The sequence below is a fragment of the Ylistrum balloti genome, unplaced genomic scaffold (assembly GCF_031769215.1).
Source record: "Ylistrum balloti isolate Yb309-2 unplaced genomic scaffold, AGI_CSIRO_Ybal_v1 Utg370124, whole genome shotgun sequence".
Taxonomy (NCBI): domain Eukaryota; kingdom Metazoa; phylum Mollusca; class Bivalvia; order Pectinida; family Pectinidae; genus Ylistrum; species Ylistrum balloti.
Genome location: NW_026782139.1, coordinates 216,620 through 288,708, shown reverse-complemented (window position 1 = coordinate 288,708; position 72,089 = coordinate 216,620). Strand labels below are relative to the sequence as shown.

Below are 72,089 nucleotides of genomic sequence, written 5' to 3'. Positions count from 1 at the left end.
CACTCCGAACGTTACGAAGAAAACTATGCAGAGATACGATTAAAAATGTAAGCTGAGTGACATCTTTTAAGAAGACTTTGTGTTGATAGCGAAACATATAAAGTGAATACCGCTGAAAATTAATCACGCAAACAAGCTAATTACTCAAATATTCCAGTGTAGAAAAGCATATTTACAGGAAAAGTGCGATGTCGCACGTGCTGCGCGCTTTTCGAGGAATGGTATTTTTATTATTAATATATTTTTTTGTTTCAGAATTCACTGTTCTGTTTAATTTCAGAATAACCTAAATGTAATCTGTTTCAGATTTGTCGTGGACGACATTTTAGAAAAATGGGGATAACGCACCAGGGTAAAAGGATCTCATTTATTTCATCTAAATCTAATCGGTTGCTCGTGTAAAAAATGCACCCGTGTGTTACATCCCATGTTGTGGTGTCACGTTTACAGGTGCGTGTTTGTGCTCGTAAGGTATGTTTCGTGACGTTGATGTCCTAGGCTGTGGTTAGTTTGTTATTTGTGGTCAGGTAGGTTAGTTGCTCATGTATGTGATTGGTCAACTCTATGGTCTACCGGTTGATTCTGTTGGACAGTTTCGCACATGTTTCTTTGTGTCTCGGTCGGTTGTTATTAGTACCCGTTGCGGACTCAAAGGTGACAGATGTATCGTGTGAATGTAAGTGTTTTTCCAAATTTGGTATACTTTCTTATGATATTGAATATCTACATTCATTTGAAAAGTTTGAACTGTTTATCGTGCTCTCGAAATGCTCTTATCGAATATAGGCTTTGAGAAACTATAATTAAGTGACCTTTGTATTTGTGTCAGACGAACCATCATAAGAATATTGAATAATATTAAAGATTTATTAACGGCTCTGAGGCAAACAGTTATTTCATTTACAATTGATGTAATTGAATCGTTAAATAATATTAGTAGTAATGTGACGTATTTTGTGATTGAGTTTTAAATGTATTTTTGTAGGAATTTTCTCCCCTGTATTGTTAATTTGAGCACGTGCACATATCTACGACGATATTTGTTGTGTATGATCTCTTTCTAAACTGATAAATTTTACTGTCGACAAAAGTGGCTATGTTTTCTCGTGTCCGAATAATTAGAGGTACGATAAGCATGTTGACATTTCCAACACTCAGCTACAGGACATTATGCGCGTTGACACTCAGTTCAGTAAAAAGAGTTGTGAGGTACAATTTAAATTCAATCAGAGAATCGCTTTAACATAAAAAAAGTGCAGCTGTTGAAACGGGGATGGGATTTGGGGCAGAGGACGCTACGACACCAACTCAGCCAGGTTCAGTTCATACATATTTATTCAGAAATAGATGAAAACCTGAAACAATACAACACTATATTAGACGGACAGTACATTACGGATTACCATAGGACACAATTTCAACAATACTATAAGATAACAATACCATCACAGATTGGACTTTACATTACATTACAATGCATTACATTACATTATCTTAAAATACTTGAAACTTGAGATTACTGATGACTTTACAGACAATAGTTTAATTGTAATATTACATGTGTACTATATTAATTACTATGACATGTTACTTTCAACAAACTATATAGATATACCTAATTTGAACTGAACATGAACACTTACTCCATCATTGTGACAGTGTTCTTGAATACAATGTATATGATACGATGGCTATGATGAACAATGGCTTGGCCTAAACAACAAATATAAAAAAGGTTCTCTGAATACAAAGACTACTACAATTACTTCCATAAGATGTACAATACATACATGACTAAATTAGGATTATTTTAAATTCCCAAATTCCTAGAATAAATTGATTACTTTTTAAACATTATGGATATTTCAAAATGGTCACAAGCCTGAACACTTTTCACCTGACACACTAGCACAGTGAATCAATTAAAATAAGATATTACAGATATATAAAGTACACTAGTATAGCACATCATAATTGACTATGTAAATCAGTTACTATTACATTATTAGCATTGAATAAAATTAGACATTAATACATTTAAACAAGTTAAAAGTTCCTACCTCCTGCCTGGTGTCTGTTATCCAGTCAGCACTGCGATACCCCTGTCCAATGCTCATGCCCAGCATGTGCAGTGGGACAGGTAGGGAAAGAGTCACATGACCAGCAGTGGGACAGGTAGGGGAAGGGTCACATGACTAGCACACAGGTAAAGGTCACAGAACACAAACATAAACAGAAGCACATGACACTACACAGCTGACAGCTGGACAATAACACAGTACAGTACTAGACACCACGATACTGCACAATCATTATTATTATCATGTTATTACAATTTAATTACAATGCAGAATATACTGTTTATTAATAATAATATATATATATATATATATATATATATCATCATCATCTGAAAAACCCGGACAGGCTGTCTCTGCCACACTGTAACCTCTCTACATGACCCTCTGATTACTACATGGCTATCTCTAATGGTAGAAGTTAAGGATTTAATCAAGTACTGCCAAACAAATAAATTATTCTAAATAGCGGACAAGTCAGCAGCCGGATTGAAACCAACTGATCGGAAGTTTTGTTACTTGCAATCTCAACAAAACCACAGGGCCTTTTCAGCAGCGAATAAATCCTCAGCACAACTGAACAGAACAACTGCTATCAGAACTCTAAGGAATTAGTTGGACTTGGAAGTCGGAGGCCCCAGCTATATCATCTTCCGGATCCAGCACTGGTCTTCAGGAAGTATTGTTCTTAAACTATGTAGTCGAAAAATAAGATTTTAAAAAGTACCTCTCCTAAAAAAAAAAAAAAAAAAAAATCTTAATTCCAGATCTATTTCGATCATATTTCAATTTTATACTTCGATAATTTTAGTCGCACATGCGCTTTAATTACCAGAAAGAGAACACTGTGGTTGACGATTAGAAAGTGTTAACGGCATCCTAAAACTCAACATGGTGTTGAAATATAGGATTCGTTATTCCGTGACAACATCATGTTCTATGAGAGTGTGAAGTATTATAGATAATCTTATGTAGTCCTAGTATACAACTTTTCCAGGTCGATCAATGCGAGACACATTGCTTTAATTCATTTAAAACTGAAATACTTTTCGGAACACCTTCTGATATGGGCCTTATTGGTACATTTGTCTTTCGGTGGCCATCGGTTCTTGGTATAGATAATATGGACTAATCTCGGTTTTGATTTTCTAAAAATACTGGTGATGTGTACATTTTGGCGTCAGCCAAAATTGAAAATCAATCCTAATTACTGTTATTCGTGTATAGATCATGGATACACGACAGATGAAATGGGGCTATTGTGCTTAAGCACTGTTAACTTGAGAAGCTACTATGTAAACATAGGTTTTATAACTTAACATTGTGGTACTAGTGGAAATTGTTATAAAGCTGTATACACTATAAGTTATGGTCGGTTACTGTCTTTGTCTTTTCTGTTTATCTTTTTCTTTGATAATGATCATATAAATATATTAACGGTTATGAAAACGGTTATAGATCTGATAACACGACTGAAGTCCTAATGTTTGTCACGTGTTCATGCATGCCAGTAAATACCAGCTTTTACTAACTGATTTACATGCTTTCGAATAAATTCAGGAATAAATGATCTCCTGATTTTTTTTCTTGTCACTTTGGATTTTTTTTTAATTGTTTTGTCTTGCTTTTTGTTTTGTTTTCGTTTTTTTTCTCTACCATTTCACTCATAATTGAATTTACATGGTGTGAACTATTTTGAAAACACTGCAGTGAAAAATGGCTATTATTTTAAGTGAGTGAGAATTAAAAAATGTACTTGAATGTTTACAAGGGAGATCACTTAAAAGGATGAAATGCCATGTAAATTATCCAATAGGTACATCTTTTTAGAAATTAAGATCCATAGTTGTGAAGTTTTAGTTCCGCTCGCACCAATATTTAGAAAAAATGAAGTAAAAAAACCCACCCTCTCGCTCCTGTTTCTTTATTTTTAATTTTATTTACCCAAAATTTGTCCGAATACTTTTCAAATTGGTGTTATTTTTACACTCAGAGCCAAGACAATTCTGCAATAACTCAGCAACCAAGTATTATTGTAATATATATATATTCATTTATTCATCTCCGTTTGGATTTCGTCTGATTCCTTTCTATAGACACGTACATAATACTCACCTACATTATTCCACAGCCAATTTCTCCCTCTTTCTCTGAAACCTTTAACCCTGCAACTCTTTCCTCGATCTGTTCATCAACACATATAATAGCATATCACTCGTATACACACATTTATACTCCGCACACATACATGTACACGCCCTCTATCACTTGCTGACATTCAAGCTTATCTTCTTTAAATCTTGCATACACATCCTTCCTCCGCTACACATCTCTACAGATACACCTGTACATACCAACAGCTGTACATACCAACATAAATACAGCTGTACATACCAACATAAATACACACACGCCTACAATCACTAGACTCAACTTCGCAAAAACAAACCATTATACATAGTATTACACTAATACTTCACTTGCACACACAGATAAATACACGCACTGTCACGTACATCCGCACATATTTTTTTATTTTAAACTTGTATTTATTTATCTTATATGATTCTTATATTCATTTTTGTTTCATTTTATCTTAGTTATTTATTTTTTATAATTTTTTTTTATTTTACTTATTGCTTTTCCTGGTTCTATTATATATTCTCTCATTTGGTCTTATCCCAGTGCATGGAATTTTTTTTCATAGATTTTTAAATTTTGATTTCATGTTTTCAACCTTATCTATAATGCTAATAACTTATTTGACTCGCATTGAAAATTCATTAAAAATTCACGTTAGAAGTTTAGATATGGTCGTTTCACCAAGCGGCAGTCTGGTTAATCCTGCCGAGAACTTGGTTTCGGTGTGGGTCCAAACACCTCTAGACATATCAACCCAAGCTATAGGCACCAAAAGTCCAAGATTTTGAGTTCACTTAATTCTCCTTTTTTATACCTGTCATCCAGTAAATCTATCACCGACTTTCCAACTATATCCCAAAACTGTCGGTGAAATCCTACAATTACCCCATCTGTACCTAGGCTTTTCTCAGTTTCATTTTGAAACCAATCGTCCCGTTGTTACTTTCACTTTCGTTATTTGTTGATTGGTATAATTTTCATAAAATTACTTAAAATAAGTATTTTAGATTTTCCTCTTTCTCTCCATTTTCCACACATGTAGATACTGTTTTCTTTGTCTTTGTTTCTCCAACCCTAAAAATATTTATTTTTCTCATCCTTCAGTCCAGTTTATTCTCGACCTCATCTGAGCTCCCTCTGCCTTACTTTCATTACACGTTTCCAAATCTTTTTTCAATAATAACCTTATCGTTTTCCTCTTCCTGTGTTATACTTGTCTTACCGTTTAAAGTTGTTAATCTTTACTCTGAATTGCTGATATTCTTGTTTGGTCTTTTAGATCTATTTTGCAGTACTCAACTGTTTTAAATTTGCTTTACAATAGTCCCATATCTGTCTTTTATTTTAAAGGGTATTTTCACATTCATGTAACGTTTATTTCTATGCAATTCTCGCCTAGTTTGTAGTGTTGATTTTCTATACTCCCGGACCACACCCACTTCCTTGTTCTATTGTTGGTTTTATTGACATCACCTGATGATCAGTGTATTTGTACCGGAGGTATGTCTGTGCTATTTTGATCAGTGTATTTAATTTGTACTGGAGGTATGTCTTTGCTATTTTGATCAGTGTATTTAATTTGTGCTGGAGGTATGTCTGTGCTATTTTGATCAGTGTATTTGTACTGGAGGTATGTCTGTGCTATTTTGATCAGTGTATTTAATTTGTGCTGGAGGTATGTCTGTGCTATTTTGATCAGTGTATTTGTACTGGAGGTATGTCTTTGCTATTTTGATCAGTGTATTTGTACTGGAGGTATGTCTGTGCTATTTTGATCAGTGTATTTGTACTGGAGGTATGTCTGGAGCTATTTTGATCAGTGTATTTAATTTGTGCTGGAGGTATGTCTGTGCTATTTTGATCAGTGTATTTGTACTGGAGGTATGTCTGTGCTATTTTGATCAGTGTATTTAATTTGTGCTGGAGGTATGTCTGTGCTATTTTGATCAGTGTATTTGTACTGGAGGTATGTCTATTTTGATCAGTGTATTTGTACTATTTTGTGCTATTTTGATCAGTGTATTTAATTTGTACTGGAGGTATGTCTTTGCTATTTTGATCAGTGTATTTGTACTGGAGGTATGTCTGTGCTATTTTGATCAGTATGTATTTTGAATGTATGTGCTGGAGGTATGTCTGTGCTATTTTGATCAGTGTATTTGTACTGGAGGTATGTCTGTGCTATTTTGATCAGTGTATTTGTACTGGAGGTATGTCTGTGCTATTTTGATCAGTGTATTTGTACTGGAGGTATGTCTGTGCTATTTTGATCAGTGTATTTGTACTGGAGGTATGTCTGTGCTATTTTGATCAGTGTGTTTAATTTGTACTGGAGGTATGTCTGTGCTATTTTGTGTGTTTATTTGTACTGGAGGTATGTGTTTTATTTTGATCAGTGTGTTTAATTTGTACTGGAGGTATGTCTGTGCTATTTTGATCAGTGTATTTAATTTGTGCTGGAGGTATGTCTGTGCTAATTTGATCAGTGTATTTGTACTGGAGGTATGTCTGTGCTATTTTGATCAGTGTATTTGTACTGGAGGTATGTCTGTGCTATTTTGATCAGTGTGTTTAATTTGTACTGGAGGTATGTCTGTGCTATTTTGATCAGTGTATTTGTACTGGAGGTATGTCTGTGCTATTTTGATCAGTGTATTTGTACTGGAGGTATGTCTGTGCTATTTTGATCAGTGTCTTTAATTTGTACTGGAGGTATGTCTGTGCTATTTTGATCAGTGTGTTTAATTTGTGCTGGAGGTATGTCTGTGCTATTTTGATCCGTGTGTTTATTTGTACTGGAGGTATGTCTGTTTTATTTTGATCCGTGTGTTTAATTTGTACTGGAGGTATGTCTGTTTTATTTTGATCAGTGTGTTTAATTTGTACTGGAGGTATGTCTGTGCTATTTTGATCAGTGTGTTTAATTTGTACTGGAGGTATGTCTGTGCTAGTCACAAAATTAACATATTCTTTCTCAATTAAAAAGTAATCTAGTCTACTTGCTTCTCTTTTGTTATTTCTTCTCCATGTAAACTGTCTTTTGTCTTTCATTCTCCAAATGTCTACCAGTTTATATCCGTTCTGTATTTGTTTTAAGCCGTACTAATTGTTGGTGTTAGTGCGTTTCTTGATGTCGTTTTTCTATCATTGTTGTTGAAGTTCATTGAAATCACCACCGACAATTACTGAAGTCGTCAACTGACGAGCAAACTCGTAACATAGGGGTTCAAAAGGAGCAGGTTGATGAAAACTATGGGAAAGTTTAATTGTTGTCATATTGATATCATTGAGAAATATTCTATCTCTTTGTGCAATATGGAGCTACACGTGTTTGATGCTCGTCAGTACAATGCTTACCTGACGGTTCTCTTGTTGTATACCATGTTCTCAGTTTAGAACGTGACATTACTAACGTGAATTGGCCAAGATTTACATAACAGTTGTCGTCGATGAAGCAGAAGACGCTTACTCTTCCGGAACACATGGCCTTGTTCTCTTCGTACATTTTCTGAAGTCTCCGTGATATTTTTTTATCGTTCATATTTTGCCTTAGTTATATCATTGTTTTATGATGTTCAGCCTAACAAGAGACAAGATATTTCACTTTACTAGAGACAAGATATTTAACTTTACTAGAGCCAAGATATTCAACTTTACTAGAGACAAGATATTCAACTTTACTAGAGACAAGATATCCAACTTTACTAGAGACAAGATATCCAACTTTACTAGAGACAAGATATTCAACTTTACTAGAGACAAGATATTCAACTTTACTAGAGACAAGATATTCAACTTTACTAGAGACAAGATATTCAACTTTACTAGAGACAAGATATTCAACTTTACTAGAGACAAGATATCCAACTTTACTAGAGACAAGATATTCAACTTTACTAGAGACAAGATATCCAACTTTACTAGAGACAAGATATTCAACTTTACTAGAGACAAAATATCCAACTTTACTAGAGACAAGATATTCAACTTTACTAGAGACAATATATCCAACTTTACTAGAGACAAGATATTCAACTTTACTAGAGACAAGATATTCAACTTTACTAGAGACAAGATATTCAACTTTACTAGAGACAAGATATCCAACTTAACTAGAGATAAGATATCCAACTTTACTAGAGACAAGATATTCAACTTTACTAGAGACAAGATATTCAACTTTACTAGAGACAATATATCCAACTTTACTAGAGACAAGATATTCAACTTTACTAGAGACAAGATATTCAACTTTACTAGAGACAAGATATTCAACTTTACTAGAGACAAGATATTCAACTTTACTAGAGACAAGATATTCAACTTTACTAGAGACAAGATATTCAACTTTACTAGAGACAAGATATACAACTTTACTAGAGACAAGATATTCAACTTTACTAGAGAGAAGATATTCAACTTTACTAGAGACAAGATATCCAACTTTACTAGAGACAAGATATTCAACTTTACTAGAGACAAGATATCCAACTTTACTAGAGACAAGATATTCAACTTTACTAGAGACAAGATATTCAACTTTACTAGAGACAAGATATCCAACTTTACTAAGACTATTCAACTTTACTAGAGACAAGATATTCAACTTTACTAGAGACAAGATATTCAACTTTACTAGAGACAAGATATCCAACTTTACTAGAGACAAGATATTCAACTTTACTAGAGACAAGATATTCAACTTTACTAGAGACAAGATATTCAACTTTACTAGAGACAAGATATTCAATTTCATAATACAGAAGATTGTAAACATCGCCAGAGAAAAGAAATTCATCTTCGCAAGTGACAAGATATTCGACTTCATATTCATCCTAACAAGAGAAGATATTCAACTTCACAAGAGAAATTCTATTCAGGTTCACAGGTAACAGAGTATTTCACTCCACTAGAGATAAGATTTTCAAGTTCACAAGTGACAAGATATTCATCTTCTACGCACGAATGAAAGATACAAAAAAAGATATTAGACTAATAAATGAACTCTTTTTCGTGGACACTTTTCACTCCTCATAGATAAAGTTCATTGTTTAAAAAATCAGTAAAAATATATAAAAACAAAATTAAATTTCAACATAAAATTTATTTCATATTCACATCGAATTTGTTACTAATTCAAGTCACTAACAGACCCCATTTGTTGTAAAAAGTTCTGAGAAAGTTTAACAATAATCTTCTATAACAAGTTACTACGCGGCTGAAAAAATGGAGACAACCTAGGCACTCTCTGTCACTGTCTCTCTATTTTCAGGACTTTCGGTTGGGATTGGGACTGACCTCTGATAAGGTGATTCGGTCACTGAGTTGCATTTCTTCCTGGTCTTTTTGTACCGGGCTTGATGATTTGTCAATTTATCATGATGATCTTTATACTCTCTTTTCATTGGTGTAAGTCTGCAAAGGTGTTATTTACAAATGGAAATTCTGACGAAAACGAACATACAGGATGCTAGATTTATACAAGTTGTCTCCCTTGTCATCGCTTTCCACAGAGATCTTATACATACGAAATAACTATATGTTCCAGGGAAATTCTAATTCTAAATTCTAAATGATCAACATGTGACTGATCATATTTGAAATGGACTTTCCATTGAATGTTTTGCGACAATTAATCCAAACAGTTTTAGGAAAACCAAACAAACTGTTGTTGACAGATGCTTATAGATAATTATGACATAATGGTACATTGTATTTGTAGGTTACAATAATATTTAAATGTATATTTCATTGTTTCAGATCATTGTTTTACTGTAAACATGTATATACATTGTATTACCGGTACTCTTAATCTAGTCTTTTTATGGGTAAGACAGGATTTCGCTACTTGCAGTTTCTGTACTTTTGTACTTTGTCTTTTTAACAATAATTGTGGATCCGCTAATTCATCACTGAGTAAATTTGCCAAAAGACAATATTACTAAATTATAAACGTGGATTTAATATAAAAAAGAAATACACCTGATCAAACGACGTGTCCTACAGAAGTACACCTGGTCGGACGACGTGTCCTACAAAAGTACACCTGGTCGGACGACGTGTCCTACAGAAGTACAACTTGTCGGACGACGTGTCCTACAGAAGTACACCTGGTCGGACGACGTGTCCTTCAGAAATACACCTGGTCGAAGACGTATTAAACACAAACACACCTGATTGGACGACGTGTCCTACAGAAGTACACTTGGTCCGACGACGTGTCCTACAGAAGTACACCTGGTCCGACGACGTGTCCTACAGAACTACACCTGGTCCGACGACGTGTCCTACAGAACTACACCTGATCTGACGACGTGTCCTACAGAAGTACACCTGGTCGGAAGACGTGTTAAACAGAAACATACCTGATTGGACGACGTGTCCTACAAAAGTACACCTGGTCGGACGACGTGTCCTACAGAAGCACACCTGGTTGGACGACGTGTTCAACAGAAGTACACCTGGTTGGACGACGTGTCCTACAGAAGTACACCTGGTTGGACGACGTGTTCAACAGAAGTACACCTGGTTGGACGACGTGTCCTACAGAACTACACCTGGTCCGACGACGTGTCCTACAGAACTACACCTGATCTGACGACGTGTCCTACAGAACTACACCTGGTCGGAAGACGTGCTAAACAGAAACATACCTGATTGGACGACGTGTCCTACAAAAGTACACCTGGTTGGACGACGTGTCCTACAGAAGTACACCAGGTTGGACGACGTGTTCAACAGAAGTACACCTGGTCGGACGACGTGTCCTACAGAAGCACACCTGGTTGGACGACGTGTTCAACAGAAGTACACCTGGTCGGACGACGTGTCCTACAGAAGTACACCTGGTCGGACGACAGAAGTACACCTGCTTGGACGACAGAAGTACACCTGGTCGGACGACAGAAGTACACCTGGTCGGACGATATGCTAAAGTGCTATCTACTGTAGATACGATACTGAGACTCGAATTGTCCAATGAAATATCCAAGTACCATGGTAGCACAGATCATAGTAGTCATAATAGTCACATCATGTATACAGATAGCAAGGAATATTCGGAAACTAACATGGCACCGGATGTGATTTAAAAACATCAAATATATCTTATCCCTAGGAATTTATTCAACTGTTTTATCATAAAAGATGTTTGAGATGCCCGACACACAAACAGGTTAAAAAGCGATATCTAATCAAATGAACTTATAATGAAAACAGAAAACGGTTTATTTACATTTCCTTCTATTACACATTTTTAACAAGTGAAACGTCCGTGTTTACTTCCCATTAGCGTCCGCGCCTTTAAATACCAGTCTGTCTTTTGTATATTTCGAACTTATATTGAACTCAGACATTTAAAAATTTTTATAAGAGATTGTGTGAATGACATATCAACTGTCCTGTAGAATAAGAGTATAAGAGTGATATTCATACAACAGAATAAGCTCGCTCAGTTAATTTGCAGAACCGCCATCTTGTATTTTGAATCTATTAACAAGATATAGTAGGAGAGAGAACGGGTGCATTTTTTAAATAGACGGGAAACATTTCCATTGGCTAATCATAACACCTTACACCGTTCTGTATGCATAGTGATGTAGAAAATAATCATTATTTTTCGAGGTTCCCGCGAGAGTTACAAAACTGAAAAGGCACTAGTGCTATATATGTAATGATGGACGTCATGATACACATTGGCATGATATCACAATTTACGATTACTTGGGCCGAAATTATCAGGTTGTATTTTTCGAGACCAGGGAGTTTTACCGTATGTGATATACAATACCGACTTTATATTTCTAGATTCCGAAAACAATATAGGGTCAAAGTTCGACGTCAGATAAAACAATTGGCGGTATCCCTGACAACACTGAAAGGCGAAATGTAATCTGCTTTGTATCCCTTTTACAGAGGTGTCATTTGGGTACCACAATGCACTCTGTGAGAAATTTGAGCTGCCTTAGTTTCAACGAGCGCAGTCTAGTGGTGAAAAGTTGTAGTTAAGGAAGGTAACCAAGCCTATTGTATAAGGGGCCAACAAAGGGGTTATCACACTGGGCACTGGTAATAGTTATGAACAATGAAACACATATATTTTGTAGATGTGACTGACGAATTCATTTTTGCATTCTTACAAGTGCAATTGTCGTTTAAATAACATCCCCATCGTGCATTAAACTGCATTGGCATTATTTTACAAGTAAAAGGAAATTAAGGTTTTCTCTACATCTCATACTGAATACAGAGTCACAACAATTGAGAAAAATGTATTTGTACCGGCGTCCCCCTTGTTTTCATGATTGCACCTTTCACGTTTTGATGACGTTAAAAACATTTTAAGGTCTTTTCCTAATAAAAATTAACGAGTTGAGTGGGTATAATTCTCCATATGTGGGGGCTACAATGCGTCCTGTCAATTTGGCAACTGAGTTTACACCTTCGTACAATCACCAAATAGTGAACTGATGTCAATACATGGAACATATGCTTTCAGAATCTCGCAAAATACAAGGGTGTTTAACATTTCATTAAACATTAAAAACTAACATTCCATTTATTTCATTTTTTCGTTTTTGATAATCATGTCAAAATTATAAAGTAAGATCTTCAAAATCCTAAATCAGACGAAATGAAGTACAAACAACGGTCACAAATAGATGCCAGGATTTATAAATGGGAACCCACGCCAAGAACAAGTAAAAAGAAGAAGGTGAACACTATGGTCATGGCGAGGAAAAGAACGAACCAAAACCTATCGAACAGGAAACTGATTTCTTTACAGGACAGATTAACATCTTCTTCCTCTTCCTTCGTGTTTTTGTCGAGGTCTTCCCAAGCAGCAGTCACGGTTTTGTGTCCTGTATTCACGTCTTCATTTTCGATAATGTCTCGCCGAGAGTCCGTCCGGTTGTCCTGATATTTCTGCTTACAACTGCATCTTAAGAGGACCTTCTTTGTAAAATTCTTCAGCCACTTTGGAACGTCCAACTGGTCTTCTTTGTGATACAGGCGTAAGTTCAGGGACGTCAGGAAGACGGAGAGTGTTGAGAAGGTCAGGATACACATGATGTAAATTGCTGCAACGTAAAATTGAGAGTAGATTAACATTTTCGACATTAGATGATAAACTTATCTGATTAATTATTGATTGAGCAATCGATTATTCATTTACAGGACCTCTATGACCCTTATGAATCTCTTAGACCCGTGCACATCTAATTAATGAATATCGATTATGTACAATGTGCCTTAATTAATGATTCGCATGTGACGTCTAAAATTGACACATTAATGCACATTAAGAATCTGCACGTGATGAGCAGTTTCAAGTCTGACTCATTTTTGGTTTAAGAGCATCAACAAAATGTATTTCCATTTTTATAATAATCTGCTTGTGGCTGTTATTCTGATATACGAAAACTCCATGTATTCTACGGTTTAATATGTGCTAATGTGGATCTATAAACAATTAAACAAAACTCTTACACAGAATTGATGTGTGTATTGATGTTGTTGGCATAATATCAGAAATAAGTGTCAACAGCAGCGCCAAAGATAACAAGACGGTAATGCTGAACGAAATTCTCTCCCCTGATTCCACCGGAAGTATGAATACAAGCGTTGTCAGGAACGAGATCAAGACTACCGGGAATATCATATTCATAAAGTAATACGTCGGCCTTCTAGCTAAGTGGACAATGAACTCTAGTTGAGAATATCTGCTCCCGTCAGCTGTCAGTTCATTCCAGGCGATTGCAGTTCCTTCGATGATCCATTCGCCATTTTGTTTATAATCCTCCAAATTGATATTGGTCTTGTGGTGCGACAGATTCACCACGTCTATTGTATAGCCCCAGCTTGTCAACTGTGAAATAAAACAAATAATTATCATAAAATTCATATCCCACATTAACGAGTGTTTTATGGCATTTTTTCTACTGGTATAGTTCTTCAATGGTTGTGTTTAAACAAAAATGTTAAAAATGAATAGATATATGAATATTTTGTAAATAATATAAAGGCATGCATGGAGAAATAATTGGTAACTATATCTAATCCACTGTAAATTCTTGTTGTGTCTTTAAGCAAATAATTTTTTTATTACAACAAAGATACAGCTACCCATAGATAATGTTCACAAAGATTTGGCATGTAGGCAGAATTCTGCTAAAAGCGTAAAAATATATATACAAAGCAGGGATATATGTTACGTTATATAGTTAGAAGGACATTTTTAATTAACCCCTCCTCCACAAAAAACAACCAAGATAAAAAGGGAAAACATAATAATAATATTTATCATCTGAATTTAAAGTATGGAACATTCTATAAAATTCTTTACCTATTTTTGTTTCACGACGATAAACGAGTCGATCGCCATCTATATAACTCATTTTTCATTGACTTGCGAAAGAAAAATTCTGACTATATAAATACACGTCTCTTACCTCTACGTAGCAAGTCTGTCGATCAAATGGGAACCACGTGATGTCGACCTCACAGTGCGTGTCGTATATCCCAGGAGGTTCCCACTTTACGTGGCCGTTACTGTCTACACGGTACAATAAGTTTTCGTCTGATATTATCGATATCTGGCTTATCCTAAATACGATAAAAAAAGGACAAAAATATTAATCCCGAAGCTCTGAAATAAAGATAGAGTATTCAGATTTTAACAGCTAAGTTTTTTTTTTCAAATTAAATATTGATGAAAAAAGGATAAGATTTCCCAATAATTGGAATTCCTTTCTCCTAAATTTCATGAGACAGAATTTCGAGCAAATATACATCTCCAATGTTGAAAATTAATTTTATTCAGCACATCGGAGAGACTATCTTATAAATTTGCAATGATTAAACAAGAGGATAAAATTTTGTCAGATACAAATAACATCAACTTATACTCACGAGTTATCTACCACTAGTTCCGGTTTCCAGATAATGTTTTCGTTGGCGTAGACGAAGGAGACATTTTCATTAGCAGAAGGTGTCCACGTTAGTCTGCTGTCGGTCCAGAACTAATAAATTAAACAAACCAATATTTTGTCAAAGCAGATCGACTAAATTCTATCAAGTTGTGCATTTATTTTTTTTACACTATTCGACCAAATGTGTATATTTGAAAGTTACACTCTGTAACCAAAGTTGTATATTTAAAATTAACACTCTATGACCAAAGTTGTATATTTAAAATTAACACTCTATGACTAAAGTTGTATATTTAAAATTAACACTCTATGACCAAAGTTGTATATTTAAAATTAACACTCTATGACCAAAGTTGTATATTTAAAATTAACACTCTATGACCAAAGTTGTATATTTAAAATTGACACTCTATGACCAAAGTTGTATATTTAAAATTGACACTCTATGACCAAAGTTGTATATTTAAAATTAACACTCTCGGACCATTATACTTGAACACGGAAGTTGGCGAGGAAAGAAAATGTGTGTATTGTCAGTTCACTTTGTTCAGAACAATCTTTGACAAGACTTTACTAAAACAACATAGCTTTTTAACGTGTACTCACATTTAAACCAATGTAGTAAAGTGAATAATGATGTGTCGTCATGGCGACTATGTTACGACACTATACTTCCTCATATTTGACAAAAATGTGTTTAATTATTTGTATATCATATTCAACCACGGTTAAATATATAATAAAACACATTTCCTTTTGGGGTGTAAACTTGGTATATAATTCTCTGTTTCAAAATGCATAAAATTACACAACTAGATTTCAAACACAGAACGGATTTAATATCATACAACGGTTTTATTTCGGAAGGGTTTATTTTCTCGTGATTCAAAGTCTCAAAAAAACTTTCGATTATATTTTTTATAGCTTCGTTAAGAATGAAATCTGTTGGTTCTATGACAGAGCTTATCAATTTTCAGTCAATAAATTAAGTCAATAATTATTAATACAGACAGATATGTACGGCTGTAAATCATATTGACTTACCATTGTGAAAAATCCAGCTGTTGAAAATTTCTGTTGTTTTAGATTCTGAAAAAGTAACGGTTCTTTTGTTTCATGTTTGCCAATACAATTTCCTTTTTATTTGCATTCAATTTATAGTTCATGTTAAATAATGTTTGCTCAATCAATTATGCAATCGACTTTTATTCAAAGACACATGATATGTAGATCATATCGCTAAGCAAATATTTGACATTAACACCGTTGGTTTGGTTGAGAGGACTGTCTGAGTGTAAGGGTATGTTTACAGATCCAATAAGACTTTGATGTTATGACTATATTATGATCTGGTCCAAGAATTCGTTCTATGACTTGATGGAAAGTGGGAGACCAATGTGTATACGTAATTGTAATTATAACTACAAATCGATATAACAAAGTGTAAACAAAGAAAATCTCATCCATAAAAAACTTTTTCTGTGACGTCATTCTATCGTTGATGAAATATGAAGGAAATACCAACATATTAACATTATCATAAACTCAATTTCAATAAAAGTAGGGCAAAATAAAGATTTAACGGAGACTCCTGAAAATGTTAAGGAAAATAAGACCAGGTGTTCCGGAAGAGTAAGTGTATTCTGCTTCATCCGCCATGTAAATCTTGGTCAATCCAAGCAAGCTATATCCCGTACTCAAATGAGAACAAGGTATACAACAACAGAACCAAAATGTTAACTGACGAGCATTAAATACGTCCAGCTTCATAGTGCACAAAGAATTAGAATATTTCTAAATAAGATCACTATGACGACCATGAAACTTCCTCATAATTTTCATCAACTTGCATCAGAAACAAACCAGAACATTTTGTATCTATGAGTAAGTTTGATATCCAGAAAATCTCAATAAAGATAATGGCAGGAAGATTAATCATTGCATTCCTCGTTTATACCATTGCATCTTCGGAGTTAAGATGTAATGATGCAGTGTACATTGTCCTTGGACAGACTATTATTATTTTGCATATAAATCATCAATCAAGTTCATCGTAAAACAAACAAAAAAAAAACTGAAAATAAGATACTCTTAAAAGAAGACTGAAAATCAGGTACTGTGATAAAAACGATTGAAAACTTGATACTTTGTAAAAAAAAAAAAAAAAACAGAAAACCTGATATTCTGATATAAAGACTGAAAACTTGATACTTTTTCAAAAAGACTGGAAACCAGATATTCTGATAAAATAGTAATATTATAATCATAATAATATTTCAACACATTTCTGTCCATTTTCATATCAATTACTGTATTTACCGCATGTCATAGCATTGCTCTACTGATATCGTAAATAAAACACATTTAGGTACAGAACAGGTCAATCTATTGTCATAATAGCTGTATAGAATTATAGATAAACGCCGATACTGAATACTGACCAAGTCATTGATGCTGAGTAATATAAACTCCACTTCCACTGTTACGACATCTGATGGCCTGACCAGTTTGTTGTAGCCTGTCCATAAGTTTGTGTGGACGGAATTGGCCCCATTTACCGTAAAACTGTGGACACTCCCAACTGTAACAGAGAGCATACCAATAATTAAAATAGTGTTTAGGCAATCATATTTACACAATGGGAAAAATCTGAGACAGATCTGAGTCCTTATATACTTATATCCATTTTCGGACTTAAAACGTACCAAGCGAAAATTACATACAGAGTTAAACATCTGACCTGCTGACAAACAATCGAAGCTGTATATCCTATTAACATCAGATACATGTTTTTTAACTTTTCTGACGAACGGTATATGATTATGATGTTACTTGAATCTTCAATTACTTCCGCTCGACAGAAAGCTCGATTATCTCTCTGCTCAATGTAAGTGTTCCTGTTGCCCACTCGTCACACGACCTTCAACAAATGTCCAAGGTCAGCTACTTTGTAAAATCGTTGATCAAAACTCTCGTTTTGCGTTACATTTACCCGATTTTAAGTGGATGGTTTGTGTAATTCCTGAAGCTGGTGATAACAGGAGCAATAAGAACTGTGCTGTTTCAGAATTCAATATTTCTATTAAGCATGTCTCTCTAGTGAGGTGACAATTCCTATGTGTGCGTTTCTTATTGTACGAAACATATTAACGGGAAGTTAAATACAACTACAAGACGATGACCCGAGATCGCAATGCCGGCTTCTTGATGGACCTTTCAAAGATGTAAAAAAAAAAACTATCAAACAGCATGTATAACTCACGGGAAGATGCTAATTAGCTGATAATTATGGTTGCAATGCAGATTTGGTAAAATGCTTGAATTAGGATATAATGGGAAAAATTTGCTCCATTAGGCTATAAACAGTGCTTTCTGAGTTAGTCAACTTCAATCCTATACTATGTTGTTGTCAACAGTTTCTCAAAAATACTTAAGAAAGTTCAATACATGAAAGATTAAATATATAATGCATTCTATGTAAAAAAAAATATGATGTCTTCGTCATCAAAAGCTACAAGACATTAGTTTTTAATCCAGATATCAAACTGTACGAAACGAAGGTAAAGTAAAAGCAAACGAAAGATTACCACTGAATTCCTTATAAGTCTAATCAAGCCAGAGGTTTTGGAAGGGTAAGCGTCTCCTACTTCATAGGCTACACCCGACTCTCCGATTCGTCATTCCAAGAGTAACCATGGAAACTTCAAACTTTTTAATGAATACCTATTCCCTTAGTAAACCAGTCGATTTTAATCTGGACAACATGTTCCTCTTGGAATTCATGACATTGGATAATGTTATATAAGGTTTATGTCTATAATAATTATGTCATTTTCATACCATGTTTCTAACAATTAGGTCAACGTTTCTTAATGGTTGGATGTTATGAGGATATGTATGAAACTTTTTAGCCGTTGAAAACAAAGCAGACAAATCTAATCTTCATGAAGATAATAATCTTCATACTTCATGAATTTGTCCTCTGTAAAATTGGTGCCAAAATAGGAACCTTGGAGGTATTGGCGGAAATACTAAGTCTTGTTTCCCGGATATAGACACACAAATACAGGAAAAAATTTCATCATAAATTCTAAGCTGGATACGAAAGAGTCAACTTATTAAGTAAATAGCATCGTACACTTGTTTTGTCCTCCTAGGAATCGTCAGTGATGGAAATGGTCTCATTTGTTGAAGCAAACATTGCTTTTATACTTGAGTTCTTTCATGGAGGGAGAATTTGATACCCAGTAAATAATAGTCGCTTGGTTAGAGAAAACATTGATTGGCTGAGCGTAAAACTAGTAAGTCAGAGATTCATGATGCTGTCCCTAGCCGAGACATAATGGCTGTAACACAAGCAACAATCAGACATACTAATGAACATCGCATACATTTAAGCTCATTTAATATTTTTTTTATTTTCCATTCAAACACAGATTTACCGTGTCGTTCATGTTGTTTCATTATAAACCATCATTGACCTCTTTCTCAAACACACATGAGACACCTAACTATCTTATTAATTACTTTTCGTTTGTCTCCATAAAATATAGGCCACCGATGTTTGCAAAAGATATTCGATATTAACTGATTGATTTATTTTTATCAATGATGAGTATTGTGTTACACTCGTTATTGTAGTGACGGACTTGTCTAAATGAATGATATTGATTAGTGCTAGGCTATTAGACCCCAGTATAAATGAGACCATTTTGTTCTGTATCTATCTAATTTACTAATAGATAAATTAATTGCGGATATGTTTGAAATATAATTTCTATGTGTATCCTACTTGGTAAAACATCATTTGTGTTTAAGAGTTTAAAATGTCTTCTTTGAAATCGATCTTTACTCGTTACTTATAGTTATTTATATTCACCCTCCCTTTGGACCCGAATGAGCACACAATTATTTCTAATGAGTGTGTGCAAAAGACGCTTATCCTTCCTGAACACCTGGTCATAATTCTTCCTTTGTACTTTTTCATGAGTCTCGATGTAAATCTTGTTTTGTTTTTTGCCCTATTTTCGTCGATTTAAGCATGAATTAAATTTTTGTATGTTGCTTTTTACTTCATTTTCAATCATATAAATAAATGACGTTATAAACAAACAGAACGTTCAAATAAGAGTGACTGGATGTTCAATAATAATGATAACAACAATAATACTAATAGGCTGTATTTCATGAGGATTCAAGAACCTGTTAAGCCGAGGTTAATCTTCCACAGGCTTTTCTTAATAGTAAAACATGGTTTATGTTAAAATACATTATTGTTCAAAACAAAAATTATTTTCATACATTTTTCACAAATAAATAATTAGGAATATCAAAGAATGCACAAAAGTTCGTAGAAATGTTTTCATCGTTAAAGGACAATTTGTCTATTATACATGATATAGGAAAGTGTAAAAAGTGACATAGGTATACACTGATATAGCATAGAAACATTACTGGTATTGGAAAGGAAATCTAAAACTTAGTTCGTTTAGAATTCAAATAATATCACTCTAGATTTTGTTTGAACATAGAAAAAATGTTTCAGTTTTGATTTCATTGGAAGTTTCTTCCATACCTGACAACAAGATACATAAAATAGCGAGTTGTCTTGTGTTTTGGAACCAATACATTTTTACTAGATACGTGCCTTCAAACTCTTCAAACCTAAAACGGCTAAATGACCATGTATCATCCCCTCCATCATCACATTCGAACAGATGTCACGAAAAAAGCAACTAAAATTACAACACTATTATAACTGCTTATTGCAATGAAACCTCTTGCATAATACAGATTCAAGGAAAATCAGAATACAATTCCCTTCCATCAACCTCATTTGTCCTGAAACATTTCTAATAAACTAACATCATGGAGTATTTATCCAGGATAATGGTCCTGATCTCTACAATATGTAATACTCATTAAACTGTAAGGACGACAAATCTAGACTTATGGATATTTTTAATCAATGAGATATTATAAAATCATATTAGTACGACTCTCCATTATTCCAGATTTTCTAAATTCTCTGAATGTTTGAGAGATCATAAAATCATATTAGTACAACAATCCATTACCCTAGATTTTCTAAATACTCAGAATGAATGAGATATAACCAAATCCGATTAGTTCGATAACCATTACCATAGATTTTCTAGATATTCTTCCCAAAGTCATGTCATTACTGCTGTCTATTAAACCGTAGTCAGATTTAATAACTGATATACTTAATCACCCACCCCTCCCCATCCCCCGATTCTTCATTGTTCAATATGTATCCTATATCAATAATTAATGGTAGAATGATGTGGAGTGGAAATACGTCTCTATCTTAGATATAGAAATCTGACGCTTATTGTTTGTCCTATTTTTTATTACCTATTTAGGTGCCGTCATGATTGCAGCATTTGTACTTAACATTAGGACTCTCTAGATATTTATAGTTTCTCGTTAATTATAACAGTCAATTGAAAACTAGTGAAAGCGCACAATAAGGGTATTAAGTATGAAAGACACGTTAATTGATCTATAAGAGATTTTTATATTCATTATTCGAATAATATATTTACTTAATTTTGTTGACACAGCATGACATGCGCAGAAAGTCTCTCCAGTACATCTTCACTATTGAAAGTGTTTATGATGACGTCAGTACTGCTGATTCCGGTTATTGATTGACATCAGATTTAAAAAAAACATTATATTGGTATTAATAATGTGATGACGCTGAAGCTGATCTTTTTCGTAAAAGATATTCCACACTCCTTTCTTGACAAACATTTTGTAAAATGCATTCAAAGCTGAATGATAACAAAACTCCAATGTGTCATTACACGCACAATATTTACATAAGAAATGTAACTGGAATGAAATCTATTGTGCATTCTGTACATTTGATCGTTTGTATCAATCCCTGTTAACATAATTTGCCTGTACTAAAACCACTGTAAACTACTGTTATCAATAATGTTTTTACCCATTAATGATAGCCCATCACTGATCAAATGTCATTCTGATTGCTGATTCTAATCGGTTAAAAAAATCCCTAAATTTGCCTGCTGGTTAATTCTTCAAAATAAATCCGATATCACCGTTCTTACGCGCACTAGAGAGTGCAGCGCCCCCTATAAAGTATATGATGAATGTGTTATGGTCGCTCTGCATCCTAGGTAAGATATTAGGTTTTAGGGCTAAATATTAATATGTATATTGTACAATCGAAGATAGAATAACGACCACCTGTACATAAAACGTCTTTAAATCTCACAGGCTTCAGGTCACTATTAATGTAATCTACATGTCTCATTTAAACTCAAATAATGGCACAATTTAGAACACACACATGTACCTATACGTCGTTCTTCTGAAATCTTCGAAATTTATTGAAGTATGAGGCTATTTCACTGTCCCATTTAGATTTTCTTTCGTTCACCTTGGATAATCATCATTCGGCTTTGGGGTTTAAAAATGTAGGCCCGTAGTATCACTGACGAGTTCTAGAAGGACAGCTGTATGATGCAGTTAAATCAATTATCTCTTCTACATATAATTCTATATAAGTTTGTCTGTTTGTTCCGTTGTTGTTTACCTTGTTCTCATTTGAGAACGTGACATTACTTACTTTGATTGAACACTTTTTACATCGCGGGTGTCGTCGATGAAGCAGAAGATGCTTACTCTTCCGGTACATATGCTATTATTCTCCTTGTCCTTTTTTCCAGAGTCTCCGTGTAAACTTTTCTTTTGTTCCCATTTTACCCAAGTTTTTATTTCAATTTTGAGTTTGGGTTATGATAATGTTGGTATGATCTTATTTTTTTTCTTTTCACTTTATGATTTTTAAACAAAATATTGAATGTATGTTACTTTCCAATAAGATGCATGTTTGCTTGCTATCTATAATGGCTTTTTATAGATAGATTTGATTATGAATATATATGATCTACATATTGCACACTAGCAAAACAAAAACCAGAAGCAGACGTCCATGATGTGGGCGAAATTATGTTATCGTTACCCGATGGGAGAAATATAAATCAGCCGCTGATTGGTATCATGTCTATGGCAAACGTTATGCAATCTGGATATGGCATCATGTCTTGACACTGTCAATGATAGCAAATTATGTGTAATTATCATAGTAAAATTACAAAATGGGCCATTTATTGCAGATTGTGCTTTCGGCAAGGTATACAGCATATGATTAGAATGTTTTGTACAGAATTAGATTATACTAGAGTTCGATCTTTTATATTTTGGAACTAATGTATAATTAAAAATACAATTAAAGAATTTGAATAAATGGAAAACCGCAATTACTTCTTTGAATGATGTGAATGTCATATTGCATAAAGATATGATTGGCAAGTAACATGTAAGTCTGACAATAATGCTAATTGGACGTGCATACGTAGACACTGATATCGTTAGGTGGTGGCTGTAGATCATGGACCACACCTTACATTCTATCAGTGTCATCTCAATGAACCACACTGCAATGAATAAGAACGGTCTGGACTTCCATGAAATCCATGAATTCCAACACAATGGAAGCCGAGCGCTTACAATCCAACAAAAGAACTCGCCAGTTGCCTGCACTATCATATAAATTGACCCCATTACGAAAACCGTCTACAAATTGGATCTTAAATCCACACTTTAGATCATGCTTTGAATTAATTCAATACATAATGATTTAGGATTAGAAAAAAAGCTTTAATATAAATTGTGTTAGTAAGACAGAAATAGATCGACATAATATTGTTTGTAATCTTTTCAAACCGTGTAAAATACAGTACGATTTAGTATTCAGTACATAATTAACTCATCATATAGTTGCTAAACCCTTCTGTTGAAGATGCGATATGTGAGCAAACAATCCAATCCATATCTAAAGGCCACTAAGTAAAGGGCAGATAAGCGTGACGGTCGCGTTGAATGACCTAATTAAGGGATTTAGAATCGACATTAACAATCATTTCTTTAAATCAACTGCTGTTTTGCCTGCGGTACATGATGGCCTATGAGCAGGTCAATGACCTAGAATCGAAATTATTATATACACATGCTAGAAACAACTGTAAACCAACTTTCTACCAAGACTGCTAGCTCTCTCATTTTTCATATCTAAACAAATTCGTAGCAATTAACTTTCATGAAACAGACCCTAATGTCATGTAATATGATGTCTTTAATCATTCCTGTTGTATTGTTGGCCCTTAACGCATGAAAATGTTATGCGCATGCGAAATAAATGTGGCTCCATATACTTGATAAGTTTGATGAATTCGGAAGTTATAGCTGAGAAAATTTGAGCTCGTGCGGATCTAGACTGAGAAAGAACTAATTCTCTTTATAATCTATCTTCCTTAACGTTTATCAGCTATGATTGGGTCTGTTTTATTCATCTGTTGTCATTACTTGATGGTTGTAATATTCTTCTCAAAACACGTACACACCCTCACATAAACAGCGACACATCGAAAAACAAACAAAAAATCAATCGACGAGTCAGTGAGTACAGATTACACATGACTATTGCTAACGACATGATCTCCAACAATATCTCTTGTATACACTAATAATCAGTGGACCTTGGTGCAACATTAGCTCGTAAGCGCATACATGTAAAAATAAAACCACTTATTATATGGTTTGATACATTTCTGTCCACAATAATATTTAAGATTTTTCCCTAAAGCATCGTACAAAGGTAATATTAGGATTAGGACCTATATGCTTACAATCACAGTTTTACGTATTTGATTGAAGAGCGAGATAAGTGACTATACAACACTTTGAATTAAATGGTTTTCGGATTCATGTGTTTCAAACAACTCCACAAGAAACAGGTGTCATCATAATCATCATCCAAACTAAAAATCAAACTAGAGCAAAATATGAACAAAAGAACGATTTACACGGAGAAAAAAGTACAAGGAGAAAAAGACCAGGTGTTCCGGAATAGTAGGCGTCTTTTGCGCCATCCGCCATTCAGCATTCGACACAGCTACAGTCCAATAGTGAACACACCAATCATTAAAACAAAACTTAGGTTTCAGAGGTTTTCAACGATAACAATTACTTTTGTATTTAACGGAAAAGTAAATGCCGGGTCAATATTTATTCTGGTTTAACATTTATTTTTATGTGATCTCTGACGCTTGCACGTAATTAAGAACACAATGCAAAAAATGACAAAGTAATTTCAGTATCAATGCATTAAGTTGTCAAGAAATGTACACATTATGGTGACAATTCAAACAGGTAGCCCATTAAGAAGTACACACCATCAAGATAATTATCTAGTCGATACAACTTGTCATTAACAAAACAAACATTACACACTAGAATGAAACAATGTCAGTTGAATAAACATAAAATCAGACAAGGCATTCATTAATAACAGATAGTAATCTACCCATGAACAAGTACGTCATGTGACGTCACAAAAACACTATCGATTAGCAGTCTGTATCCTCGGCAGTTAAACAACGTTCGTATAAACGTAATGTTACAGCCAACAACACCTTGATACTTATAAGTCAGCACACAAATGGAAATCTATGGCATTGATAGAATATCAATATTCCTGTTTCATATTGTGACTTGAATAGGCATCGACATTGCGAAATAGAATGCACAATTATGTATATGTCTATCCTGTTGAGAAAGATAAAATTACAATTCGACCGACTCCTATAATTGTTGTTGATGGGTTCTCTGGCATTTTGTCAGTTTGGTCGTTAAATATGTGTGATATAAAGACATAATTGAAATGGCGTCCTTTGCAAATTGTTCCGGTATTTATAAATAGACATTTTGGATTATTATCAATTGTATTATGCTTTTATGATAATTGTCTGGTGATTTCTTTGAGAGCGTGATACTAATTAAGTATATGTATCAAGATATAGTCTACATATTAAATATATCTCCGCCCAGTAAAAACTTATACTAAACAGCATTGAGCACACCCGAAGTCCTTTTGAACAACGGAATAGATCATTTTTAACCGAGACCGTGGTCGCGACCATAAAATTTTATGATAGTCTCCATCTAGTCTATTTGTCAACTAATATTCTTTATCTGTGTATATATTGTTGCTTTACGTCTTATAAAATATCAACGTCATATAAGGACGTGCCAGCTTTGGGTAGCGGAGGAAAGCCGGAAATTTTGGAGAAAACCCGTCCGACCTGTGACCAGAACACCACTGCCCCACAGCCCGACTACCTCACGTGCCTTGAAGTCGCGTACCAGAATTTGAGAACTAGTGGTAAAGACGGTAAGGTATCTTATCCACTGCGGCCACTTTACAGATACCATGGTAATGTAAGACTGTAAAGTCTTACTATTATTCTCTTTCTGGTTTAAAGTTAAATGACGCCGATATCCAATCTTTCTGATCTCAGTTGACTTCCTTAGTCCATATATGAACATACTTTTTTATTATTCAATTCAAGCCGATAGACCAGTAAGTAATAAGGAAAGTGTTAGGAAAGAACTGCATGTAGAGGAAATATCAATTTTAAATGCTGGAACATGTAACGCTTTATTCTATTGGCACAACCACAACTAAGCAGGACGTTACCACATTAAAGCCTCTGACGAGGAGAAGTTGACCACACCCTGTGGTTAATTGTCTTAATTTCAGTGCTGCAGTTTTATAATGGAAATAATCGTTACGTCACAAATGACACTAGCAGGTTGTCAATGCGTGACGTTTAAATCAATATCTCAAGGGGAAATGCACATGTGCCTTTAAATAGAATCAATTCACAATTAACTGTCCATGAATTATTCATCATTCTTAAACTGACTTATTGAATTTACAAATCATTATGTCTGTATAATCATACTTCAATCTATAACTGCTATTCTACTTGAATTACAGAGGAAAATAATCTTTACCGTATATAAAGATATGCGTATAATTCTACTTCCACTTGTTACAGAGAAAAACCATATTTACCTTATATAAAGATTTGTATATGATTTAACTACAACTTGTCGCAGAGGAAAAACATATTTATCGTATTTGAAGATTTGTGTATAATTCAACTTCTATTAGTCACAGTAGAAAATTACTTTTGCCGTATATAAAAATGTGAATATAATTCTACTTCAACTTGTCACTGAAGAAAATTATCCGTATTTAAAGTTTTATGCATAATAACATTTCAATAAATTACAGGATAAAAATTTCAGCTATATGTAAATGCCAAGATTTAATTATTTTTGAAGCTTACCATTATTATGACGTATAATTTACTATCTTAAGTTTTTTGAAACCTTAACTGTATGAATTAGTACCATACTTAGGATGTTGATGCGTCACGTGCGGATGTTGGCACACCAATTGAGTTGTACAAGTTCCACAATTATATTTTTCTGATATGTCCTGGGACAAAGCAATTTGTTCTTGATGTTATAAAGTGGTTAATATTATTATCATTAAACATATTGAATACTGTTATATACGTCAATGTTTATTATACGCTTGTTTGTTATAAATTTACCTACTATCAAACACGTCCATCTTTATATCACACAATGAAGTACAATATCTTTCAATGAACATTTATCGACACTTTTAATGTATTCATTATCATTCAGTGTTTCGTAGTCTTCTCCTATGCTTCAAATTTTAGACCCTTACATCACTGACGAGTCCAAGAGGGACGAAACAGCTGTATGTAGTTTTATTCATTATTTGGCTGTACTGTATCTCATTTCAAATTATGAAAAGGTGATATTCACTTCTGTGTCTTTGTACAATCTTGTGACATTGTGAACTGAAAGAATGTTTTTTACGATATCAAGTCCCATTTGTGTTGGCATTTTAGGAATATCACGAGATGCCTGTGGATGATTGAAACAAAAAAAAAATCCTGATTTTTAGATTCCAGTGCGGTTGTTTTGCTCTTTTTGACATTGGTTTGGACACAGATCATAATGGACAGAAAATGACCACGGCTCGAAGCGATAGGAACCAGCAACAGTTAAATAACAACGGCCATATCTAACAGCGACCGATTTTGCGATGTGTAATTAGGTCCATTGTTTTCTTTAAACTTTGATACAAATTAAAATCATAAACATTGTTTTTTTTTTAATCCTAGAATAGAAAATTAAAACCAACGAGATTGTATTTCTGTTCGTTTGATATTAATTGTTTCCTTTTGTTTTTTTTGTTTTTTTTTTTTTCGTGTCGAATTTGAATTTTCGAATTGTTGAATTTCATATTTGAGTATGTTAATGACATTGTAATAACCTTAACATAGATACATGATCTTGTAGAATACAATCACAATATCAGTTATGAATATTATCTATTATATCAATATCCTTATTTATTTTGAAAATATGCAATTTCATATGACCCTATTAAAACCATCAAACTATTACTTTTGCTGATGAAATGAAGTGAAATTTTCAGTTGGCATTCGTTGTAAATGACAACAAACGTTTCAGGTATTATTTTAAATGTTGTAGTTCAATTCTTTAAAACATACTTTTGTAATTAAGTTATACTTACAGTTTGAGAGGAGCAGATATCCTGTAAATAAAACAGCATGTTTGTTCATGTCTTTAACCATTCATTTACATCCACTCTCAACACAAAGGTACGTTTAAAACGACTATGTGGCTGCGTTTGCGAAGCCACCAATTATATGTAGGCAAAGACAAAAAAATCAATAATTCAGGATACGCGCGCGCCTCATTGATATTAATCTCCAATAAAAAGGTTAATTGATTGAAGTATTGATAACAATGATATTTGTCTTATCTCTAACATAAAAACTATAAAAAAAAAAAACACTCGTAAATGTTTCATTTGAGGAGAATGACACGTATCTTTCCTCCAGTTATTAAAATACAGTATCTTTTGGCGTTTAATAATCCTTATACTAGTTACTAATCTCCCCATGTAGATGTTCACCTTTTCTTTTAATCAGTATAAGGACAAAGCATCTGTGAATTCATTGTTTGTTGAAATATAACCCTATATTTGTAAAAACAATGACTTGTGCGTCTTTTGTGCATCTTTCAAGATGAATAGTGATCTTTAAATCATATTACCACTGCAGCTTGCAAACGGAAGTCAGTATACCTTACAGATTATGTTTAACCAATATGGAAGGTTAGTAAATTGGCTGAATTTTTTATATGAAATTATAAATTTATATAGTTAATATGATATTATAGATATATATAGTGTATAGCTAGGCGATTTGGTGCCGTAGATCGTGAGTTCGAGGCCCGAATGGGTCACGATTAAAACATTGTCTACCTTCATCAATTTTGTTACCATGTTCAAGCATCCATAAATGAACACAGTGCATCATATACAGTTACGTATGTTGTTCTAAAGGTTTCAGATTTGAATTTCCTCGTTTAAATTGTACCTGTATTTAATATATATCCTATGTACAATTGGTATCCATCTTTTATATGCTTTGCTTTCCCGTTTTTCATATCACATAACTGACAATTTGCCACTATGATGATGTCAAGAGTTTCCGAATGTCTATTATTGCAACTTTCAAATATCATTTTGGGATCCTATCGGGGTGGTGTAGTTTGTAAGGTAGTTGTCGAATTTCTTGGCTAGGCGATTTGATGCTGTAGATCGTGAGTTCGAAGACCGAATAGGCACGAATCAAACATCGTCTTCCTTTGTCAGTTGTGTTAGCATGTTAAAATATACAGTTTATATAATATACTCAGGGGATAAAAAGCGTAGGGTAAACTTTGAAGATGCTTCTAGGCAAGACGTCTATTATAATGTTTAACATTTTAAATAAGAATAAAAATTAATCCATCACTACTTTGCACAATGTAACAGTAACCTAGAGAGTTGTTTGACCGATATTCATGGTGTTTTAACAACGCGTTTGCAAGACATTGCAAATAATGTAACCTTGCGATCCTGTATACCTTGAGTATATATTCAAATAGTAGTTTCATTGAAAAAAAAAGTAATAAAAATAGTATCAATTTCGAGGTTATTCCGGGTGAATTCCGCCATTCAATACATAATATATATTTTTGTGGTCTTGCAGAATTACAGCAGGTTACAGAAACGCTACAATTTGTAGCTGATTAGTGTTTCTGATCACTGCTCATAAGACGTTTTAACAAACCTAGTGTCCATCTCGTCACACTATTTTCGACCTTAATGTATATAGGATTATAGTAACACTGCAAAAATGGTTGATTCTTCACTGTCTTGTCAACCGTCAAGCTTAAATCTTTTAATGACTTTGTGAAAAGAATTTTAATTCTATTGACATAACCAACCTGAAGAAAATTTCTGAAATATACAGTTATGTTGAAAACACCACGAGATCGTGGTTGAAATCGGAAATCGATGAAAACAAGGGCAAGATATGAACAAAGACCAATTTTGCATCAAGACCTTAGGTAACAAGGAATTAAAACCAGAAGGATAGAGAATCGAAATATGCTTCCGTGATCAATGGTAAGCTAATTTGACTGGTATTGAAATGGCAGGATATGAACAAAGGAATGTTTTACCTTGTGTACCAAAGAATAGAGACAGGAAGGATAAAGAGTAGACATAACGTTTAAGGATCAATTGTTAGCAAGTCTGGTTGATTGTTAGTATCGATCAGAATTAATTTGATTTTTTTTATTTAAGTGTGATGCTACGTCATAAAATCTCTTTATTTCTTGTCATATGAAAGGTAATCCTAAAGGATGTCCTGAGAGATACCATACAAGTGTGGTAGTAAATCTTAATCTGATCACAACATGTGTGATGTGATCAATGGTATCTCCAGGAAACGAATTACTGTATACATCACAGAAAGCAGTCATGCCAACAGTATTCCCAAAAGAGGAAGTAGTAAACATGCCCTGAAATGGAATATTATATCTTCGATATAAATAAATGTAAACAGCAATATAACATTAATTAAGGATTAATTTAGTCCTATGGTTATGTTCATTAAATCTAATGACTTAATGAGAAATCGTGGTCATGGTTTAAAGAGCAAATATTGGACAGTATGCCTTCGTATTGTCCACAGTAATTACTGTACGAGTTTGCAGGTCAAACTAGGGTTAATATGAATGATACGCGCTGTGTGTTTCTTTACTAATAATCCTTATCTAAACACTCAACATTGGTCGTTTGTGAAGCTGTTGAGATTTCACCACTTGGCATATCCTATTGTATCATATTTTGATAGATTATATCCAAGTCGACATTTCTGACAACAGATTGACTGATGCACAAGTATATACTACAACGAAATTGGATTATATGGCAAATTTAAGGGGTTTTTATTTTGGTAGAGTCACTAAATTTAATTTACAAAAATATTAAAAAGCCAAATACGAAATTTATATTTTTGTGTTGAATAAAACTTATTCCATGAACACAACTGCATTTCACAGATGCTTTCTTTAATTGCAAGTACCTGGCAGTCTACAAATACTTTTTGTCTTGATCTGGCGCGCTTAAAAAGCAGTCGTGTAATAAGACCACGTCTATCGTATTTACCCACGGAATCGAAAATACAGGAAAAGATAGACTCGTTTACATCAACCGCTGATTCTTTTCCTACAACGAAATCAACAGGGACAGCTTTCCATAAAGCAGTATAGCATCGTAAGAGTGATGCTTTCAGTTTCACGATCATGGGTTTTCTTTTCTGGATAGCAACATCACTACCTCCTCAACTCATGTTACATTTTATTCGATATTCAATATCCTTTTCCCATTATCACGAATTGCTTGCAATAATGCGTTAACTGACGGGCAATCGTATAACACATGGTTTCAAATGATCAACAAAAATGCTGGACGTGTTCCATTGTTGTTTACCTCATTCTCATTCGAGAACGTGACATTACTTACTTGGGTTGACCAAGGTTCATATGGTGGGTGTCGTCGATGGAGCAAAAGATGCTTCCTTTTCCGGGACACCTTGTTTTATTCCCAATGTCATTTTCCAGGAGACTTCGTGTAAATCTTTTTTTTTGTTCATATATTGCCCTAGATTTATTGAATTCGAGTTTAGAATTTGATTATGCTGACATTTTGGCGTTTCCTTGTTGTTATTGAAAAGGATATTTATTGGAAAGATATACTGTATAAAGGGGCAAGCTGAATTTTGAAACAATTTTGAAAAATATCCTTTACATTACATTACATTATAAAATGTGACACGTTTTCTCATCCAAGTAGACATGAGCAAATACCGCCATGTGAGATGGACAGGAAATTAATTCATCATTCTTTCAATTTAAATTATATAACTGGTTAGATATTCTGTTTACCCTCTGATTCCATGAATCAATATCAAGAGTTTCAGAAATTTGTTTCCTATTGATAAAACCACGTGATCAATTACTACATTCGCGTGTTTAAAATGTCATTAATTCGTAGAGGTGTGAATTCATGCTTGTGTATTGACGTGAATAGGATCATTTCCAAGTAAGGATGGGTTTATTGATTTCGTAGTTAAAAAAGGGAATTAATATTTTGTCATTCAATAATATATCAACACACTAACTGATCTATATACAGTCATCAATGAACTCAGTTATTCCTTCGAGCAACTTTAATACTCTTCATATGTCAACAAAACTGTCGAATTCATTCTGTAATAAGACAGAATATCTATTAATTCACATTGATTCTGATCTCCAACCGAAAATTTCATCTATCAGAAATTCTATATATATGAATGGCGACTCACGAAGTTATTTAGCGAACTTGTTATACAAGACCAATAGCATCTCCCGTCATGAGAAATAGACGTCTACCCTTCCAGAGTACCTGGTTTTATCGTCCTTATGATTTTACAGGGTTGCCATGAACTCTCTTTTTGAGTTTATAGGGTGACCTCCTTTTATCGATTTCGAATTCTGACTACGATTTCGTCACCTTGTCTGTATTTTCAGTTTGTTGTGTTAAATGAACACATATGATTTCCTTTGTGTGAATTGTAACTGGGAGACCAATATCTACCATGTAACAGTTTGAAGCATCTATTTCCGGAAAATGGCACATTACCGTCGATATGTCGAGCGCACTATTCAGTGATAAAGGGGTTTGACATCTCCTATGATAACACTGACAATGGTTTGTACTTAAACACTCAAATCACTTCGCTGTTACCAGCCATATTTGCCTGGGTAATCTCTCATATCTAGTAGGGTTTTTATTATTATTATTATACAGCCTAAATTACAAATCAGTCTTCATATGTAGACATTTAGGTCAACATAGCGACCAGATAGTTAGATATACAGCGTTACCACAATGAAAAACTTTCTTCTAAGCAAACATAGCATTAAAATATTTTGTAATGGAATTAATTTGAAGTGGCTTTAGCAGAAATTGAGAATGTTTTCTCCTGAAACTTCCCCTTATTTCACTAAGCTTATGTGAAAGTCTGCTTTACATTTGTTTCAAATTTTACAAGTAAGATCACAAAATTATTTCTTTTGTTCTCAGTCAAAATATGTATGTAATTTGAAATACAAACAAGGAAGTAATAAAAAAGGTATCTATAACAGCAACACTGTTGTCAGTGAAATAACACATCATATGAATATTTGTTATTTAACTCCTGTATATGTCCTAGCCCAGCTGTGTTTAGATAAATGCTTTCTTGTTTTCCATGGTGACGTCAAAGCTTAATGCCGTCATAAACATCAGGACGTCATCAACGAAAGAGCCATAGCTTGAGAGTATGGACAATTTAAATTGTGTATCAGTAAATAAAATCATATATATGATATGTATAGCAACTTGAACATGCTTCAACACCATAATAATTATTTATTGTACCCAATCGAAAGATGCAGATATCTTTTTATTATTGTACTCGTTGCAAATAGATTTTGGACATCTTAGAATCCGAAATGTTTTTTTTCTATAACTCCGGGGCATTATTTCAGAGATTTACTGTCTCTAATAAATTAATGTCAACACGTGGATCCACCTTATATGAATAAGGGCAGACACATATCAGAGATATGAATATGAATGAGTAGATGCAATATTTGTCTCTAAGAGGTTCCTTACAACCTTATTAGACGTCCATTGTATGAATCTATAGCAAATGGTTCCAATGTATCCTGATGTAAGAATGTTCATGCCACCCTCCCAATAACTCGGCTATTCCAACACCTGAATTTATACCATCGTATAAGATAAAATTAATCTCCCTAGAATTATCCAAAATGTTACCAGTAAAATGGGAAAAAACCTATTTGATTAATATGATTATATACAATGTTATTGGTGAGAAGCCATTTTGAAAAATCTTTTTATTTGATCCTGGTTTATCAACTTGCAATTATATCAACTAGACTTGCATTTTATTCTGATATACACTGTATTCTGTTAATTCTTTTACATTCATTTTCATTTTTATTGAATTTGTACACCTTTTTGTCTAGGTTTTTACTGTAATATATAATCTCTATATTTTAATCCGTTAATAGCATTACTAATGAATCCTAGAAGGACGAACCAACTCTACTGTTACTTAAACTCATTGCCTATTTAATTCTAAATGTACTATCTAAATATGTGTTTTGTACATCTTTAAATCGTCAACTATTTTATCATAACGCACACACTTCAATAACACGCCACTATTGATATCAACTGATAAAAAATCATATCGATTAGCATCGAAACTAACAGCCACTTTGACTTGGTTTGATATTGTAGCAGTCTGTTTTCGCTCAATGATTACCTTTCATATTGTGTGCATATTTATGTTGTATCTTACTGGGCAAATATTAGCCTAACGTTGAATAATCCCCTTCGGACCGTCACTGACCTGATTGGAGAGTTTTACTATGTTACCTTGGCCATTATCAGTTCCAAGATGACAAGTCTTTCATGAGACAGACCCGCGCTGAAGTAAACAAAAGATTACTCCCAGATTGTTGCTACCATACCTTTTGTCTTTTTTCGTTGATACAGTATCTCGTTCATCTTATGATAACGTTATACTACTCAGGTGTGGAATTTCTCAATCTGCACACCTGAAAACCGCACCCAGATTAATCTACAGGTAAACCCCATGTTAAGGCCTTCAGGCCGGAGAATTCATATCGTATATCGTTACTTTGTATTACACTCATACACTTCGGATAAGGAGAAACTGACTGACGACAATAAGGTAAGTATTTTGTTAAGATATAAATCTCTCCCTTTATTACAATATTTAGTGTTTTAATGTGTATTAGAAATTATTAACATGACTTTAGTTACATGAGTGTTCTGTTACATCTCTCTGGTGAAATAAAAAGAGGAGATGTGTAAAATATCGCAATCATAATTTGTGTTTATATTCCAACACTAACAACTGCAGTAAGGCATTTGATCTTTTAAGGGACAATGGGGATGTCAAACTAAGAGAAGGTAATTAATCTGATTGAAAAGGCAAGTAACAAATAAGGTCAGATTGTTAATTTAATTTGTGGTTGTTGTCGTCGGTCGTTGTTGTTGTTGTCGTCGGTCGTTGTTGTTTTTTTTTTTTTTTTGTCGTTTGTTGTAGTTTTTGTCGTTGTTGTTGTTGTTGTTGTTGTTGTTGTTGTTGTTGTTGTTGTCGTCGTCGTCGTCGTCGTCGTCGTTGTTGTTGTTGTTGTAATCTGTAACGCCTTATAATACACTTACGTTTGTATTATTGGTGTTCTGTGACAGCTTTCAATCACAAAAAGAATTAACAAGTTTGATCATATAAAACCAGGCATGCATCGAGATAATTTTGTATGTATCCAACAAATCATAACTTATAAAGGAAAAACAGAAAAACAAAATGGTAAGGGGTTGATTTCTGTTATCAATTGTGTAATGTCTGCTTTTAATTATCACATGCAAATATGCAAGCAGACCTCCACGAACACTCCGTCACGTGATCTTCAGTTGCAGGGGAAAGTCAATATCTATTATCTAACTTTTGCCTTAATAATTCGATTGTCAGATAATCATAAGGTCAAGTTAAGTGTGTTGTATTTCGATCAAATTAACATTTCTCCTACAATGTCAACGGAAAATGAGGGATTATATAATTTGTGTTTATTTATATACAGCCTCCATGAATCACAAATATATTAACGACATAAATCAATATTAATCCGATATACAAGCATAACCTGGTGATTTTGAACGTCTTTAGTTGACATTTACACCAGTGAAATATATCCGTGAACCATCTAGATCTTCATAAAGTATAATACTAATTGTATAACTAATGTAATATATCTTATTGATGTTATTATTATGTTTCAAACTCCTAGCAGGCTCAGTTGACTAACAAACACTGAGATAACCACACGAGTATTGATTTTTGATCACGTTATATAACTATATATAGAATATCGTTATCAGTGCCTTATCAGCACTTGAGTGGTACACAACGACGAAATCCTTTATATCTTCATTCAGATTCATTTTATGCAAAAATCGATGAAATCTTGGCCAAAGATCTAAAAATTCATTGATCAATATATTTCTTGACCAAAATGAGTGTTGAATAAAACTCGGTCATAGAGCCATGCAAATTACACAGGTGCTAGTCATAAATGATTCAAATCTACTAAATAAAAGAATATGTTGAACGACCCAATGACTCGATGAAAAGTATATTTCAGTTAATCAGTCAACATAATCATAATCCAATCTCAAATTTGATAATACTGGGGCAAAATATGAACAAAGGATTATTTAAAGATGACTCCTGAAACATTACCAGGTGGATAAGACCTGTTCCGGAAGAGCAAGCGTCTTCAGCTTTTATCGAGGACACTCGCCAATCCAAGTAAGTAATGACACGTTCCCAGATGAGAACAATGTATACAACAACGGAACCAACAGGGAAACTAACGGGCATCAAACACATCTGGCACAAATCAATCGAATATTACTCAATGAAATCACTATGATGATAGTAAAATCTACCCATGATTTTCAACAAGCTAAGTCTTTTGAAACCTTGTGTAACGTGTTTGTCTGTCAGTTGACGTTTTCTTGTACTAAATGGAAATAGCCAAGCATGTTTTAATAAAAATTACGGAAATACTTATTTACCGCTTTGTCAAGCTAACAAAAATAGGATTATAAACAGAATAATATTGATTATACACTTATATATTAAATAAGAAGTCAATAGATAATTTAAATGTGAACCCAAATGAAAGCAATACCATTACTATCTTCACATATTTTTCAATTTTTGTTAAATATGTTAGAATAACAAAGCAAATGCGCTCTACATATATTCCTTGTTATTCGAACGTGTTATTATGTATTTTCTTGTTTAATGCCTTGTCAGTGCATTAAGGTTATTTAAGGAGCGTGCCTATGTGGATCGACTCTTTAAATTGGAACTTTTCTACCGCTGTCATCAACTTTTTCCACATTGATATTTTAATGTATCGAATGGCACAGAAGTGCTTAAATTTTAAGTGATTTCTATGCTATGTATAACACATATACATTTGAATATTTACAATATTAATTATTGTGGTAATGTAAATTCAGGACAATTCTGTTTCAGTAATGTGAAGGTTTGTCCATCTGTTGTTTTACATTTGTTGCGATTGGTCGCTTTCCGATAACGCCCCCTAGATTTCAGGGGTGTCGGTCCCTGGTATCACTAACTGGCTGTAGAAGGACGAAACCGCTGTATGAAATAGACTTATTCACTTATTCACCCTACTTATTTGTACTGACGAATGCTATTCATGTGTGTGTCTTTGATACTATAAGAACTCTTTGATACCATAGGGACATTTTGAATAACACATAAGACATGCTTCCACCCGGACTACCACAAGAACTACACATGAACTGATAGTTATTGTTTCAAAGGATAAGGTACGTTTTCGGCCATATTTGATCCCAATTTGGACTTCATTTATTTTTCTGCCTCAATTACTTGGTAAATTTCCTTTAAGGAACAAACATGGAGTTGAATGCTTAACAACGGACAAAGCATCCTTCTTATGTGTCAAAATATATGTGTAGTGCATTCCTTCTCTAGTAATTCTTTTTTAGTAATCATATTTCAGTACAAATTTAGAATACGATACAACAGAGATAGATGATAAAGTAAACTGAAGCATACAGCTAATTCGTCCTTCTAGGAGACACAAGATTCAAAATCAAGAAAATTTATATGTGAATGATTTTTGAAAATGTAATAACATCGAGCGTTGCAAATAGGCAGTCGTCTTATGTTTCATTGGTGAAAGTTATTGTGTAAATTGTTGCTTTATTGAATGGATGAAAGGTCACCCAATTTCATCCACTACACAAATAACCTTCAACCTCACCTCTTGTAAATACCTTAATTGACCAAAGATGTACATATTTATCTTAACACAGGGATGACCCCATGTATTAAAGGGTTTTTGTGTGTCTCTGATTCTAAAATGTCAAAATATTTCGACATTTATCTTGACCAATAAACTAGGCGTGGGAGTGACCTGGGCTTCATAGGATTACTCTGTCCACTGACATTATTTATATCGGAAAAACTTTGTCCACACATGGAGGTGCCACCTATGATACGACAGGGGTGATAGGTATGTTTGCTTAAAGGGGAACATCCCAGGTCATCGATCATTTAAAACAAACATTTAGTTAACCCAGACATATTTATTTTAGAATACCATAGTCTCTAGAAAAATAGACTAGATCTCAGCATTAGTTGATTTATATATATATAACTATATAAAATTTCCTAAGCGATTCTTAAGTGTATGTAAATAAGCCTCAATTTTCGTTTTAAGTTAAAAGTCATAACTTTAGCTATAATATAATGTCATGGTAGTATAATATATATATGAAGTTAACAGCTCATTAGGCATTTTTTCTATACAATTTTTGGAAACATTTCTTTTAAGATTTATTGATTTGATTGTTGTTCCTTTCCAATTATTTTAAGCCTTGGTGATTCATGTACTCTATTTTTTGCAAAAGTTTAACACGTTAAATGGAATTCCTGAGTTTTTTTCTTAAACCAGTAAATACTTTGTGATTAGTCCGATTTACAAAACAGATACTACATTGTAGTTTTGTTTAATTCTTTAACGACCTCACCTTTATTAAATTTTAATCGGAATTCAAATATCTTTGAATCCCATTCAGTTTATCACATTGGACAGAATTTAAAGTTATTATCACTTAAAGATCTTACAGAAAGATCGAAAGATTCGATGACAATCCTTTTTCGGGAGATTCCGGCTCAAGATTACAGATATTGAGGTCAAGTAAAAGTTTGAAGCTCGTGCGACATGATTGATAGGTATTGTGAAATAGAGCTGACAGGAACTTTATACTTGAACGTTTGTAATGACGCGATAAGTCACGTAAATATTGAAGGTATGTGAATATAGCCTTTAAATAGGACAGAATTACTACCACAGTGACTTAGTCATACCTATATGTTCCTCTACACATGTATTAGTATAAAATTATTTAGATTAATCAATTTAAATTTATCTACTTTAATATGTTTGACCTATATTATCCAAAAAATATTATTATGGACGCGTTTTCTTAGAACACCTCGCAACACAAGGTTTCCATAGATTTTAGGGAGGCTTTATAGTCGTCGTAATTACCTCATTGGGAAATCTTCTATTTTGGTACTCGTGGTTCCGTTGTTGTTCATCGTGTTCTCATGTTGGAACATGACATTACTAACTTATATTGACAAACATTTACATGAAGAGTGTCGTCAATGAATCAGAAGACACATCCTATTACACCTGGTCTTGTTTTCTGTGTACTTTTAGTGGCGTCTCTGTACAACTCTTTCTTTTGTTCGTGTTTTGCCTTATGAAATGAATTATGATTAAGTTGACATGCTGGTCTTTTTATTTTCTGATTTCTGCATATCCGATGCATATCATTTCTGCACATTGTTTATCTGCGGGACACGTGTCACATGATAATTTTTTTAATGGTTCATGGTGTATTGTGTAAGATGTTGATGCTGTGTTGTCATTGTTATCACCAACCTGATCGATTAACCGAGAGAAGCAGACATTACTATATGGTAAAACTGCAGTAGATTTCTCCGTCAATAACGTACAATATTACAGTGTGACATTACATGTGGATATAAATGACATCACTGTATTTACGTCCACTGGACTACTTTCCTAATAAGCAATAGGAATATATCACGTGTCAAAATTATCATAATCCCAACTCCAATTCAATAAAACTAGGGCAAAATATAAACAAAAAGAACGATATACACTAAGACACTGGAACAAATACAAGGAGAATAAAACCATGTATTCCGAAAGGGTAAGCGTATTCTGCTCCAACGAAAACACACGTCATATAAGTATAGGTTAATCCAATTAAGCAATGTCAAGTGAAATTAAGGTATACAAGAATGGAACAAACAGGGAAACTAATGAGAACTAAAACGTCCTGGTTCATATAGCATTGTACAATTCCTTAATGTGTTAACAAGTAAGAAAGAACTACATGAATATAAACGATATGTATATCTATTGAGAAGAAGTCAAGCCGTCCTTTCATTAGTATGGTAATCATTGTAAATGCTGTTTGTTCATATCGGTGTAATAGTTTTAACATTCATATTTTTCGTGATAAATCAAACTATTTTTTTGTAAATCGATAGGAAAATGAATTTGAATATTTGTTATGTTTCTATTTCTGAAGCATTGAGGTTGAGGCAATTTCAATGTACATGTATATCATTAAGAAATCGCATTCGTTTGCATCAGGTAATTAAGAGTCAGAAAATTATTCCCTTGTTCCTTGAGTAAAAGCGTTAGAGAATTACATATCTCGATATATAATTAATGGATAATAGTTGTATGATGTATAATTAATGGATAATAGTTGTATGATATATAATTAATGGATAATAGTTGTATGATCTATAGTTAATGGATAATAGTTGTATGATCTATAATTAATGGATAATAGTTGTATGATATATAATTAATGGATAATAGTTGTATGATCTATAGTTAATGGATAATAGTTGTATGATATATAAGGTATCATCTGTATTTCTTGTTTATTTCAGGTACAACACGTCATAATGCTGAAAAATGGTGTTTTGGTTTTGGTGCTGGTAGTATATTTATTCTCCGTCTGCAATGCCATGACAATTGATCCAGGTAAGAATTTCACATGAATATGTATGGAAGATTGTACAAAAGACATACAGGTGATTTATAATGTGTGCTATATCTACATGTTTTTTATTGGGTTTTTTTTTTTTTTTGGGGGGGGGGGGGTTATATTCCTAATTCTTTTTCATCTTTTTTATGTAAAAAATCAAGTATGACTTCGTTTTCATTGTATTAACTTTCTGTGTTATTGTTGTTATGAATTCATACCATCATAAATAGCGTTTATGGTTGCCAGTTAAAGAGTCATTAGTTTCAGTTCTTCTGACACACCTGGCCTGACTCTCTTTTTAAGGAGTCCCCATGTCAATCTTTCGTTCATAGTGTGCCTGGTTTTATTGATAATGAGTTTGAATTTAGATTCTGTTGACATAACGGTAATTTTGGTCCAATTAATTACGAAATATGATTTTTATGGCACAAACTGAAGGTTTATATCAAATGCAACAGTAACTTCATTGTACTAACAAATAAAGGTATTGGAGTTAGTACAAACACTAGATATATTCACTATAAGTTCACAACTGAATTATGTTATTGTAATGGATCGCTTTAACTATTTATTACAGAATTCGCTATGTGCTACAGTGTGTGCCCAACCACTACTGCTTCGACAACAACCACTACTACACCAGCTCCTACACAAACTTCCTCAACCGCTACTACACCAGCTCCTACACAAACTTCCTCAACCGCTACTACACCAGCTCCTACACAAACTTCCTCAACTACTACTACACCAACTCCTACACAAACTACCTCAACCACTGCTACATCAGTTCCTACAAAACTTACCACTTCATCGACACATACACCAACCACAACCACTATTTCAACTCAAACACAGTCTAACACAACCACTTTGATGACGTATGTGCCTACTGCAACAACCATCTCTTCGGGACAATCTTCCAAATTTACTCCATCAACGCAACCTACCATATCGACAGCTGCTGAAACAACTCCGACTAATACAGCTATTAATACAACAATGGTGTCATCTATTTCCCTCACTACTGTAAACGTATCGATGACTACCATTAATGAATCAAACAATGCAAAAACAATGACGCCAACTATAAAAACTACCGAAACAGCAGCTGCACACACATCCAGGAATACTCATACTCCATCTTTAACAACTTTGGATCCATCTCAAACCACAGTTTATCAAAGTACCAAGGTAAATACAACTTCAGATAAAACGAAAAGCTCGTCTGCTACGTTATCTACAACACCTGTAACAAACAAAACAGAAAAAATGAACACGACATCATCTATTCTGGATACTAAGTCCACTCTTCCAATGTCTAATGGTAACCCTAGAGATAACACCACAACGAGTAATATGACAACAAAAACGGTTTCCTATCGATCAACAACATTACCCGAGGACAAATCATCAACCCCGTCTGTAATATCTACTGATGAATCATCTACAACGACTCCGGAGTTAACAAATGTACCAATTAGTACAGAAGAGAAGAGGGAAATATCTACAGCTGTATCAAATAGTGGATCAACGTCTACTACAGAAGATTCATCACCGAAAACAATTACAACAACTCAAAATCAGACAAATAGTTCCCAAACTATCACTTCTACCACTAAAACACAAACAAACAAAACAACAACTGCAGCAACAACAGCAACAAAGACAATGGAATCGACAACTGTTGTGACGACATCAGATGCAACAAGCATGAAAGTCGACCAAACAACAAACGGTTCCTCAGATAACTCAACAAACGATAAAGTAAGCACACCAAAATCATCGATATCGGGTGACGCGACAAGGAGCACTTCAGCAATGACCTATACATCAACTACATCAATAAAAACAACGTCTTTTACCGAGTCAACGACAACATCGAGAACTGTTCCTGATTCCTCAGTTGATCCAAACGGAGGCATGACAACAGCAAACATGACATCCGGGTTATTCACAACAGAAGCGACAACTAATCCATCGTCAATTTCATCCACATCCACAGATGCAATGACAACATCGATATCTACAACTAAAATCCCGGTTACATCCAACACTACAAGTCCTGTAACAAATACCACGGTCACAACACATTCCAAAGATACTCCATTCGTTTCAACAACAACAGTACCGTCAACATCACTCGCATCCACAGTAAGAGTGCCATCCGTGAACACAACACCATTAAAATCAACAACGACAACAAGAACACCAATAACAGATTTGACCTCTACGGCTAATTCAACAATAGTGACGCCAAGTAAAGAATACTTATCTACATCCGTAACATCTCCCAGAACACCAGGCGTTGTGTCCAACCCATCATCCACTAACGCACTCTCAAATACACCAACTCTGACTAGCTCATCCGTATCCGCAACAGATACATCAACGAATACTCCATTTGCTTCTTCAGCAACTAAATCTGAAGGAAGTACGGGAGTAACTTCAAATACCACATTTTCGTTCTTGACTACGAATTTAAATACAAGTGAGATAATTTCAACAACTACAGCATCTACTTTAGATATGACTAAATCAAGTCCGACGAATTCTAATATAACGTCCGCAACACTCTCATCAACTGCTTATACTACTGATACATACAATAACACTGCAATTAATAAAGTTACGACTTCAACAGCGCTCAACACATCAACATCATTGTCTTCAACAACTAAAGATGCGTTCACAACAGCCACAACTACAACCTCACCAACTCCGACAACAACAACAACGCCATCCACAACAACTATAGACTGCATAGCAGTTTGTCGAGCCTGGGGAAGAACGCCTATCTTAACGTCATCTTCACTTGTGACGTCATCGTCATTACCATCGTCATCAGTGACGGCGTCTCCGTCACCGTATGACAATGTGGAACCTCAATGGAGTAAGTTCGTACAATCAACAGGAAAACGACCATTCAGATTTTTATTTCAAACTTAACATATATCACATCGAAAATAATACTTTAACCTCATAATAAACGAAAACATTAATTTTTCAAATTCTTAGTTAAAACACGAAAAATAAATTAACTTATTCAAAATCATGATTATATCGTGATGAATAACATAAACGTGTATATAACAATAATATTAGTCTTCCGAAATTTTAAAGAACATATGACAAGCCTGGATATTACATTAAACCAATAACTCAACTTTTTATCAGACTACACGTTTCTAGATTCAACACTTTGATATTTGTCCTTTTTGTGTATTATTTACGCCTCAATGATTGCTTAATAAAACCAAACTTCTCTTCTCTTTCAGCAATAGCTGTTTTCCCGTTACATTTTACAATTTCCTTTAACGTTCCTTGGAGTTCAAGCTATGACGTAACAACATCAAAGGTTTATTTAAGCATATCGAACAAAATCCTAATCTTTGTAAGTAATTTTATACCAGTTCAGTTATATATAGGTCCTCATTACCATAATGCAACGATCTATGTTGTATATCTATAAGCTTATATAAGATGTCAATAACAACAATATACATATCTTACTGTAATGTCATCTACGATCACAGAATATCACCCAGATAAAAGAAATCGTGTTAAAATTTTAAAATAGCTACTTATTGAACGATACGTAAATTTGTATGTATTTTATCAATTTTTCAGTTAGAGTCTGTTTACATTCACATCCCTGGCCTTCGTAGTTCGACAGTTATTGATTTAAGGTAAGGTATTTATGATTTATTAAAGCTTTATCATGGGAACAGCATATTCTAAAGAAGGGAATGTCGTTATATATTCAGTATCTGTCATAGATCCAGATAGAATGTCTTCAGTAATAATGAGGTGATTAAAAACATGTTGGAGAAAGGAAATTAAGGAAACCGAAATTAGGTTTCAACAAATGATAATTCACTGAACAATTTGATAATCATGGTCCTAGTTTGGATATGGTTGACATGGTACAAAGCAAAAATGAATGCTCTTACTTTGCGCGCCCTTCTCTGTAGGAAAATTACTCAGGTACATGGAACAGAATACTACCAGAACATACCGTCGAGATTAAAAACAAAACTCTTATTATGGAAAACGACGTTTTAAAGCATGATTTTAATCAATATTAGAGAGATGTTTTCTTCTGAAATGGTCAGTGCAGTATTCCTTTCAAATACTCAAAGTGAAACCGCAATTACAGAGATACTGAAAATATCTTCTATGTATGTTACATGCATCTAATAAGGCAAAGAAGCATGGAAATACATTTATCTTCTTTTCTGTCAATAAACGCAATTGTCTAAGTCCTGTATTCGTTACATATTTATCAACTCAACTTTGTTTCTTATTGAAAGTTTGTCCACTGGAGCAATACCAGTATGAATCCAGAGTATTTCTTAAATTGATCATTTAAATTTTAAATTATGTTTTTTTATTAACAGGCGCGGAAGTGTTGTGTGTACCTACTCGCTCAGTGTATCAGCCTCACTGTATCGAACCCCTGGTGCCTACAACCTCACTATGGAAAAGATAAATGATGCCCAAGAACAAATGGAATCAATGCGGCTTGCAGCCAACATTGGGGAGCTTAGTGTGAACTATATCAAAAACCAAAGAGGAATGGAATTTGCCCAAGGTTGGTAACAAATCGTGAATTATCAAATTTTAGTGACCTTTAAAAATAGCCAAAATTTGTCATTATTATATACTGACGTCATCACTATGAAAAATTCTAAATATCATCATCACAAACTCTCTTCAAATCTACTTTAAATGAATAGATAAACAGATAAATGGTAAATCAATAGCTGTCAAATCAGTAGCTTTATAATTTTCATAATGTATATATCATAATAATATGAGTTTGACCTTGAAAGAAGGACATTTTCCTCTTCAACTTCTCCAACGTTTAATTCGCTGCCAGCTTGTTACTTTAATTTGTTTTAATTCTTTATCATACTTAAAAAAAATTAGAATATTGTGGTGAAAATTTAAATAAAATTTTAACTAAATGTTATTGATTTATTAAGTATATTCTATGTTTTTTATCGGATATAATTAATTATTCAATATAGTTTGACTTTGCATTACATTACAGCCCTAGAGGACTCCCGATCGCCTTGTAATGCTACAAATATATGCCCGTTAGGTTACACGTGCCTTTACACGTCCGGAGAGACTACGTGTGTACACATGTGTAAGAACGATAACCCATGTCACAACGGAGGCACGTGTTATGTAAATGAACAGAGCAAGGTTGGATGCAAGTAAGATATCTTATCTTTCATATCAATTCCTAAATCAATCAGATATTTTTGAACACAGATTGTTTTATATATGATTTGAATATTTTGTATAAATATAAACTTTTGATGTCATCATAATTGTAAATTACGATTCAAAATGAAATATTGAAGGAAAATATCAATTAACGCTTGTTTTGTGAGATCTCCTAGCCCGGAAAAAATAAAATAATCAAATTTGATAAAGATAGTCACACTGTAGAAATATAACTATGGATTGATATATCTTTCACAAATCATTATGCATTTAGAATTTAGAAAATTTAATAGTTTAAAGAGTTTGTTTTGTTTAACGAAACCATTATGCTGTTTTTCGTTCATTTTCAGATGTAAGCCTAATGCAGACCTGGTATATTTTGGAGATTATTGTGAAAGTTCCGATGAACGGCTAGCATTAGAATCAAAATACATTATAACAATTGCCTGTGTATCGGGCGCTGTGCTCATACTACTTCTGGTATTTATCAGCTGTTTATGTATTCAGAAAAGACCATTCGACAGAGGAGAATATAGTTTTCAGTAAGTATATAATGGAATAAAAATTAATTGATTTAAAACGAAATAAACTATATGAGAGATTTTTTAATATAGTAATTTTAGCAACCATTACTGAAAATATTACCAGCATTTACTGCATGCAATAAAGCCATAGAAAGCAATGTAGACAAGTATGTAATGTAGGAAACCAAAAATCATTTCAAAGGAGAAAAAGACATTTCTACAAAAACATTATTTCCAGACTTTTAAACATTAAACTTTTGGCTAAATATTTAAGATATAAACGTTAACGTGCACTTGTTACATACAGGTATAAATGATATCGTGTCAGCAAACCAACATCAAAAGGAACGGAATTGTTTTAGAAAATTGCTTACTTATTTGAACAAAATTTCAATTAACCAAATTGGTATGTAATAGATAACTTTCCCCTCAACAACAATAACTTTTGAGAATTATGTGGACACAGCCTGATATCAAATCACAAACATGTCGTTTTTGTTTGGTTAAACGTTACAAAAGTGATTTTATTCCAAGGTAGATAATCCATTATGATTTTTTACAGAGAGTTTAACGACGCATACTACTACAGATCGACTAAAGATGATGTAGATACTATACACAAGTTATATGCTGTAGATAACAGGGCTTACGACCACACCTCTCTCGATACCTAGAACAGCTAAAGAAAGTAAGCATTCAACCTAATACTTTATCTCTTTGTTTTAAGTTTGGTCATACAGGATGTTCCCAAGTTATGGAAAGGTGTGTATTTCAAAAATAACTATTCAAAGTCGTTAGTTATCTCTATTATGGCCTTTAATAGAAAAGAAAATTCTATGGCATTAAATTATAACAGATAAAACACTTTCCTGCCGAAAGTACGACAAGAATTCCTGATTATCAACATGACAGCCCACGTCTCAACTAACTTAATCAAAGAAGCATGATCTGTCAGCAGACCGTATTTAACATCTCTTTGTAAAGTCCACGCTCTTCAGCGGGCGATATATCTTAATGATAAGTATCTACGCTCCTTGTTATGTCAGCTGTTTCAACATTGTGATTGATGGATTGAACAAAGGGGAAAGGTCTAGAGATTTCTAAATAATCTAAATATTGATTCAAATAAGTACATTCATGTTTGATTAGTATGTCACTAATGAGGAGTCTGGTGTATGAGAGGCTCTGTACAATATTTGATTCAGTAAAATTGCCATAACGTCTCCGAGGCTACGTTTTATCTTCACAAACTGTCAATCTATTGGACGGAGGAACAGTATATCTTTCGTACTATACTCTCTGGCATGCTTTAAATTGATTTCCCTGTGATTTCTTAATAAGTTTCTTTACTCCTCTCCACATGACTATATTACAATTATTTCTTCTATCTATTTTCAGATATAACAAAACTACTAAAAAGTACTAAACGCCGTTGTTACCTGCAAACGTTTGGGATCCTGGATTATTCTATTTTATACCACAAGTTACGGACATACAGGGTTTATAAGATAAAGACCACGTTGTTTAATATAAACAATATAATTTTATCGATAAAGTTGACCACTAACAATAATAGCGCCACTGCCTAAAGACTTAACGTCATTATTCGATGCTTGGTATAATATATATAATATATGATATCGTGGATTGACTGGGCAGCTCTGCTTGAAGTTGTTTCTGTTTTTACTGGAAGCATATGTCACAAACTGCTATGTGCCGTCGCAATCATTGGACAAAACACAATTTCCCCGATTTCTTTGAATTGCACTTGAAACTCCTACTTGTTGTTCAGTGAGATATATATAATTACCAGCTTCCACAATGAGATTTTTACCCGAAATAACCACAGCTGTTCACAGGGCGGTGAGATCAGTACATACGTTTCTAAGACACTGTAGCTTTCCTAATTTGGAAGAAAAGAAATTAATTGCTATCATGTCCAGCGATACATACATATATATATATAATTGTTTTTTTTAATCAAGTCAAATCACAAGGTAGTAGATTTGTGGATTTTGTGACTTCAACAGAGTCATCATCGTCACATTCTTCCAATCTCACTTTCGCATTACATAAGAAAAGCGCATTTGAGACATTTTGAGCAAGTAAATTTAGAAAGTATTTCTTTATATTACATAACGAACAAGGAATAACTCTCTAACTTTATTTTGCAAACAAAATGTCGTTTGTCAATTTTTGATATTCATGTTAATGTTTGTATGAAATCGTGTTTTTTTAGAGAATCCTACATCCATGTACAGTTCATACGGGATTCCAGAAACTCGTCGAAATTATCGATTTTGCTCGCCATCATTTTTTTTCTCAATGTATTATTGATAAAACGTGAGATATCGTCCTTGTATGAACAATGTATCTCTAAGGTGAAATAGAAATATAGAATATATATTTCAACTGTATAATGGTGTGTATTCAGTGTGTGCATTCAGTGAAAGAAAATGTATGTTTGTACTGGTGTATGTAATAAACACAAAGTGTACGTTCGTGTATAAGTTTATCATATTAATGTTAAATTAGGATGTCACTGATGAGGAGTCTGATGTATGAGAGATTCTGTGCAATATTTTACACAGTAAAATTGTCATCAAATCTCCAAGTCTACGTTTTGTCTTCACAAACTGTATAACCAGTGGACGGAGGACGGTATATCTGCCGTATTAGACTCGTTGTCATACTTAAAATCGATTTTCCTGTTGACATGACTTTGTTGTATAGAGTTTCCACACATTTACGTGGCTTCCCCAAATTAACAAATCTACCTCTATTTTTAAAGCCTCGCCTGTCCAGCTCCTTTTCGCGTAATGATATTTGATATTGAATGGATGGACAAACACACAAATAAAACTAGTTATTTCATATTGCATTCCAGCGTTTACTTTTGAATTATTTGTATGTATTTGTCAACACCTATTAATCAAACGTGATGTTCACACATTCACCTTCACATCCAATCGTTCGCAATCATTAGATAAAGTATGGGTAAATTACCTTGTTTATGAATGCATTATATCTTCGTGTCCTTTATTTCTGTTGATCTTTGTCTCTCCAGCTGTATACAATCGCGTATCTCCAAATGCTATCTCTTTCTATGTCTTTCTGATTAAGTTGTTCAAACAGGTCGTAATGCAATGAAGATAAGGAAATTCTTACTGGCCGGAAAGACAGTAGAAGACTTTAATGCTGAACATTGCAAAAGGAAAAAAAGTTAAATGAAATTTGGGCAAAACATGGTCAAATGCTAGACTAACACGGAAAACGGTACAAAAAGACCAGGTGTTCCAGAAAAATAAACGCGTCTTGCTTCTTGATCTATCCCAGTAAGGAACGTCGCGTTTTCAAATGAAAAGACATTTAATGACTAAGAAATCACTATGGTTATGAATATATTTCCATTCAAGCTCAGGAGCAGCATATTTATTGTTGTCGTCTTTGTTCTCTTCTCAAAACCATCACTACACATAATAAACATCCGATTAAGTAAAGTATCTCCATAATGTAAGTACTTATACCACGCAGTTAAATAGCAAGGATGGTTTAATATCACCTTTCAAAGGATATTCAGAATTGTTACACTATAATTTAATAATGAAATAAACTACACTTGTTTCGTCCTACAATGACGTAGGCGGTGGCTAAGTTAACCATCTTTACCATTCCATCTTTTTAGGAGATTTACTTTGTGGTTGAGCTATGATTCTGTTCTACTGCTTGAAAAAAAAGAAAATACCAATATATGAACATCATTAAAATCCAAATTCATATTCAATGAAACGTTCGGCAGATAGACCTCATTTGCAGGATATTCTTTTTGCAATTTTGTAATTGATTGGAGCTATCATACTTCAATCAAATACAACTATTTCAGTAGGTTTTCTGCTGGTAAGAATGCACATTTTGTACGTGGTTTGCATTATCACATGTCGTATTAAAGACCTTTTAATCACTCTATTGTGCTACTGTTAGAGTTGTTCTGTTGGAGATTAGTCATTCTGGGCGCCATTTCCAAGGAGGAGTTATAATTTATTTTACTTTTTCTAATTATCATTTTAAAAATAAATTCCCTGATAATGAATATTTCGGAATATTTGCTTCGGGATAGAAATATCAATAAAAGGAAAGTTCTTATCACACAACAGATTCGCTCATTTCTTTCCAAGGCTCTCGAGCTTACCACATCTATGACAACAATAGTTAGCTCGGATATTTCGGGACATTTTCTACTGATAGTGTTACCAAAACTTCTATAACCTTGGTAATGAAATTAATAGAGATCTTAATTGTATGTTTCATGATGCATGTAAACATCATCTGTAACAGTATCTGTTTTACTTTCAGGCTTTTGATAATACCGCGAACATTTGAGCCATCGAAAAAATAGACATTTAAGCTTGGTATCTGACGCAGAAACAGGACGTCGTAGTTCACATTACCGTCATAGATAATATATATTTAATTCAACCATTAAATGGTATGAGGAAAATTTCGCAACATACTGTTAACCCAAGTTTGTCTCTAAGGTCGTAATCATACAGGACAATTTCAAGTAGAGGAACTTTTTCAAAACAATCTTGAGATTATTTGTAAAATGATAACGGAAAATTTGCTATAGCTCTTAAGCTAATGTATATGGCGATCTACTAACTTACAGTGAATTTTCTGTTGGAACTCCTTACTGTAGTACTATCCTGCCCCACCCTTCTGGCTATGACGGGTTATATGAGGAACAATAAGCCTCTTTCACTTGTGTCTGGAGATTTCCTTACCTGGGAAACTGTTGTGGGCTACCAAGCTTCTGTGTTAAGGTAGGAAACGTTTTAGTTATACTTCTTAATTATGTTTTAAATAATTTAAACTTAAATCATATAGTGATTTAAGTTCAATTTATATGTTGAATTAATTTATTACGATTGTTGCAGAACAAATGACGTTAAATACTAGTATATAAGTGACTGTTATACTGTATATATGTGTTTAGTGATTAACTCTCATTAATATTACATATCGTTTAATGCCGTACGTTATTGTGGTTATACGCTTTGAGATTTTTATCATTATTGTTTGTTTTATTATTTACGAAGATATTCCATATCTGTTCTACAAAGAATGTTTACAAAAATGTTAATGGATTTCTGTTTATAGTCTTTTATATTACTTACTGAACACAACGGAACAATAGACAATGTAAATTCATCTCATTAAAGTACTTATTTGATTTCTTCATAAGTTTATAAAGTGCCGTGATTTGTGTATGTTTATTATAAAGAGTGCACAGCGAAATCAGCCCAGTTTCCTCTTGTTTCTGTTATCAAATTTAATCCTCGTTTTTTCATCATTATCGTTATTTATTTATTCATTGTGTTTATTACTTTTTTTCTAGTTTTTTTTTCAAATAGTGGTTAAATGTTATGATATTGTATCGCTATTGTGTAGACGATACGGGTTTTTTATTGTGTAGAAAATACGTGTTTTACAAATAAAAAACTGTCGCTTATTCGTCTTTTATATGAACTTTCTTGAATAAGTATTATAGTCAACCCGGATATACTCTATAAGATGTTTGAATTCTGACCTACATTTTTCTTGCATGTATGTGAGAGACACACATTCCTACGTGGTTCACTTGTGACACACATGCCGTTCCAATCCCAACCAATCACAGCTTGATGTTATCTTAATCCCTATAGGGGTTGCATACATGCAAACAGTTAAATAGGATATGATTTAACACCTCGTCAACTGACAGTCTAGAATGAAATGAATTTTACCGCTTAAAACGAAAATCTAACCACAACACATGGTATTCCATTGCTAGCAGTTAGAGCAAAGTATTGTTTCTAAAAGCAAAGTTCTAAACGTTCACTGAGGTATACTGGTCTGGGTATTACAATGTACAGTGTTTGTATTTACACATCCGCAAATCAATGACGTTAGAATAATGCCCAACTCGATACAAAATATTTCGATCAACTAGAACGTACACGTAGGCACGTACACAGGAAGGAAAAATATGAATTATCTAAGAAAAAAAGAGAATAATTAAAACAATATCGAAACATAATTACCTCCATTAAACTTAGATTTATTTAAAGAATGCGCTATGCTTAGAAAACCTAATATATTTATTAGACTGCAATAATGATTATGAAAAATACCGACTTACAAAAAATAAAAAATTTTAGTTAAAGTGCATAAATGTAAAATAACATGATAGATATGTTTATTACCAAATGATGTTAGCAGGACCTATCGTGCTGTAGTATATAACAAACCCTCTATGTTATACACTGTCATCTGCCATTAAGATATAGCATGTAGTTTGTTATACTATCTGCTTGATTGTTACGAATTGTACATAGTTGTGCAGTAAATGTGAAAATCGTTGTTTTATTTATATAACCGCATATTTGGGTGATTTAGTTCTGAATCAAGCTATTATGGGGACGTGCAATTGGATGAAAGTGTATATTCGTTTAAAACTGCCTTAAAACACGGAACTTGTGAGTGTGAAAATATGAAGCACTGAACAGCTGTTATTTATCTATTGGTTTATGTTATTGAGGGAGAAGGTGGGGAAGCGGGGCTTTGATTCGCTTTTTTCAAGAACATAACAAATTTATAAAATGACGATAAGTTTAAAAATGTAATAAAAACAGAACACAATAGTCTAAATTGCATGACATAAAAATATATTTATGCTGCAAGTTTTTGGCAAAAAACCTTTGGCTGTGATCACCACGTTTATTTACATTATTGGCATCATAATTTGATGACGTCATACTAAATGGAAAATCGGTAAATTCATAAACTACTCTAAAACATATTTTACACCTTCTATTGACATTACCAACCTGATTAAAAAAATTCCGAACCATGTTTGTGCAGAAACTACTTCTCATCGACACTTCATTTAATATATTGTCCATACTCAAGAAACACAATTTTACGACAAAATCACGTCATTTTTATCAGTTAACCAATTTGCGAACATCTGAATTCAATCCTAAAGAGTCCAAACGAAGTCGACGAAAATAAGACCCCCATGAAAAAAATTAATAATGTTACAGTATATACTGTATAGCAGGGTGACGTAATCATTTAAGGAATATATATACTATGAAACTAAAATATGACGTATGAACACATAGTTAACAATTTCTCAGACACCAATGCAGAACAATATTTTTGCAACACGAATTTGGTATGTTGGTAATTTTCTAATATCAGTAACACCTTCCATAATTTATAGATTAGAGAATTGACCGTTATCTGAATGTGGCCAATTTGTCCGGGACTGTGGTGGTAAAGTACACTACAGAATTACTATACAAATAATGGACAAACCGGTACTTTAGGAATCTGACCGTCCTCAAATGACCCTATTTTTCGTGAGAAAATAATGTGTCTATAAAGTCAATTATTTAATCCTTTAAATGATAGTCAAAGTGTATTTATTACTGATATAAATGTAATTCGGCTTACAGATGATCATCTATATATTTCCAGACTGCATTCATATCAACAATGGACAACATTCAATAGTTACGTGTCAAACGATCATACAAGAGAATGGCACATTTTAATAAGAATTTATAATTAGACTGTGACTTTCTCGATTGAAAGTATCATGAACATAAAACACCAATATATTTTGGTTTACTGATTATTGCTATAATAAATGAAGAAATTTTAGCACATTAAATCGAACGATCGATCACGCAATTATTGTGACCTTGACTTTTTGTGCTTATGTATATGTTGTGACGTCATGATACCGGTTGGTGTTACACATAAAAGAATAAAGAAATTTTAATTCATGCCAATTTATTTTGTGTAAAATCATCTTTTGGTTTAGTAAAATTTAATGTTAAGTAAAACAGTTCAGGAAAGCGAAAACGCTGCCATATTTGTTTTATCAACCAAAGCCTTATTTAATGCGGTCATCTTAGACCGTACCTATCCCACTTCCGGAAGAATTTTCCCATGTAGCATTATTAACTGTTGTATAGATGAAATGTCTCATAGAAGTCAGCTGTGTAGAGCTTATAGTGCTGTAATCGATATACAGTCTGTAATGAGGAGTCGTGGATGCATCTAACTCGAAGTTTCTTCATTTTTGACAATAATTTGTTTTTAATTTCTGATATTATGGCACATGCTTATGTTATTTATACAAGTAATAAATAAATCGGACTATTAAATTGGTATTTTTATCAACTTTCGAAATATCTTACTAAAATGACTATAAAGCAGTATGTAATAGCAGCCTGTTATGATGTGATTGTCCTCGACATTTTCATTCTCTAATGTAAAGCATACTGCTATGTTCCAGAACCCATACCCAACATAAAGATTCAATGGAAGAAAGGGTAAAACACTAAAATAATGATCAGAAGTAATATGTCTTCAGTAAATGGAATTAAATATTACTGTTTTATAGGTTGACAATTAAGTGTAAGGGCCAATTATAGATTTACTTTCTCAAAACAATATGATCAATCGTCACCCCGCCCTGATCGGACTTATTAACCTGTTTCAGTTACAATACTGTCATTTACAAATTTAAAACTTTGTAATTTGAATTATTTCCCTTATTGAATGATGAATTTATATCAAATAAACTCTGAAGAGGGCAGCGAATAATCTCCCCTTAAGTAGTCTGACCGAGTCACATCTTCGTCGATAGTGGAGGAGAGATGTGTTTGGTTTCACAGGAGTAAAAGTTGACCATCAAGATAAACACTGGACACGTTATTCACACGCATTGTTAGCTTCAAAATCTAACCTGATATAATTATATAATCGTTGAATATACATCAAACCTTTTCAGAATTTCATAAGAAATTCATTAAGAAATAAAAAGAAACTGCAAAAAATTGGTTGCTATTGGTTACGAAAACATTGGTTAAAATGCACAGAAAATGTAAAGAGTATCAATATATTGGTGAAAACAGACCAAGTGTTGTCTTTAGGTCAACAGGTATTTTAACATATTTCTGTTGTCGTGACATTATTTGACGTAGACATGTATTGTATATTGCTGATATATAGGGTCACTTCAGTCTACTTTCGTTTGTAATCTGGGTGTGGAAAGGGGGCGTGGTTTTAAGGTACAAACATGTCAATGGCATCTACATATCTTTATTGCCTGAGTGTATGTCTTATTAAGGTAACCATACTATGCATATTATCTGACACACATGCAAAAACATTATTTTCGGACATGTATCCCCAGCCGGTTGTCCTAATGAACAATGGTTATGGTAATATCGCTGATCACTCAAACTTGACATCCTACAGAATCATTTCAAGAATTGTACAGAATCAGATATAGCAGAGACAAATAATGAATGAAACAGTAAGATTTTGTCCTTCTTGAAATCTGAGAATCAACTGAAGAGAAATTAAGACTCGAAATCGATGTCAACAACAAGATGGAGAAGTGTTATTTTCAATGATTGATTATACCATAATGTGGCCCGTGCCAATGTTCGAATCAAATGATCATTGGCTTTTAGGTTACTGGAAAGGTAACTATAGTATTTAGAAATGAATGCACAATTTTCCTTATAAATATAACCAGACGTCCGACCACATTTTACAAGTTAAACAAATGTATTATGTGATTAGATCTATTACATCCTAGGATCTTATTATGCTGACAACGATATAACTAGTTCTTGTATGTGTTGAATCAAGTGTTGAGAACGAAAAGAGAGGTGGTAATATTTAATTCACCCCGATGGAAAATATTCCTCACTTGGACTGGCGCTAAGCTCAAAGCTTAAAGTAAGATTTTACAAAATTCAGATAACTATTGTAGATTAAGCCTGGCCAAGTTTTTTTTTATACTTGTGTGAAATGAACATAACAAATAATAAATAAAACCAATGTTATGTAAAATATTCATACATTTGATATCCTTCAGAAAGGTGTTTCAGACAACGTCACCACCATGATGTGGAAGTGGATACTAGTATTCGTTGTTATGGTAACGAAAAGTGCACCAAGTGATGCCATGTCTCTTTCACTGTACCAACAGCAAGGTAAGCATGGGGCTACAAAACTACTTCCTCTTGAAATTTTCGTCCTACTTTCTTCTTCTTTTTTCACTCCAGTTGTATGATTATATTTATTTTTTGTTTCGATCTTTCGTGTATATTTACTTGTATTTCTTTGGCATGTGTTCAAAATTAGTGTTTATTTATTTATACCAAAATTAATGTCTATATCATGATATCAACACATACTGACTATATCATACATAGATTTCATATTCATATGTATTTCGATATTATAGGTTAATCTTAATAACTTGCGGTATGCTTAGGATAAGGATCTCTTCTTTCAGAATATGATAAATGTTACCACATTTGTCCAACTACAACGACTACAACTACTACAACGACTACTACAACTCCAACAACTACTACAACTACCACTCCGACAACAACTACCACTCCAACAACAACTTCAACAACCACTCCGACAACAACTACAACTCCGACAACTACTACAACTCCGACAACAACTACAACTCCGACAACTACTACAACTCCAACAACAACTACAACTCCGACCACAACTACAACTCCGACAACAACGACCACTCCGACAACAACGACCACTCCGACAACTACTACAACTCCGACAACAACTACAACTCCGACAACAACTACAACTCCAACAACAACAACTACAACTCCGACCACAACTACAACTCCGACAACAACTACAACTCCGACAACTACTACAACTCCAACAACAACTACAACTCCGACCACAACTACAACTCCGACAACAACGACCACTCCGACAACTACTACAACTCCAACAACAACTACAACTACAACTCCGACCACAACTACAACTCCGACAACAACTACAACTCCGACCACAACTACAACAACATCCACTACCACACCAACTACGACTACTTTAACCAGTACTACAACACAAACCACGTCAAACCCGACAACCACAACAACACCAACAACAACGACAACAAAAGGACCGACCACACCAACAACTACAACACAGACAACCACCACTAAGTCTACAACCACCACACCAATCACCACGACACTTAACTGTGTATTAGAATGTCTTTCAACATCATCTGGAAATACCATAACACCTACATCAAACTCGCAGAAGTCAACGATTTCTAACACTTTTCAAACAGATGACACTATATCAAAAAAACCTGATTTCAGCTCAACAACTTCAAACACCCTTTCCACAACAAAGGTTATGTCAAGTAGTCCCTTGCAAAATATTACTGTAAATCCCATACAATATACCAAACCTACACTGCTTACTCCTACCAACATAAATTGCGTAAAGGTCTGCCGGTCTTCAACAACGTCAACCACAACAACACCTAAAACTACCACAACTCCAACATCAACAACGACACCAACAACTACAACCGCCACAACTCCCACTACTACAACGACACCAACAACCACAACCACCACAACTCCCACAACTACAACGACATCCACAACCACAATCACCACTCCCACTACTACAACGACACCAACAACCACAACCACCACAACTCCCACTACTACAACGACACCGACAACCACAACCACCACTCCCACTACTACAACGACACCAACAACCACAACCACCACAACTCCCACTACTACAACGACACCCACAACTACATCTACAACTACACCGACCACCACTACGACACCCACAACTACAACAACTCCGACAACTACCACAACTCCCACTACTACAACGACACCAACCACCACAACCACCACAACTCCCACTACTACAACGACACCCACAACTACATCTACAACTACACCGACCACCACTACGACACCCACAACTACAACAACTCCGACAACTACCACAACTCCCACTACTACAACGACACCAACAACCACAACCACCACAACTCCCACTACTACAACTACACCGACAACCACTACGACACCCGCAACTACAACTACCACGACATCCACAACCACCACAACTCCCACTTCTACAACGACACCAACAACCACAACCACCACAACTCCCACTACTACAACGACACCAACAACCACAACCACAACTACACCGACAACCACTACGACACTCACAACTACATCTACCACGACATCCACAACTACAACAACTCCGACAACTACCACAACTCCCACTACTACAACGACACCCGCAACTACAACTACCACGACACCCACAACTACAACTACCACGACACCCACAACTACAACTACCACGACATCCACAACTACAACAACTCCGACAACCACCACAACTCCCACTACTACAACGACACCAACGACCACAACCACAACTACACCGACCACCACCACCACGACACCCACAACTACAACAACTCCGACAACTACCACAACTCCCACTACTACATCGACACCAACAACCACAACCACCACAACTCCCACAACTACAACGACACCAACAACCACAACTACAACTACACCGACAACCACCACGACTCCGACAACAACTACAACTCCGACAACTACAACCACCACAACCTCGACAACAACGACATCTCCGACAACAACGACGCCGACAACTACATCAACTAATTCCACTCCTACGAGTACCATATCTTGTGTAAAAGTGTGTCGATCGACATTGTCATCAAAGTTCACTAGCGCTTTCACCAATAATCCATTCTTTACCACCGAAAAGCCTACATCTGCAAATGCTTCGAAATTCGCCACGATGTCAACAAGTGAAAACGTTATCACAACAGATATCAACACTAACGTTATCACAACAGATATCAAAACAACACCAAATACGTTAACATCCACACGCAGTACATCTACTTCTAATAAGTTTACAACAGAATGTGTAAAAGTATGTAGACCTACTTCTGCAACTACAATAACACCAACAACCACAACGACAACCACAACAACAACATCAACAACACCAACAACTACAACATCAACAACACCAACAACTACAACACCAACAACTACAACAACTACAACACCAACAACTACAACAACACCGACAACTACAACACCAACAACTACAACACCAACAACTACAACAACACCAACAACTACAACACCGACAACTACAACAACACCAACAACTACAACACCGACAACTACAACAACACCAACAACTACAACAACACCAACAACTACAACACCAACAACTACAACAACACCAACAACTACAACACCGACAACTACAACAACACCAACAACTACAACACCGACAACTACAACAACACCGACAACTACAACTACTACAACACCAACAACTACAACTACAACAACACCTACAACTACAACAACAACTACAACTACAACAACAACTACAACTACAACAACACCAACAACTACAACAACACCAACAACTACAACTACAACAACACCAACCACTACAACTACCCCTACGACAACCACACCAACCACAACTACGATAGACTGCGTTAAGGTGTGCAGATCCTGGGGAAGGACTCCACTATTTCCTACAACTCCGGACAAAAAGCCTGTAGCCACCGCTCCTTCTCCATACAGTAACACAGCTCCACTATGGGGTACGTCATCAAACTGAATAACTTCAGAAAAGTCTATATCTTTTAAAATCAATTAAGTTATAAGAGAGGAAGGTCTTTGGTTGTATTTGTTACATATTATAATTAACGGAAGTGTTCCGTGTCATCTTTAGATACTGTTTTCATCCTTATTCATGTCTTTATCACGAAGTGGAATCGTTCATAAAACATTATTGTACTTTATTGCTTTTTATTTTATAACTTGTCAAATGCACTGAATCTGAATTTGTTTTAGAAAGTTTGCTGGTTTATTTTACAGAATCCGCCATACTTATTTTACCTTTTACCATATCGTTTGACATAACTTGGAACGATAATTACCTAAAAGAGACCTCCAATGACTACAAAGATCTTTCCAGGAAGGTGATAAATAGGGTAAGAAACAAATATTTCGTTAATAATCTTCATTCTCTATGAATAAGTTCATTGGAAAGAAAATATTTGGGTAGCAGATAATTCATAGATTGGTCCTTACACTTTTAATTGCATTTTCCTCATGAAGACATACTGATACAACAAACTACATGTGTGATTTGGTATTCAGTCAATGAAATACCGTTGCACTGAACAAAAAAAATCATACCGTCTTTGATTAATTAAATATTCATATTTGTTTTGATACGGACTATGTAAATAAGGAATTTGTCTTGAGTTTTGAATCCAGAAAAATATTAACGTTAAAGTATTATACAATTATGGACTTCAGGTGAGGTCTATCCCTGATTTAATAACCTGGTCTGAACAATATTCACCGTTCATTCGTAACAAATTTATAGACTCGTTGCATGACGCCGCCCCTCCCATCAGGGCTGGAAATCTTAAACTTATTCTCTTTAATTAATCAACGAAGCAGACATCGTGTGTGTGTGATTGGTATTATTGATATACAGTGTAATCAGTATGTATACTCCAAACTAACATATTATTAATCGTGCTGTCATGTCTTTGATCTTTTCAGTTGGAATACATATATAAAGATGTTCCTGGTTTCCGAAAAATTACCATTGTTCACTACAGGTAGATATGAAGATCTTTACACCTTTGTGATAACATATTTCTCAATATTACCTAATAGAGTTCTGTTATTGTGCCACAAACAACAGACACAGTATACGTTTACATCATACATAACAGTTTTGTTGGAACATCACTATTTTTCGCCCATTTTGCCCTTCATTCAACTATGCGAAAATAAAATGATGGCTCAATTTCAACATTAAATCATTAGGCCTGAAGGTTGAACTTAAATCTAAGGCGAAAACAGTAGCCATGTTTTGTGAAGTACGGTCGTTATGATTGGATATTGTCTGTGCTTTTCATATCAATACCATCTTTCTATGCTACGAGAAGTTAAATGTATGCTTTCATTTTTTACAACACATAATGAACCTAGATCATGTTTTTTTATTCTCAAGATATCCCTTATTATTTTACACATGTTAACAGACACGGCAGTGTAGTATGTACATACGCTGTTAATTTGGACGTGACGTCACAGCGGGATAAAACATGGGACCAAACTTCAGCCAAAATACAGCAAGTACAAAAACAGATGGATTCCAGTCCGAGTTTTAGTGGTATAGGTGCCCTCAGTCAAGGATACATCAAGATAAACCGCCACACTGAATATGCACAAGGTATTCATGTAACAATGTACCACTTGTACCATAACCGACAATACAAGATTATACCACAATTATCATTGTATATCATCCTACCAAGAGATTACAAAGACACACAAGAGAAAAACACATTTCAGGATTAGTTGAAGATTTTAGTCAGAGTAGAGACAGATTATAAATTCATCATGCAGCGTTTTCGTCCTAGAGTTCATCCGTGATGCTAAGGGCATGAACAATTGAAAGAAAAAGTAAGAAATTAGGGTAATATATGAATCAAAGAACAGTTTACATGGAAACTCCCGAAAAAGAACATAGAGAATAAGACCAGGTGTTCTATAAGGTTGAGCTTCCTAAACACGAAGACGAATAAGGAAAATAGAAATTGTTCGAAATAAATGTAAACACTATGATTGGGATTTACATTCAATAAATTTCATACTTATCGAAACTGGATGACATAAAAGTTCATCCAAATGTGTAAGTGTATTTTCTGAATCATAACACTATTCAGATAAATTAGGCATTCGACGAATCGCGGGGACTAAAATCCACAAGCAACCTCAAAGAATGTACAGTAGAAACACAAGAAACACCTTTTGATATAAGTTAACGTTCATATGTTTATTTAGGAGGTGTGTCATGGAAATGCATGGAATGATTTACATGTCAGTGACAATGCTATTTTGGTCGTAAAAATTGTCCTGCGAGGAACGTTTATTCATTGCATCGACAACCGAAATACCTATACTGTCACATACATCTCTTCTAAAGAGATTCAAATTGATGTTGTTACAATGGAAACTGAGTGGCAAAAAGTATGATAAGGATATTTTTTTTCAATCTACAGCTATGTTGAGTCTCAAGTCACCGTGTAAGGCTGAGGGAATATGTGCTGTAGGATACGACTGCCATCACTCCGGGGGAGTAACATCGTGTGTGCACAAATGTAAAACAAATAATCCTTGTAGGAATGGAGCACAGTGTTATGTAAATGAACAGAATAATATCGGATGCAGGTTTGTATCATTTTACAATCAAAAGTTTTAATTGTATGGCATCCGAAAGATGTACAAAAACATAATTCAACAATGATGTAAAATTATGCAATTATATACTTATTACACTTTCCGATAGATATACAAAAACACGATTTAAATTTGTACAATTATATGATTATACAAATATACATTAATTACACTATTCTATAGACGTAGAAAAAATACAATTCACGATTGTACAATTATATAAATATATTTCATAACATAGATCGATAGATATAGAAAAACACAGCTAAACATTGTAAAATTATGTAAATATATTATTAATTACACTATTCGATAGATGTCAAAAAAAAAAACACACACACCATTCAAGATTGTTTATTTATATAATTTCTTACACAGTCCGATAGATAAACAAAAAACCAATTCAAGATTGTTTATTTATATAATTTTTTACACAGTCCGATAGATAAACAAAAAACCAATTCAAGAGTGTTTATTTATATAATTTCTTACACAGTCCGATAGATAAACAAAAAACCAATTCAAGGTTGTACGATTATATATTGTTTACTTTCTTGTACAACTAGATATATGTACAAAAACTAATTTCAAAATTGTACAACTATCTAAATATATGTACATAACTCTGCCCTACAGATATACAAAAACAATTAAAGATTGTACAATTATATAATTATGTAAATATGTATTAATTACACTATCACTAGACACTAGATTTAAAAAGTACATATCAAGAGTGTACAATTGTATAAATATTTATTTATTACACCATGCGGTAGACATGTATATACAAACACACATTTCATGTTGTACAATCATATAGATATATATATCTATAACGCTATCCTATAGATATACAAACACACATTTCATGTTGTACATTAATATAGATATATGTAAACATTACTACTGTTATTTATAATCTTTGATTCTTTCGGTATTAGTGTATGTAATTGACACGATTAAAGAATATATCAATTATGTTTGAAAAACACATGATGAGTGCATTTATAACTACTTAATGAAATTCGACTAAAATTACAGATGTAGAAGGAAAACAATTGGAACTTGAAAAGTACATCGACTCAAACGGAATTTCGACTCAAGCGATTTCGAGACAACGAGTTTCAACTGTAATTGGAAACTTAAACTCACTAATACTGAAAAGCGTTTTCAATCATCAAATCTTGTCTTCGACAGGTGTAAAACGAGCGACGATTTTGTATATTATGGAGAACATTGCGAGAATTCAGATGAACGACTGACGATGGAGTCCAGGTATATCATCCTCTTAGCGTGTGCTGGTGGAGCAGTCCTGCTTATAATTCTCATCTGTGTGTGTTGCCTCTGCGTCAAGAGAAAACCCTTAGAAAAAGGCGAATACCAGTTTCAGTGAGTAATATCTTTTCTGAACGTTTTGGTTTTGTATTATATTGTGATATTTTGATAATGTCCTTCACATCACCATAGCTTTGTATAGAAATCGTACTGTTGATTATATATGTAAATTTATTTCACATAAATGTTACTATGGTTACAGAATGTTAACACTGTTATATACTATTCGTTTGGTTTGATGTAGACGTACTGTTAAGCATATATACTAAAATTTGAACATATCCAAACACATCTTTTCCTGATAATGTTATATATCAACTCTTACTCACAATTTCAACTTGGCTTAAGGAGACGGTCACTGTCCATCTCAGTCACTGTAGTGTTTGACTACGTGGAGAGGCTACATGGACTCCAGTTTACGATTATTTTGTCCTGTTGACACTTGTCGATTTTAACAAAACGACTCCTTTCAGAGAACTCCGGGATTCGTACATCTATCCTCCTATAACGAACTTAGAAACAGATAATAGTTTTTCTGGTGCTGACAACAGGGCCTATCAGACATCATTTGTGAGGGAAGAAGTGCCAGGCCCATCCCATCGACTTTCTGCCAGTGAAGCTAGGGTAACAAATGAACAATATACCAGATTCTGATTAGATGTACGAAATCAATGTATTAGTTCTGTCAAATCGAAGCTTCCTGTTTCTTATTGTGGGGGTATTATTTGTAGATATCAGAATGATACAAAGGAAGACATGTTCCGTGAGCCGTCAATACGTCATTAAATCATTTACATAAATATGTGTATTGTATAAATATTCCTTCTTCCATCTATATAATTTCACTTTATTAGTCATTAAGTTAACGAAATATGTTTCGTTCAGAGCGAGTGTCCTTAAAAATACGAAGAAAGGGGAATTCATAGAATCATAGCCTTTGGAGAGATTGATTCATACCGATGTTATTATAGAGGCATGTCAAGCGTCAGATTGATAAAGATGTAATCTTGATTGTGAAGCTAGAAATGTGATATAAATGTTATAAATTGATCTCCGATTTCTACTTTTGTATGGTTGATATCATTTCCTTTCTTATTTCAGATATAAACAAAATTTTTGGATTGAGTTGACAAGAGGTATTCACGTTGTTATTTACAGGTGACAGATCAACTGTCAATATTTATTCACAATATTTATAAAATTATTACAAATGTCACAGTGTAGGACTACTAAGCATGTAGCAAAATATTAGAAAATATTATGGTTTCAATCGGAATTAAAACCAAAATATTGGAACAATTCTTCGCACTGGAGAACATTTTTCGATGTTAATTATGGATCAGAGGCTATGTCGCCGGTATTTGTAATAAACGTTATTGGATTAGTGTTTCTCCATTTGGATGTGTAAATTTATTTAGACCAATTTGGAGTTTCCTCCGCCATCTTATAGCATAAGACGCTTACTCTTCCAGAACACCGGGTCCTATTCTCCTTGTAATTTGCAGGAGTTGCCATGCAAATCGTTCTTAAACCATATTTTAATTTCGCTGAATTTAGCTTCAGATTAAGGTCAGCAGGATCTCATGTTCTTTTATGATATAATTGATAAGCTCTTTACATATTCTGTTTGTTACGTCAGTATTATGAAATGTTGTACAAGTATCTCAATATGATACACTTTTATGTTGAAGAAAGCTTCACATTTTACAAGAGAAAAATCAAATTAGCTCAAAGCCACTATACATCAGGTTCCAACAATGTAACATTTATATATTCAGTGATAAACATGTAATCTGATTCGGTTTTACACTTATAAATGAGACGTACCAATATCGTATTTCTTTTTCGTGTTACACGTAATTTTTAATTCTTTCTTTCGAAAGAAGTAGCATAATCATGACGTACGTTTGTAAACAGAATGATCACGTTTGTGAACAGAATGATCACGTTTGTAAACAGAATGATCACGTTTGTAAACAGAATGATCACGTTTGTAAACAGAATGATCACGTTTGTAAACAGAATTATCACGTTTGTGAACAGAATGATCACGTTTGTAAACAGAATGATCACGTTTGTAAACAGAATGATCACGTTTGTGAACAGAATGATCACGTTTGTGAACAGAATGATCACGTTTGTAAACAGAATGATCACGTTTGTAAACAGAATGATCACGTTTGTAAACAGAATGATCACGTTTGTAAACAGAATGATCACGTTTGTAAAAAGTATGATCACGTTTGTAAACAGAATGATCACGTTTGTAAACAGAATGATCACGTTTGTAAAAAGTATGATCACGTTTGTAAAAAGTATGATCACGTTTGTAAACAGAATGATCACGTTTGTAAACAGAATGATCACGTTTGTAAACAGAATGATCACGTTTGTAAAAAGTAAACAGAATGATCACGTTTGTAAACAGAATGATCACGTTTGTAAAAAGTATGATCACGTTTGTAAAAAGTATGATCACGTTTGTAAAAAGTATGATCATGTTTGTTAACAGAATGATCACGTTTGAACATACATTTGCTTCACTATTCTGTACTATACTTTGTGATTTTTTTTTCTTAACTTTAAAATATTGTGAGGTTATGACGCATATTGTCCCGAATGTCTTATTATCTTTCAAACCAATTGATTGTCTTATTAAAGTGTATCCCATAATTACCACCACCACTGTTGGAATATAGATTTCACATATATTAACATAAAATATTATTTATCATAAGGTCATCTTATCGTGTTAATCTGTTGAGATCAACGTTAGGTAAAAACACATGAGACCTAACGTCATGAAATCTCGATTGTGTGATATTTTTATAAATACCACAGCATAAATAACACACACGGTCAGACAAGTGAACTATGACCTCTGTCGCGGGTCAGAATGCCAAAATATACCTTACCACTTTTTCACCTTTATTTTTGTTGAAATTAAGTATTCTGTAATAAAATATGTAGTGATGATGTACGTATACTATGTGATACCATTATATAGAATGTATACTGACATCGTAATAAACGTTGATTTGTATGGCCTTCAACTATCAACTTTTTTCATTAAAGTAATATCTACATGTATATAAGTGTACATATCATTACACGATGTTAGGCTACATACTGTATATATCAACATTTCTGTATCTCTGATTACATGTATAGTACAGTTAAACCTCGTTATCTCGAACTCGTATAACTCGAAGACCCCGTTTAATTCGAAGAGTTTGGTCTGTCCCGGCCAAACTTTTCACTTAACATTCGATCTCATTTATATCCAATACTTGGATAACTCGACGTTTTTCCCGCCGACTTTGAAATAACGAAGTTCGACTGTAGTCCATAGCTTAGTGTTTTAATTTATAATACCGCTACGTGTCCCGATTTTTCACGCGTTACCTTAAAAAAGAAAAACTTGCATGTAAATGATTACTGTTAAGTTTAGGATTGATCCAAGCCCTAAAACCTGTACGACACACATCCCAAATATAATGTAAGCGGTCAAATAATTAAAGGTATTACAACAGAAACAACTTTCACGTTACTTTTAATTCAACCTTAATTGATGGAGTTGTCCATCTCGTCAGTGATTTTTTACTGATATACACATGAACCATTATATGTTGGTCTTGGTTGAAGCTGAAGATTAATCCAACTGGTTGTAAAGCAGAAAACAAACTTTAGAAGTGACATTAGAATGAATACGCAGACTTTGTCATGGACACTAAAGTACCGGGGAAAGTTGATGTGCTTATGATACCATACTTGTCGGCGAAAGTTAAATGATTAAAACGAAATAAGAAAACACGAAAGAACACGGAACAGGTGGATAATATGATCAGAGCAACATAATACAGGGCTTAAGGCCTTACAAAATAAACAGTGATGTTTTAATGTGGACATAAACTGAATTAATCAATCATGCAAATTCATGATATCCATATACTGCCCTTATAAAATGTGTTTTCTGTGGATTTTTAAACAATTCAATTTTTTTCATCTCCATTCTAGGGACCTGTGGCATGTAACGATTTTTAAATATTAGAAGCAATCTTTAATTGATCAACGAAATGTAAATTGTCATTCAATGAATTATCAAACACCACCGTCATTGATGAAAATTACGGGGAAGGTTTACAGTCGTCACAGCGATCTCATTGAGAAATATTCTAGTTCTTTCTATGAAATGAAGCTGGACATGTAGTAATGCTCGTTTGTTTGTTTGCTGCTCCGTTAGTGTATACCTTGTTCTCATTTGAGAACGTAACATTACTTAATCGTCGTTGATGAGGCAGAAGACGCTTACCCTTCCGGAACACCTTGTATTATTCTCCTTGTACTTTATTTAATCAGGTGCTATCATTTAGAAATCTTCCTTTATGTAGAGTAAAAATAAATATTTTTATACTTTGAAAGCATATTCCAAATATTAAAAAATAAAGCAAATATTTTAAATAGTACACTGATGTGATTTCAGCCATTAAATATACACAGAAATCTCACACCATCATTAAACAAGCCCTCAGACAAGCTTCTTATCATGGCGCCAAATCGCACGTGCAGCGTTCTGTACGCTTACGTCATGTCGAGAAGGATTCATAAGCCCCGCCATACAGTAAATACACTGTAAATCAAGTCATGCAGTTACAATTAACTTTGAAGATACAAGAAACCATTTTTTGCTTACTTAAGGTAAATATGGTTGTTTTCTAGGAATATTCACAGCAGGCGATAAGAGGTCGGGGATGTCCATGAGCAAATTCCGTAAAATATATTGTTCAAAATTTATCATTAGTTCAACCACACTGTGCTTCTTTTTTTAAATAAATAATAATCGTATTGTTATTAGTGGATGCTTTTAAAATTTGAAAGGTCGCGGCATTATTTACGCAGAAAATTGCCGCTAGAGGGCTCTAACTCTTTTCGATATTTCAACCAATGAGAAGGCCAGGATCGGTAAATTTTGTCTGATAGGTCGTCGCAATAGGCTATACGTACTGAGTACATTTAGCCTAAAAATTCATAACTCAAAGCTGATATGTTGTATTGTCTGACACTATCAATACGGAGGAAGGGGCGATAACTCGTGAATAGCTGTTTTAGTTTTGTTTTCACAACTTCGACAAGTTTCAGCAATGAGAATAGCATTTAATACATGATGTCCACTAAGGCAGAATTTATTGTAAACCACGTTAAATAGTCAAATATTTATGGGGAAAATCCATATCTATATCAGTATATTCCGTCATACAGAGTGAAATGAGCATATTTTGTATTGAGTGAGAAAACCATTAGTAATCGACAAATATAGCATGTTCACTCATTGTGTAAGTTCTTTGTGCCATATGTTACTGACATAACTGATGCTAATGTTAACGAGGCTTCACATCATTAAATTCTATCTGTCTAAGTATACAGGTATAAACAAGAATAAAAGTTCTGATTGTGTATTGGAATACTTTTGTATGATTAATCATATTGAATCACTCCTTATAAAGAGTTGCTGGTACATTTATGGTTTTTCTAATTTGGTTTTCAGTTTAGCTTCTTTGTGGTTTATTTTCCAAGAAATGAAGTCAGAACAACACAACTATTCCCGGCCTTACCAAACTAACACTGAATCAAACGTAAGCTAGATTCAGCTCTTTGGAAAGTGCATTGTTCAAATCTTTTGTATAAAGACTGGTTTTACAGACGCCCGCCCACCGACTCACCGACAACAGCCAAAACGCACATCCACCGACTCACCGACCACAGACCCTACGCCCGCCCACCGACTCACCGACAACAGCCCCGACGCCCGCCCACCGACTCACCGACCACAGACCCGACGCCCGCCCACAGACTCACCGACCACAAACCCGACGCCCGCCCACCGACTCACCGACAACAGCCAAGACGCCCGCCCACCGACTCACCGACCATGGGCCCGATGCCCACCCACCAACTCACCGACCACAGACCCAACACCTGCCAACAGACTTACAGACTACAAATACGACAACTACCTACCGGTCGATAGGTATCGTCTTTTTCGTCGGTAAGGCGGTCGGTAGGCGTCGTATCTGTAGCCGGTCAGTCGGTCAGTAGGCGTCGAGTCCGTAGTCGGCCAGTCGGTCGGTAGGCGTCGAGTCCGTAGTCGGTCAGTCGGTCGGTAGACGTCGAGTCCGTAGTCGGTCAGTCGGTCGGTAGGCGTCGAGTCCGTGGTCGGTCAGTCGGTCGGTAGGCGTCGAGTCCGTGGTCGGTCAGTCGGTTGGTAGGCGTCGAGTCCGTAGTCGGTCAGTCGGCGTCGAATCCGTCGTCTGTTCGTTTGTCGGATTGCGGCGTGTAATTCGTCTGTACGTATGCAAACACCTACTGACCAATGATACATAGGTCGGGAGGTGTTATGTCACTCGTCGGTACCTAGGTTAGACACCTACTGACCAATGGTACGTAGGTCGGCTGGTGTCGTGTCAGTCGTTGGTACGTAGGTCTGACACCTACTAACCAATGGTAGGTAGGTATGCAGATGTCGTGTCAGTCGTCAGTACGTAGGTCAGACACCTACAGACCAAGGGTACGATAGGTGTCTCGTCGGTAAGTCTGTCGGTAGGTGTCGTGTCAGTTCTCTTTATGTAGGTCTGTAGGTGTCGTGAGTTTTCGGTACGTAGGTCGGTAGGTGTCGTGTCTGTCGCCGGTACGTAGGTCCGTAGGTGTCGTGTCTGTCGTCGGTAAGTCAGTCGGTAGGTGTCGCGTCTGTCGTCGGTAAGTCGGTCGGTAGGTGTCGTGTCAGTCCTCTGTATGTAGGTCTGTAAGTGTCGTGTCAGTTTTAGGAACATAGGTCGGTTGGTGTCATTTCAGTCTTCAAAGTGTTATGGTCATCAGTATAACGTTGATGATAGTTTTGTCGTAGGATATTACTTGTTTTACCTTAATAAACAATGGCTGTCCTAGTCTTTCAAATAAATGATGGTTAGACTAAATGATAGAACAGAAATGTTAGTCAAGTGGAAATGGATGTTGGGTGCATGCTGCATACTTACGGTAGTCTGTCTTGTGTCTGGCACTTGAAAAATTAACGCGTTTTGAATCAACATAACATACACACATTTCCATTCTTTTATTTCAAAACAACAAGGAAAATCGATTAAAATCAAAGCAATTGACAATATATACTTACAATGATACTGATTTTTTGGCAATCTTCTCTTTTTCTCTTCATTTTGATGAAAAAAGAATGGGCAGGGGTGGGGCTGGGGAAAAGTGATATTGTCAAAATAAAGATCCAACAAGAATGAAATATGTACATCTTCAGGCATTTTTACAATAAATAAAATGGGTAATTCTATATTTATTTAATGGATCAGAGGTCAATGATAATGCATTAATGAAAATTCTAAAACAAATTGTAGTTATATGGAACGATCTCCTTTTTT

At 34.3% G+C, this 72,089-nt stretch overlaps 3 protein-coding genes across 3 annotated transcripts; 2 read left to right on the top strand and 1 right to left on the bottom strand.

The window, feature by feature from the left end:
- Positions 1–12,890: 12,890 nt before the first annotated feature.
- LOC132550440 (neuronal acetylcholine receptor subunit alpha-2-like) lies at positions 12,891–17,837 on the bottom strand. Its single transcript, XM_060214508.1, has 7 exons — positions 17,828–17,837; positions 17,593–17,732; positions 16,196–16,240; positions 15,132–15,241; positions 14,672–14,825; positions 13,710–14,088; positions 12,891–13,300 (listed from the first exon to the last, which is right to left on the bottom strand). The coding sequence occupies exons 1-7, from the start codon at positions 17,835–17,837 to the stop codon at positions 12,891–12,893; spliced, it is 1,248 nt and encodes a 415-aa protein (XP_060070491.1).
- Positions 17,838–40,460: 22,623 nt separating this feature from the next.
- LOC132550439 (mucin-2-like) lies at positions 40,461–47,763 on the top strand. Its single transcript, XM_060214507.1, has 10 exons — positions 40,461–40,475; positions 41,233–41,326; positions 41,908–42,681; positions 42,979–44,220; positions 44,606–44,721; positions 44,958–45,016; positions 45,728–45,921; positions 46,384–46,552; positions 46,916–47,107; positions 47,652–47,763. Exons 1-10 carry the CDS (start codon positions 40,461–40,463, stop codon positions 47,761–47,763), a joined length of 2,967 nt encoding a protein of 988 aa, XP_060070490.1.
- Positions 47,764–58,357: 10,594 nt separating this feature from the next.
- LOC132550438 (mucin-3A-like) lies at positions 58,358–67,068 on the top strand. The gene is made up of 9 exons (XM_060214506.1): positions 58,358–59,217; positions 60,481–60,662; positions 60,940–61,055; positions 61,639–61,697; positions 62,127–62,317; positions 63,150–63,318; positions 64,528–64,719; positions 65,139–65,289; positions 66,583–67,068. The coding sequence occupies exons 1-9, from the start codon at positions 58,358–58,360 to the stop codon at positions 67,066–67,068; spliced, it is 2,406 nt and encodes an 801-aa protein (XP_060070489.1).
- The last annotated feature ends 5,021 nt before the right edge of the window (positions 67,069–72,089 follow it).

Excerpts from the sequence above, each read along its gene's own strand:
- LOC132550440 (XM_060214508.1), bottom strand. Across the intron at positions 15,242-16,195 it reads CAGCTGGATTTTTCACAATG|TTCTGGACCGACAGCAGACT; the intron begins GTAAGTCAATAT and ends TTAATTTATTAG. Across the intron at positions 14,089-14,671 it reads GACAGACTTGCTACGTAGAG|TTGACAAGCTGGGGCTATAC; the intron begins GTAAGAGACGTG and ends TTTATTTCACAG.
- LOC132550439 (XM_060214507.1), top strand. Across the intron at positions 45,922-46,383 it reads AGGAATGGAATTTGCCCAAG|CCCTAGAGGACTCCCGATCG; the intron begins GTTGGTAACAAA and ends ATTACATTACAG. Across the intron at positions 47,108-47,651 it reads AGAGGAGAATATAGTTTTCA|AGAGTTTAACGACGCATACT; the intron begins GTAAGTATATAA and ends GATTTTTTACAG.
- LOC132550438 (XM_060214506.1), top strand. The coding sequence starts at position 58,358 with ATGTCAAGTAGTCCCTTGCAAAATATTACTGTAAATCCCATACAATAT. Across the intron at positions 62,318-63,149 it reads CCACACTGAATATGCACAAG|CTATGTTGAGTCTCAAGTCA; the intron begins GTATTCATGTAA and ends TTCAATCTACAG. Across the intron at positions 65,290-66,582 it reads TTTCTGCCAGTGAAGCTAGG|AATGATCACGTTTGTGAACA; the intron begins GTAACAAATGAA and ends GTTTGTAAACAG.